General features: G+C 46.4%; 1 protein-coding gene, 2 long non-coding RNA genes and 1 pseudogene across 3 annotated transcripts; 3 read left to right on the plus strand and 1 right to left on the minus strand.

Annotated features, from left to right (window-relative positions):
- Window positions 1-383: 383 nt before the first annotated feature.
- On the plus strand, window positions 384-11,154 carry LOC144339839 (uncharacterized). The gene is made up of 3 exons (XR_013415344.1): window positions 384-469; window positions 8,596-10,643; window positions 11,037-11,154. It is a non-coding gene; the product is annotated as an uncharacterized LOC144339839 (long non-coding RNA).
- Window positions 11,155-11,396: 242 nt separating this feature from the next.
- Window positions 11,397-20,590, plus strand: LOC114676902 (uncharacterized). Its single transcript, XR_003728105.2, has 5 exons — window positions 11,397-11,455; window positions 12,047-12,111; window positions 16,555-16,677; window positions 17,428-19,722; window positions 19,814-20,590. It is a non-coding gene; the product is annotated as an uncharacterized LOC114676902 (long non-coding RNA).
- Window positions 20,591-30,312: 9,722 nt separating this feature from the next.
- Window positions 30,313-39,025, minus strand: LOC100424551 (protein capicua homolog; annotated as a pseudogene).
- Window positions 39,026-39,441: 416 nt separating this feature from the next.
- LOC144340195 (uncharacterized) lies at window positions 39,442-43,165 on the plus strand. The gene is made up of 4 exons (XM_077998171.1): window positions 39,442-39,790; window positions 40,397-41,325; window positions 42,699-42,777; window positions 43,104-43,165. The coding sequence occupies exons 1-4, from the start codon at window positions 39,442-39,444 to the stop codon at window positions 43,163-43,165; spliced, it is 1,419 nt and encodes a 472-aa protein (XP_077854297.1).
- The last annotated feature ends 28,213 nt before the right edge of the window (window positions 43,166-71,378 follow it).

Below are 71,378 nucleotides of genomic sequence, written 5' to 3' on the forward strand. Positions count from 1 at the left end.
AGGATCACTTGAGCCTAGAAGGTTGAGGCTGCAGTAAGCTATGATTACACCACTGCACTTTAGCTTTGGTAAGAGCAAGACTGTTTCTTAAATAAAATAAAAATTAGATGGGAATATTGCTCGAGCCCTAGAGGTTGAGGCTTCAGCTAACTGTGATTGCACCACTGCAGTCCAGCCTAGGCGATAGAGCAAGACCCTTTTTCTAAAAATAAAATAAAAAGTAACCTTCTGTTACATTTCCCAGTAACACTTTCCCTCCTATGTTTCTGCTGGAAGCCCTTGCATTTTGTTTGTTTTTCACATACCATTTAAAACTTTTAAGTACTGATGTCTGTCTGTGTCATCCCTCTTTTTTATTTTCTTGTTTTTTTTTTTTTTAAAAGAATGTGTTTTTGTCACTCCAGCTGGATCTACCATGAAAGACTTCTGAATCCAGGAAGAGAGACTGACTGGGCAACATGTTATCCAGGTACGAAAAGACTTGGACTATAACTCAGAAATGATCAAGTAATAGTGCATGCATCAAGTGCAATGGGAAGCTCTTCTGGAGGGTGAGAGAAGCTTCCAGTTAAGGTGACACTGAAGCCAGGTCCTAAAAGATGAGGAAGAGTTGTATGAGAGTGGGGAGGGAAGAGGGACGTGGAGGGATGAGGAATGGGCTGGGATGGGATGGAGTGAGCAGCCCAGGCAGGGAAACCAGCACTGTACAGACCTGGACAATGAAGATGGCACATTTTGTTCAGGGAATGGTGAATTAAGTGTGGCAGGAATGCTTTGTAGAGACAGTAATTTGCTTGTATGGAATTTTGCCCGAGACCTCATTACAGTTTCTAAGTTTTTGTGTTATCATGCATCACTGTCCTTGTCAAAGAGTGTGATGATCACAATAACATCAAGCATAGTATTTCATTAATTCTCACAAAAATAGGTAGGTGCCACAGTTATCCCCATTTTATGCATGAAATGATGAAGACTTGGGGTTAATGAGCGATTTGCCCAAGCTCACATGGATATTAAGACTGAGTCAAATGTTAGGTCTGGTCTGACTTTAATGCTTGCCTTGTTCATGAGCACCGTGCATTGTCTCTCCTATGCAGTTAAGCAGGTAGACAGGTGAGAGAAGAACTCATGTTTTTCTCTACTCACACACTTCTAACCAAATGTATGTGTGGAGTTTCTACACCAGTTCTCCAACTCTCTGGATACCAACTGCGTATTCCACAATTCCATTCCAACACTACCTGGGGTTAGTGCAGACCTCACAGGTTAGGGGCTCAGTCCCACAAGACCACCCTTACTTCAGATGCCAATTGCAAGTCCTAGGTTGTCACCTGTATTTCGACCAACCAGTTAGAAATCAGGGTTTCCCATGACTCTCTTCTTCAGTTTAGTTATTTGCTAGAACAACTCACAGAACTTAGAAAAACAGGTTTTTCCTTTTCTTTCTTTCTTTTTTTTTAAAAGACAGGGCCTTGCTCTGTTGTCCAGACTGGCATGCAGTGGTGCAATCATAGCTTATTGAAGCCTCAACCTCCAGGGCTCAAGTGATTCTCCTGTCTCAGCCTCTCAAGTAGCTGGAATTACAGGGTTCTCACCACCACATCTGGCTAATTTCTTTTATTTTTTGTATAGATGGGGTCTTGTTATGTTACCCAAGCTGGTCTCAAATTCCTAGACTCAAGTGATTTCCCCCCACCTCTGCCTCCCAAAGTGCTAGGATTACAGGCATGAGCCACCTCATCTGGCCAGCTTATTTTCTGTTACTGGCTCAATGTAAAGGCTCCATCTCAGGAACAGCCAGTGAAAGAGGTGCACAGGGCAAGGTAAGTGGGGAGCGGCACAGAGCTTCCATGCCCTCTGTTGAGCACACTACCCTCCCAGCACCTCCTTGTGTTCAGCGACACAGAAGTTCTCCAAACCCTGTTGTTTGGGTTTTTATGGAGGCATGATTGATTGACCATTGGTAGCTAAGTCAATCTCCAGTCCCTTTTGCCTCCTGGAGTTCGGCAGGTGAGGCTGAAAGTTCCAAGCCTCAAGAAATGTGGTTGGGGCTGGGCGCAGTGGCTCATGCCTGTAATCCTAGCACTTTGGGAGGCCGAGGCGTGCAGATCACTTGAGGTCAGGATTTTGAAACCAGCCTGACCAACATGGTGAAACCCCATCTCTACTAAAAATACAAAAATTAGCTGGGCATTGTGGCACATCCCTATAATTCCAGCTACTCAGGAGGCCGAGGTAGGAGAATTGCTTGAACCTGGGAGGCGGAGGTTGCAGTGAGCTGAGATTGTGCCATTGCACTCCAGCCTGGACTACAAGAGCCAAACTCCGTTTAAAAAAAAAAAATGTGGTTGGTTCCTCTGGCAGCCAGCCCTCCTCCTGAAGCAGTCTGGGAGCTTGCAGCCACTCTGTCAGCTCAACAGCATCCCACATGCATTCTTACCATGCTGCAGATCTGAAAGACCTCAGAGGCCCTTGTGTCAGGAAACTGGGACTAAGACTGAATATTAAAACAGAAAATGCTCCTATTACCTCCGTCACTAAGGACTCTATAAGAGCTTTAGAAGTTCTATGCCAGGAACCAGGGGCAGAGACCAAATGTATATTTCTTTTCTTACATTTGAGACAGAGTCTCGCTCTGCCACTGAGGCTGGAGTGCAGTGATGTGATCATAGCTCACTGCAGCTTTGACCTCCTAGGCTAAAGCAATCCTCCACCTTAGCCTCTCCAGTAGCTGGAACTACAGGCGTGCATCACCATGTCCAGCTGATTTTAATTTGAATTTTATGAAGGCGGGGGGGGGTCTTCCTATGTTCCCCAGGCTGGTCTCGAACTCTTGGCCTCAAGCGTTCCTTTCTCTTTGGCCTCCCAAAGTGTTGGGATTACAGTTGGGAGCCCCCATGCCCACCAATCAAGGATCTTTATAAGAGAAAGGAGGAGGTAGGAGAGTCAGAATTAGAGAAGGAGATGTGGTGATGGAAGAAGAGGTCAGAGAGGGAGATTTGAAGATGCTGCACTTCTGGCCTTGAATATGGAGTCAGGGGCCATCTTCAAGATGAGTCAAGGAATGGGGGTGGCTTCTAGAAGCTGGAAAAGGCAAGGGAGCACATTCTCTCTAGAGCCTTCAGAAGGAATGCAGCCCTTCTGACACCTGACTTTAGCCGTAATAGACCTAGTTGGGCTTCTGGACCCCAGAACTGTAAGGTGGTAGATTTGTGGTGTTTCAAGCCACTAAATATAGGGTAGTTTGTTGTAGCAGCAAGAAAAAATGAACATGAAGCTGGGGCTTTATGTTACAGTTGCTCATGCCTGTAATCCCAGCACTTTGGGAGGCTAAGGTAGGAGGATCGCTTGAGCCCAGGAGCTTAAGACCAGCCTGGACAACATAATGAGACCTCATGTCTAAAAAAGTTTTTTTTAAAAAAGGCTGGGCGCGGTGGCTCACATTTGTGATCCCAACACTTATAGGAGGCTGAGGGGGTTGGATCATGAGGTCAGAAGTTCAAGACCAGCCTGGCCAAGATGGTGAAACCCCATCTCTACTAAAAACACAAAAATTAGCCAGGTGTGGTGCCTGTAATCCCAGCTACTCGGGAAGCGGAGGCAGAGAATCACTTGAACCTGAAAGGCAGACTTTGCAGCGAGCCGAGATCGCGTTGTTACACTTCAGCCTGGATGACTGAGACTCTGTCTCAAAAAAAAAAAAAAAAAAAAAAAAAAAAAAAAAATTGCCAGACATTGTGGCATGCAGCTGTAGTCTCAGTTCCTAGGGAGGCTGAGGTGGGAGGATTGTTTAAGCCCGGGAGGTTGAGGTTGCTGTGAGCTATGATTGCACCACTGTACTCCAGCCTGGGCAATAGAGCAAGACCTTGTTTCAAAAAGAAAGAAAGAAATGAGCATGATGGGAATGGGGACAAATGGCAATGTTGAGTAGAGTGGTCAGTGTTGGCCTCATAAGTGAATATTGAGCAAAAGTTTGAAGCAGATGATGGAGCTGGCCAAGGTGCTGAGGGAAGAGCTCTGTAGGCTGAGTCAACAGGATAAAGGCATTAGGAGGAAACTCCCTGGTGTGTCTGAGGCTCTGGAAGGAGGCCAGTGGAGCAAAGAGAGAGAGGGAGCGAAGTTGGCGAGGAGGCCAGGGAGTTGCTGGGCTGGGATCGGTACAGATCGTGTAAGCCCTGGGACGCTATTCCTGGGGCTTTGGCTTTTACTCTGACTAAAATGGGAACCACCAAGGGGTTCTGAGCAGAGAGGCGACATGATCTGTCTCCTGATTTAAAGCACACCCTGGCTGCCAAGTTGAGAAAGACTCTGGGAAGATTTGTGTAGAAGCATGGGGGCCAAGCTGTGGCAACATCCCAGTGAGAGATGATAGTGGTCCTGACCTGGTGCACAGTGGTAGTGAGAGATGGTCAGAGCCTGGATACATGTTGAAGTCAGTCAACAGGATTTCCTGACAGACTGGATGTGAGCTGTGAGAGAAGGCAGGGGTCAAGGTTGAGTTTGATTCTAATTGAATTATTAAGTAATTAAAAAAAAAAAAAAACCCTACTGCCTTTCCTAATCCTACCAAGTAAAGGATGCTAGATAAAAAAAATCCTAAGTCAGGCCGGGGGCAGTGGCTCACACGTATAGTTCCAACAGTTTGAGAGGCAGAGATGGGAGTATGTTTTAAGGCCATGAGTTTGAGAGCAGCCTGGGCAACATAGTAAGACCTCCTCTCTCCAAAAATAAAAGAAAGAAATTTAATAAAATAAAATAAATATAGCGGCGCATGGTGGTGTATACCTACTCAGGAGGCTGAGGTGGGCAGATCTCTTGAGGCTAGGAGTTTGAGGCCAGCTTGGGCCACATATTAAGACTTCTCTCTCTTAAAAAAATTAATAATAATTAAAAAAAAGCCTGACATGGTGGTACTTGCCTGTATTTCCAGGTATTGGGGCAGCTGAAGCAGGAGCATCTCTTGAGCCCAGTTGGTCAAGGCTGCAGTGAGCTATGATTATACCACTGCACTCCATCCTGGGTGACACAGTGGGACCCTGTCTCAAAATACAAATACAAATGAAATGAAATCCCAAGTCAGACCAGTCCCTTCTAGGCTATGTAGGCCTTGCAACCACATAGCTGCATGATCAGGTTTGTGTGGCTGTGGATGAGGAGACCCCTGCCCAACTGTTGTTGGCTTTATAATCAGTTTATTTTTCAGTATAGTAATCAAATATATTTCATCATACTTGATGGTCTCAGATATGTGTGGGTTTTGGAATTCCCCTTGGAACAGGCTGTAACATCTTATTTGCCCCATCATTCCATAATTTTAAAAATCTGATCATTGTTTAATAAGATCGGAATTGATATTAGACTACCTAGTCAGTTTTGATTATTGAGAAAATGAAATTGTGTTGTTTGTACTTTATCCAAGATTGGTGTCATACTGGGTAAATCTAATCAATACTTGAACAAATGCAAAATTAGAGCTTTATCATGAAAAACGATGTCATTCTTGAAGAAGATGCCATTTCTTTTTTTCTTTTTTTTGTTTAAGATAGAGTCTTGCTCTTGTCGCCCAGGCTGGAGTGCAGTGGTGCAATTTTAGCTCACTGTAACCCTTGCCTTCTGGGTTGAAGCAGTTCTCCTGCCTCAGCCTCCCGAGTAGCTGGGATTATGGGTGTCCGCCACCATACCCAGCTAATTTTTGTATTTTTAGTAGAGACACGGTTTCACCATGTTGGCCAGGCTCATCTTGGACTCCTCACCTCAGGTGATCTGCCTGCCTCAGCCTCCCAAAGTGCAGGGATTACAGACGTGAGCCACCAGGCCCAGCCTCCATTTCTTTTTCGTAGTCTTTAATAAACAGCTGGTGTTGTTGCAGACTTGCTATTTAGGCACTTAGGAATTTTTCACTAGAAGGCATGTAAAGAAAGACCATGGGCATTTGTAATGAATTTAGCATTCATTCTTTGCGTGACTGTCCCCAGAGCTGTAACTTTACTAATGAATTCTTTACAAACCACTTAGCTAGCAACCGAGCCTAACCAGCCACTCACCCTCGTTATTCAGTGCTCTTTTGTTCTTGTCTGTTTCTCCTCCAACTTGGCTGCACTCACAAAGTGATACAAACTTGCATTTGTTTTCCTTCCTTTTTAGAGACAGGGTCTTGCTCTGTTGCTCAGGCTGCAGTACAATGACATGGTCATGGTTCACTGTAGCCTCAAACTCCTGGACTCAAGCAGTTCTCCCACTTCAGTCTCCGAAATAGCTGGGACTACAGGCGTGTGCCACCATGCCCAGCTAATATTTTCATTTTTTATCATAGAGATGGGATCTTGCTAGGTTGCTCACACTAGGCTCAAAACTCCTGACCTCAAGTGATCCTCCTGACTCAGCCTCCCAAAGTGCTGGGATTACAGGCAGGCATGACTACCTGTGCCATTATTTTAAATAATAGCTTTATTAAAATATTATTCACATGCCATTCACTTTATTTATTGAAATCTGCAATTCAGTAGGTTTTAGAATACTCAGAGAGCTGTGCATCGATCACCACAGTCACTTTTAGAATCTTTTATTACCCTATAGAGAAATCCATACCCCTTAGCCACTACCTCCTACTCCCCCCACCTGCCTTGGCCCCCAGCCTTAGGCAACCATTGATTCATTTTTTTGTCACTATAGATTTGCCTAATCTAGACAAATAGAATTGTACAATATGTGATCTTTTGTGGCTTTTTTTCCCTCTTAGCACAATGTTTTCAAAGTTCCTTTATGTCATAGTGTGTATCAATATTTCATCGTCCTATTGCTGAGTAATATTCCGTGGTAGAGACACGCTGCATTTTGTTTATCTGTTCATCAGTTGGTGGACATTTGGGTTGTCTTCATGTTTTGGCCATTATGAATAATGCTGCTCTGAAGATTGTTGTACAATATATATTTGTGTGGATATATATTTTTATTTCTCTGGGATATATGCCTAGGAGTGAAGTTGTTGCATTATATGATGACTGTACATTTTGAGAAACTGTCAGACTGTTTTCTTAAGTGGCTACACCAGTTGGGTGTGATGGCTCACACCTGCCATCCCAGCTACTCAGGAGGCTCTGATGGGAGGAATTGAGCCCATGAATTCAAGACCAGCCTGGGCAAGATAGTTGAAACCCTGTCTTGATTAAAAAAAAAAAAAAACCAATTGAAATGACAGGAAAAGAAATACCCAGTGTTTACACGATTTTATGTTCCCACCAGTAATGTATGTGGGTTCCAATTCCTCCACATCTTCACTGACATTATTTTTTTTTTTTAGATAGGGGCTTCTCTGTCTCTTAGGCTGCAGCCCAATGACACCATCACAGTTCACTGCAGCCTTGACCTCCCAGGCACAAGTGATTCTCTCATCTCAATGCCTGGCTAATTTTTATATTTTTTTGGAGTGATCGGATTTTACCGTGTCGCCCAGGCTGGTCTCATACTCCTGGCCTTGAGTGATCTACCCACCTCAGCCTCCCAAAGTTCTGGAATTACAGGCTGAGCCACCATGCCTGGCCTTCACCAACATTTGTCATTATGTTTTGTTTTTTCTTTTATACCTTAAAGCAGTATAAGAACAAGTGTCTTCAATTATAGGAAACAGTATAATCCCAGGGCATTGGGAGGCTAAGACAGGAAGATGTGTTGATGCCAGGAGTTTGTTTTCTGTTTTTTTTTTCAGACAGAGTCTCACTCTGTGGCCCAGAGTGGAGTGCAGTGGTGCGATCTTGGCCCACTGCAACCTCCGCCTCCCAGGTTCAAGTGATTCTCCTGACTCAGCCGCCCAAGTAGCTGAGACTACAGGTACACGCCACTACTGCCCAGCTAATTTTGTATTTTTAGTAGAGTCGGAGTTTCACCATGTTGGCCAGGCTGGTCTTGAACTCCTGACTTCAGGTGATTTGCCTGCCTCAGCCTCCCAAAGTGCTGGGATTACAAGCATGAGCCCCCATGCCCAGCCTGATGCCAGGAGTTTTAGACCAGCCTGGGCAACCTAGCAAGACCTTGTCTCTACAGAATATTTAAAAATTAGTCAAATGTGGTGGTGCCTGCGTATAGTCTCTCTCTCTCTTTTTTTTTTTTTTTTTGTAACTTTTTGAGACATGGTCTGGCTGTGTCTGAAACTCCTGGGATCAAGTGATCAGTCCTCCCACCTCATCCTACCAAGTAATAGGGACCACAGGTGCATGCCACTGAGGTCTTGCTATGTTGCCCAGGCTGGTCTTGAGCTCCTGGCCTCAAGCAATCCTCTCACCTTGGCCTCCCACAGTACAAGGATTACAGGTATGAGCCACCATGCCTGGCCCCTACCCTGCCTGTTGAGAACCAAAAGAAGGATCCAAATTCTCCTTAGCTCAACTCAAGCCATTTCCTGATTGCATCATCAGCAAGGAGCTGGTTATTGGGCTGTCCAGACCTCCCAAGTGGCACAGAAATGAGGTGAGGGAGTTTTCCTGCTCCTCCACTCTGTGAGGAGTTGGAAGATGATGTTTACTCGTTTGCAGAGAGAGATGCCCTGTAGGCACCTTAGGATGAAGGGGACCCTGATTCCAATGTCGTTTTTTTCTTTAGAAATAGGACCTTGCCTTGTCACTCAGGATGGAGTTCAGTGGTCCAATCATGGCTCACTGTAGCCTCAAACTCAAGCAATCCTGCCACATCAGCCTTCCCAGTAGCTGGGACCACAGGTGAGCACCATGACACTCTGTGAATCTTGTTGTGAGTTTTTTGTAGAGATGGGGCCTCAAGTGTGTTGCCAGAGCTGACCTTGAACTCCTGCACTCAAGGGATTTTCCTGCCTTGGCCTCCCAAAGTATTGGTATTACCGGCATGAGCCATTGTGCCCACTGTCTCTGGTTCTTAACCTTCTGCCTCCCTCTTCCACTTTTAAAGAATGCTTGTAATTACATGGACTCTTCTAGATATTCCAGGATAATCTTGTTTTAAGGTCAGCTGATTTTCAACATTAATTTTATCTGCACTCTTAATTCCGCCTTCCTATGCAATTGTGCTGTGTAACATAGGACATGAACAATTGGTGGGGGTGGGGGTTATTACTTTGGCTACCACAGTAACTGTTTTGTGCTAGGTACTGAGCTAAGCACTGGTGAATTAAGCATGAATAACACACTCTCCCTAATCTCCATCCATTCATGGGAGGAGCACCTCACCTGCCATGCTCCTGAGAATCTGGGGAGTCAAGGAAGTCTTCCGTGAGGAGGTGATGCCAAAGCGGACAAGTGACAGAGGAGCCGAAGCTAGCCAGGAAGAGAGTAGAGGTTTAAGGGGAAGCGTATTATAAGCAGAGGGCATCACCCACTTCAGAGACTCCCAGAGGAGAAAGATGAGGCTCAGCTGGACTCCATAGTAGGTGAAATGGAGAGGGGCAAGCAGTGAGGCTGCCTTGCAAGGCAGGGCAGAGCAGGGGCTGTTAAGGAGTCTGGACTTAATCCCGGAGGCAAGGAGAAGTGATGTAAATGGGGGAGTAACGTGATGAGATTCATGGATTAGAGACATGGTTCAGGCTGCTATAGCGAAGGCACCAAGGGGAGCAGATGGCTCAGTGGGTGTGCAGGAGACCTCTCACTGAGTTTAGGAAGAGGTTTTTAAAATAGAAGAAGTTTGAGTAATTTAAATGATGGTGGGAAGGAGCTAAAAGTGGGGGATAGGTTAAAGATACAGGAAAGTGGGAGGAAGAACTGACAAGTGAGGTTCCTGAGAGGGCAGGAGAAGAGGAGATTCCCATAGGGGGATTAACACTTTCTTTTCTTTTTCTAAGACAGGGTCTTACTCTGTCACCTAGGCTGGAGTTCAGTGGCATGATCTTGGCTCACTGTAGTGTAGACTTCCCAGGCTCAGGGATCCTCCCACCCCAGACTCCCAAGTAGCTGGAACTACAGGTGTACACCAGCACCACACCTGGCTAATATTGTTCTTTTTTTTTGGGTAGACACAGCGTCTCACTATGTTGCTCTGACTGGTCTCCAACTCCTGGCCTCAAGCGATCCTGCTGTCTAGGCTTCCGAAATTGCTGGGATTACAGGCATGAGCCATAATGCCTGACCTCTGCTAGTTCTGTATTCTCTAGAGATGTCTTTACTTTGTGCTAGTGTGTCCCTCATTATGCTGATCCTCTGTTAAAATTAATACCTTTTTTTCTTTTGAGACGGAGTTTCACTCTTGTTGCCCAGGCTGGAGTGCAATGGCGCCATCTCGACTCACCGCAACCTCCGCCTGCCGGGTTCAAGTGATTCTCCTGCCTCAGCCCCCTGAGTAACTGGGATGACAGCCATGTGCCACCATGCCCAGCTAATTTTGTATTTTTGGTAGAGACGGGGTTTCTCCGCATTGGTCAGGCTGGTCTCGAACTCCTGACCTCAGGTGATCCGCCTGCCTTGCCCTCCAAAGTGCCGGGATTACAGGCATGAGCCATTTCACCTGGCCAAAATTAATACTTTTTATATTAAATTGACATATATGTATTTTTTTCTTTTTGATACCGGGTCTCACGCTGTCACCCAGGCTGGAGTGCAGTGGCACAACCTCTGCTCATCGCAGCCTCCACCTGCCAAGCTCAAGCAATTCTCCTGTCTCAGCCTCCCACGTAGCTGGAATTACAGGTAAGTGCCACCACATAGCTAATTTTTGTGTTTTTTGTAGAGATGAGATTTCGCCATATTTCCCAGACTGGTCTCAAACTCCTAAGCTCAAGGCAATCCACCCACCTTGGCCTTCCAAAGTGCTGAGATTACAGGTGTGATCCACCTTGCTCATTCCAGTTTAAACTTTTGAGTTGTTTGTGTCTCCTGATTGGACTCCTACAAATACAGAATTGATGCTAGGAAGGGTACCAGGAGATAGTCCCACACAGATAGGATTTGGGAATAGGTTTGGTTATCCAAGAAGCAGTGCTGAACTCCTTCCTAATGGGATATAGGATGCTGGTGATTTCCAGGAAGTGACCTCACAATGACTCAAGCTACCACTTACTGTTGATTGTGGTGAAATGCCAGGTGAAGTGTATGCCCTGTGAGCTTAGGGGTGCTACAGTTGACCACTGCCACAGTAAAGATGACTCTGAAGAATGGCATGGGATGGATCCTTTCGAATGCACTTGAGCAGCGGTCTCCAACCAAAGGGCCATAGAACTGGAGGTGAGCAGCAGGCGAGTGAGGGGAAACTTCATCTGTATTTCTAGCCCCTCCTATCACTTGTATGACCACCTGAGCTCCATGTCCTGTCAGATGAGCAGCAGCATTCGATTCTCATAGAAGCACGAACCCTGTTGTGAAGCGTGCATGCGAGGGATCTAGGTTGTGCACTCCTTATGAGAATCTAATGCCTGATGTTCTATCACTATCTCCCATCACCCTAGATGGACAGTGTCGTTGCAGGAAAACAAGCTCAGAGATCCCACTGAGTCTACATTATAGTAAGTTGTAGAATTATTTCATTATATCTTACAATGTAGTAATAATAGAAATAAAGTGCACAGTATATGTAATGCATTTGAATCATCCTGAAATTATTCCCTCCACTCCCAGTCTGTGGAAAAATTGTCTTCCACACATTCACTCTGTTTTTTGGTAGAGACAGGGTCTTAATATATTGCTCAGGCTGATCTCAAATTCCTGGCCTCAAGTAATATACCTCTCGGCCTCCCAAAGTGCTGAGATTACAGGCGTAAGCCACCACCCTCAACCAAGACTTATTTCTTAAACCAAATAAAAATTAAGTGAGATTACTTGAGCCCAGGTGGTCGAGGCTGCAGCGAGCCCTAATTGCACCACTGCACTCCAGCCTAGGTGACAGAAAATAAAAAATAAAATAAAAATAATGTCTCAAAAAATAAAATACAAATTAACCCTTTATGACATTCCCAGTAACTTTCCCTCCTAAATGTTCCCCACAAGTCTTTGAATTTTGTTTAATTTTCACACACATACCATTTAAGACGTTTAAGAACTTCTGTCTATCTGTGTCATCCCTTTATTTCAAAAGAATGTCTTTTTGTCACTTCCAGCTGGATCTACCATGAAAGACTTCTGAATCCAGGAAGAGAGACTGACTGGGCAACATGTTATTCAGGTACAAAAAGACTTGGACTGTAACTCAAAAATGATCAAATAATAGTGCATGCATCAAGTGCAGTGGGAAGCTCTTTTGGACAGTGAGAGAAGCTTCCAATTAAGGTGACCCTTGAAGCCAAGTCCTGAAAGATGAGGAAGAGTTGTATGAGTGGGGAGGGAAGTGGGGAGGTGGAGGGATGAAGAATGGGCTGGGATGGGATGAAGTGAGCTGCTCAGGCAGGAAGACCAGCACTGTACAGACCTGGACAATGAAGATGTCACATTTTGTTCAGGGAATGATGAATTAAGTGTGGCAGGAATGCTTTGTAGAGACAGTAGTCTGCTTGTATGGAATTTTGCCTGAGAGACCTGACTACAGTTTCTAATTTTTTGATGTTATCATCCATCACAGTCCTTGTCAGATAGTTTGGAATAGGTATAATGATCACAATAACACCAAGCATAGTATTTCAGTAATTCTCACAGAATCACAGGTAGGTGCCACAGTTATCCCCATTTTATGAATGAAGTGATCAAGACGCAGGAATAATGAGTGATTTGCTCAAGTTCACCTGGATATTAAGACTGAGTCAAATGTTGGGTCTGGTCTGACTTTAATGCTTGCTTTGTTCATGAGCACCACATATTGCCTCTCCTATGCAGTTAAGCAGGTAGACAGGTGACAGAAAAGCCCGTGTTTGTCTCTACTCACACATTTCCGAACTGAATGTATGTATGGAGTTTCTACACCAAATTCTCCAATGCTCTGGATATTAACTGGGTATCCCATGATTTTATTCTGATACTACCTGGACTTAGTACAGACTCCACAAGTTAGGTGCTCAGTCCCACGAGACTGTCCTCACTTGAGATGCCAGTGGCAAGTCCTAGGTTGTCACCTGTACTTTTGAGCAACCTGTTACAAATCAGGGGTTCCCATAACTCTCTTCTTGGGTTTAATAATTTGCCAGAACAGTTTATAGAACTCAGAGAAACAGTTTATTTTCTTTTTTTCTGAGAGAGACGGTCTTATTTTGTTGCCCCGACTGGTGTGCTATATTTCTTTTCTTTTTTTTTGGGACAGAATCTCCCTGTGTCATCCAGGCTGGGGTGCGATGATGTATCATAGTTTATTATAGCTTTGACCTCCTGAGATCAAGCGATTCTCCCACCTCAGCCTCCGAAGTAGTGGGACAACACATGCATGTCACCCATGCCTAGCTCATTTTTGTAGTCGGTGTTTCACCATGTTGGCCAGATGGGGTCTTGTTGTGTTGCCCAGGCTGGCCACAAATTCCTGGGCTCAAGTGATCCTCCCACCTCATCCTTGTAGAGATGGGATTTAGTTTATGTCGCCCAGGCTGATGTCAAACTCCTGGGCTAAATCGATTGTCTCACCTCAGCTTATCAAGTAGCTGGGACTACAGGCACACACCACCATGTCGGGCTAATATTTATTTTTATTTTTTTCTAGAGGTGTGTCTCACTATGTTGTTCATGCTAGTTTCAAACTTCGGGCCTCAAGTGTTCCTCCTGCCTTGACCTCCCAAAGTGTTGGGATTATGGGTGGTAGCCACCATGCCCAGCAATCGCAGGGTCTTTATAAAAGAAAGAGGGTAGGAGATTCAGAAGTGGAGCAGCAGATGTGGTGATGGAAGCAGAGGTAAGAGAGGGAGATTTGAAGATGCTTCACTTCTGGCTTTGAAGATGGAGTCAGGGATCATGATCCAAGGAATGAGAGTGGCTTCTAGAAGGTGAAAAAGCCAAGGGAACACTTCAGAGTCTCCAGAAGGAATGCAGCCCGGCTGACACCTTGACTTTAGCCTTAATAGACCTAGTTTATGTTTCTGGCCCCCAGAACTGTAAGATGGTACATTTGTGGTGTTTTAAGCCACTGAATGTAGAAAACTGCAAACTACATTGCAGCAGCAAGAAGAAATGAACATGAAGCCAGGCATGATGGCTCATGCCAGTAATCCCAGCACTTTAGGAATTTAGGCAGGAGGATTACTTGAGGCCAGGAGTTCAAGACCAGCCTGGGCAACATAGTAAGACCCTGTCTCTACAAAAAATGAAAAAATTGGCCAGGCATGGTGGCTCACGCCTGTAATTCCAGCACTTTGGGAGACCGAAGTGGGCAGATCACCTGAGGTCAGGAGTTCGAGAGCAGCCTGGCCACATTGCGAAACCCTGTCTCTACTAAAAATACACAAATTAGCTGGGCATGGTGGCACGCACCTGTAATCCCAGCTACTTGGGAGGCTGAGGCAGGAGAATCACGTGAATCTGGGCGGTGGAGGTGGCAGTGAGCCGGGATTGCACCATTGCACTCCAGCCTGGGCAAGAAGAGTGAAACTCTGTCTCAAAATAAAATAAAATAAAATACTAAAACAATTAGCCAGGCATGATGGCATGAACCTGTAGTACCAGCTACTCGGGAGGCTGAGGTGGGAGGATTGCTTGAGCCTGGAAATTTGAGGTTGCAGTGAGCTGTGATTGTGTCAGTGCACTCCAACCTTGGTGACAGTGAGATCTTGAAAAAAAGAAGGCAGAAAGTAAAGAAGAAATGAGCATGGTGGGCATGGGGACAGATGGCAATGTTAAATATTATGGTCAGAGGTGGCCTTCTAAATGAAAATTGAGCAAAGACTTGAAGGAGGGGAAGGAGCTGGCTAAGGTGCTGAGGGAAGACGATTGTAGGCAGAAACAACAGAATAAAGTGTCCGAGGTGTGTCTGAGGCTCTGGAAGGAAGCCAGTGGAGCAGAAGGAGAGGGGGAGAGAATTAGGGGAGGGGGCCAGGGAGTTGCTGGGTGGGGATCAGTACAGATCACATAAGCCCTGGGAGGTTATTGCTGGGGCTTTGGCTTTGACTCTGACTCAGATGGGAACTACAGGAGGGTTCTAAGCAGAGAGGCGACATGATCTGTCTTCCGGTTTAAAAGCATTCTCTGGCTGCTGAGTTGAGAAAGACTGTGGGAAGATTTGGGTAGAAGCATGGGGGCCAAGTTTTGGCAACATCCAGGTGGGAGATGATTTTGGTCCTGACCAGGGTCATGGTGGTGAGAGATGGTCAGAGGGGAGAAGTAGGGGAGGAGGCCAGGGAGTTGCTGGGTGGGGATCTTTAGTGTGTGTTGAAGACAGTCAACAGGATTTCCTGACAGACTGGATGTGAGAGAAGGCAGAGGTCAAGGTTGAGTTTGATTCTTACTGAATTATTAAGTAATTAAAAAAAACACTACTGCCTTTCCCAATCCTAGCAAGTACGGGATGCTAGATTAAAGAAATCTCTTCAAGTTCATTGCAGTGGCTCATGTCTGTAGTCCCAGCTGTTTGGGAAGCAGAGATGGGAGTATCTTTGAAGGGCAGGAGTTCAAGACCAGCCTGGGCAACACAGCAAGATCTGCTCTTTACAAAAATATTTTTCAAAATTAAATAAATGTAGCTAGGCATGCTGATGTGTACTTGTAGTTTCAGCTACTCAGGAGGCTGAGGTGGGCAGATCTCTTGAGGTCAGGAGTTTGAGGCCAGCTTGGGCAACATAACAAGACCCTCACTCTACAACAAAATTAAAAAAATAGCCCGGCATGGTGGCACTCAACTGTAGTACCAGCTGCTGGGGAGCTGAGGCAGGGAGATGGCTTGAAGCCAGGAGGTTGAGGCTGCAGTGAGCTGTAATTGCACAGCTGCACTCTAGTCTGGGTGACAGAGCAGAACCTGTATCACTGTACAAATAAAAGAATGAAATCTCAAGTCAGAGCCTTTCAGCTCTACAACCCTTGCAAACCCTGAGCCATGCAGTAGGGTTTGCGTCACTGGGAATGAGGAGCCCCCTGCCCAGTGTTGTTGCCTGACTAATCAGTGTTTTAAGCATTTATTAATCAGGGTGGGCGCGGTGGCTCACGCCTGTAATCCCAGCACTTCAGGAGACCCAGGCGGGTGGATCACCTGAGGTCAGGAGTTCAAGACCAGCCTTGCCAACATGGCTAAACCCTGTCTCTACTGACAAAATACAGTAATTAGCCGGGCATGGTAGTGGGCGCCTGTAATCCCAGCTACTTGGGAGGCTGAGGTAGGAGAATCGCTTGAGCCCAGGAGGCGGAGGTTGCAGTGAGCTGAGATTACGCCACTTCACTCCAACCTGGGCGAAAGAGTGAGTATTATATCAACATGTAATGGTTTTATTATTAATATGTAATGAATGTTAAATATTTTAAGAATCTTGTATCAACATGTAATGACTTTATTAATATGTGATGAATATTTTTTAAATTTTGTCTTATTTTCTAGTTTTAATATAATTGTTTATATAAAGAAATAGTCTTATAGGTCTTTAATAAAGTAAAAAAATGTAAAGACATCCTAGACCCCAAAAGATTGAGAACTTCTAGTTTAGAAATATTCAGAATAAGCCACATACAACTTGCTACTTGAACTATTTTTTTTCTTTGTTTTTTATTTTAGGAGATGAGGTCTCACCCTGTCACCCAGGCTGGAGTACAGTAGTACTATCACAACTCACTGCAGTCTTGAGCTCCTGGGCTAAGGATCCTCCTGCCTGAGCCTCCTGAGTAGCTGGGACTATAGGTATACATGACGACACTTGGCTAATTTTTAAATTGTTTTGTGGACATGGGGTCTCACTTTGTTGGCCTGGCTGGTGTCAAACTCCTGGCCTTAAGTAACCCTTTCACCCCTGCCTCCCATCCTAGAGGTAGGAGCTGCCACAACGAGCACTTGTTCAATTTTCTAAACAAATAAAACATTTCTAAAGTAAGGCTGTAGGATGATGGCAGGAAGATAAAAATAGAAAAACAGAAGAATACGTTCAAATGACTTACACATATTCTTTTGACAGCAAGAAGAACTTTTAGTATATACATTCCTTGCAAAGAAACATAAGGCAAATAAACAGTGTTGTATAGGAACGTCAACACACACTGTACAATATTCCCACTTTGCTGACATGAGTTATGGAACTTTTGTGGTTTACTTGAGTATCGCTATCAGTATTTTGCTTCTCTGATCATTTTTATGAACTTCCTCATCTGTTAACTTCTCTCCAAGGTATGTCATATCGTGACATACTGCTGCTGCACAAACATGGCCAGTGTCTTCCTCTTAAACATGTTGAATGCTTTCTTAATTTCTTTTACCCTCTGTCTCTGTGTTTTGCATTTTTCTTACCTTTATTGTGAGAAACTCGAGAAAGTCAGTCATACTAATTTATCGCCATTTGCTTTATTAATTTATACTTTGCTTATATGGAATTTTGCCCAACAGGCCTCATTACAATTTCTAACCTGTTTTGTTTTATTTTGTTTTTTTCTGAGACAGAGTCTCGTTCTGTTGTCCAGTCTGGAGTGTAGTAGTGCTATCACAGTTGACTGCAGCCTCAACCTCCCAGGCTCAAGCAATCCTCCCGTCTCAGCCTCCCACGTGGCTGAGACTATAGGTGCTTGCCACTATGCCCAACTCATATTTGGAATTTTCCTATATGTGGGTTCCAGAGGGGAGACGGCGAAACGTGAGTCAGCATGGATTTTGGTATATGCAGAGATGGGGGGCTGGAACTAATTCTGTCTGTATACCGAGGGACGACTGTATATGTTTTTACAATTATGCTGTAGGACACATAGTATTACATAGCCTTGAAAATAATTTTTAACTGAGTGGAGTAATGATAATATTGATAAAAGTAGCAGCTGGCCAGGTGTGGTGGCTTACACCAGTAATCACAACACTTTGGGAGGCTGAGGCAGGAGGATGGCTTGAGGCCAAGAGTTTGAGACAGGCCTTGGAAACAAAGGGAGTCACCATCCCTACAGAGAAATACGTGAATTAGCCTAGTGTGGTGGCATGTTCCTGTAGTCCCAGCTACTTGGGAGGCTGAGGTGGGAGGATCGCTTGAGCCCAGGGAGGCTGAGACTGCAGTGAGTCATGATCAAGCCTCTGCACTCCAGCCTGGGTGACAGAGTGAGACACTGTCTCATAACAACAAAAAAGTAGCAGCTAACATCAACTGACCTTTTACCAGTTGCCTGTTAATACCATGGTTTAATTTCTTATAACTGTTTTTTATTTCACTTAACCACTCTGTCTTCTGTTACTCCCAGATTTTCACTGTGTTTGTACAGATGACCTTTGTTTAGATTGAATTGTCTCCCCAAGGTATTTGCAGAAGTAAGATTACTGTAAGTCATGGTGAATGGACATTCTCATTACCCTTGATGTCAATTGACAAAGTTTTGCGTGCCTCCCAGCTATAATCTCAGCACTTTGGGAGGCTAAGACAGAAGGATTGTTTGATGCCAAGAGTTGGAGGAGGCAGTTTGGCAGTATGGTGAGACCCTGTCTCTATTATTTTAAAAAATTGTCAAGCTTTACCCTGGAAGGCTTATATTCAATTTAAACACCCCTCGTAGTATAAGAAAGTGCCCATTTCACTGCATCTTTGCCAGCACAGGGTATTAAAATTTAATGTCATTTTTTGTTTATTTTAAATTGGTAAAACACCTCATATTACTTTACTTGTCACATTTCTACATCTTTCCTTAGCTTATTAGCTCTATTTCTTTTCTGTCTGTAAATGGTTGTTGTTTTGTTCTTTGAGACAGGGTCTTGCTCTGTCACCCAGGCTTGACTGTAGTGGCATAATCATGACTCACTGCAGCCTTGATCTCCCAGGCTCAAACTTCAGCTTCCTGAGTAGCTGAGACTACAAGTGTGCACCACCAATCCCAGCTAATTTTTTTCTTTTTTTGGATAGAGACAGGGTCTCACTGTGTTGTCCAGACCGGTCTCTAGCTCCTGGCCTTAAGCAGTCCTCCTGTGTTAGCTTCTCAAATTGCTGGAATTTTGGGTATGAGCCACCATGCCTGGCCTGGGCTAGTCCTGATTTCTCTAGAGTTCTCTTTACTTTGTGCTAGCCAATCTCTCATTATGCTGTTCCCCTGTTACAATGAATAATTCTCTGGATTAAATTTTACCACTTTAAACTTTTGAGTGGTTTTTGTCTCCTGATTGGACTCTGACTAATATGCTCGGAAGGGTCCCAGGAGATAAACTCACACAGGTGGGATTTGGGCATAGGTTTGATTTTCCAAGGGACAGTGCTGAGCTCCTTGCCAATGGGAAATGGGATGCCGGTGATTTCCGGTAAGTGACCTCACAGTGACTCAAGCTACCACTTACTGTTGATTGTGATGAAATGCCAACTGAGGCACATGCCTGGGGAGCTCAGTGGTTGCTGCACTTGACCGCTCTGAAGACTGGTGTGGGAAGGGTGCTTTTGGATGCACTTAAGCCGGGGTCCCCAGCCCCTGAGCCATGGAGCTGTAAGGAGCCACACAACAGGAGGTGAGTGGTGTCGAGTGAGGGAAGCTTCATCTGTATTTACAGCCACTCCCCTTTGCTCACATTCCTGCCTGAGCTCCACCTTCTCTCAGGTCAGCAGCAGCATTAGATTCTCATAGGAGCACGCACCCTGTTGTGAACCGTGCATGTGAGGGATCTAGGTTGTGCTTTTGTCCCTATGAGAATCTAATGCCTAATCTGTCACCTTCTATGCTCAGATGGGACCATGTAGTCGCAGGAAAACAAGCTTAACATGCCCACTGATTCTACATTATGGTGAGTTCTATAATTACTTTTCATCTATTACAATTTAATAAAGGAAATAATGTACCTAATAAATGTAACATACTTGAATCTTTTGGCCCAGGTCTTGTCTCTCAACAGCCTCTGCAACCTCTCCAGGCCCCGTACTTTCGCCAATCGGCCTCTACAGACCAAGCTCATGACTCACAATGGTCTATTTAGGCCCACACCCTACCTCACAGGAGTCTCCGCGGATGAGTCTACTGCCTCAGAACAGCCTCCACTGGCCCAGCTCCATCATTACAACGGCCTCTTTAGACCCAGCTCCTGCCTCCCAGTCTTCTCTCCAGGCCCAGAACTTTCTCAAGTTGACCTCACCAGACCCAGCTCCTGGCTCTCAATGCCCTCCCAAGGGACAGCTTTTGCCTCATGGCCACCTTCCAAGACCCAGCTCCTGTTTTACAGTGGCCTCCTGAGGCCCATCTTCTGACTCCCGGCAGCCTGTACAGGCCCAGCTCCTGCCTTACAACGGCCTCTTTAGAACCAGCTCCTGCCTCTGTGCAGGAGGCCCAACAGGCCTCAAGTCCAGGCCACAAAATCCAAGCCCAAAATGTCCACAAGTCAGCCTCTGAAGGCCCCGCTCATGCCTTTCGTTGGCCTCTCCAGGCCCAGCTGCTGCCCCCAGGTGACTTCTACAGGCTGCGCTTTTACTTATGGCTGTGCCTGGAGGCCCAGCTCCTGCCTCGCTGTGGCCTCTCCAGCTGCCAGACCTCCTCAAGTCAGCCCCTCCAGGCCCAGATCCTCGTGCCTGCCACTGGCCTCTTGAGGCCCAGCCCCGCTCATGCCTCTGGGCGGCCTCCTCAGGCCCAGGACTTGACCTCCAGTCGGCATGGCCAGGCCCAGCCTCTGCCTCCCAGCGGACTCTCCACACCCAGCTCTCGCCTGACTGTGGCCTCCCCAGGCCAGAGGTCCTCCTGCCTCTCCGCAGCTCCGCCGGGCCCCACTCCTGCCTCCTGGTGGCCACATTAGGCCCGGCTCATTCGTCACGGGGAACTGCCTTTCCAGGCCCAGCCATTGCCTTTTGGCGGCCTCTCCAGGCCCCGAACTTCCTCAGACCGGCCCCTCCAGGCCCAGTTGCGGACTCCCGGCCTCCCGTCCAGGCCCAGCTCCTTCTGCTCCCGGCTGTGGCCGCAGGCCCAGCCCCGGCCTCACGACAACCTCTTTGGACTCGGCTCCGGCCGAGCTCCCGCTCCGCGGCCTTTGTAGGCCCCAAACGTCCTGAAGCCGGGCCCCACGGTGGCCTCTGCAGTCCCGGCTCCTGCCCTCTGACGGCGTCTCCACGCCCCAGACTTCCTGCAGCCAGCCTCTCCAGACCCAGCTCCTCCTCCCGGCGGCCTCTGCAGGCCCACGCTGGCCTCGAGTCGGCCTCTCCAGGGCGTGCTCCTGCTCCTGGCGGCCCCTGCGGGCCCAACTCGTCGCCCAGTCGGCCTCCGCCGGCCCAGCTCCTGCCTCTTCGCGGCCTCTCCAGCTGACAGACTTCCTCAGGTCAGCCCCTCCAGGCCCAGCTCCTCCTGCCTGCCACTGGCTTCTTGAGGCCCAACCCTGCTCACGCCTCTGGGCGGCTTCCTCAGCGCCAGGACTTGACCTCCAGTCCACCACGCCAGGCCCAACATCCTGCCGCCCGAAGGCCTGCACAGGCCCAGCCTCTGCCTCCCAGCGGACTCTCCGCGCCCAGCTGTCGCCTGACTGTGGCCTCCCCAGGCCAGAGTTCCTCCTGCCTTTCGGCAGCTCCGCCAGGCCCCGCTCCTGCCTCCCAGTGGCCTCGTTAGGCCCGGCTCATTCGTCACGGGGAACGGCCTTTCCAGGCCCAACCTTTGCCTTTTGGCGGCCTCTCCAGGTCCCGAACTTCCTCAGGCCGGCCCCTCCAGGCCCAGTCGCGGCCTCCCGGCCTCCCGTCAAGGCCCAGCTCCTCCTGCTCCAGGCTGCGGCCGCGGGCCCAGCCCCGGCCTCACGACAATCTGTTTGCGCTCGGCTCCGGCCCAGCTCCCGCTCCGCGGCCTTTGTAGGCCCCAAACGTCCTGAAGCCGGACCCCACGGTGGCCTCTCCGGGCCCGGCTCCTGCCCTCCGACGGCGTCTGCACGCCCCAGACTTCCTGCAGCCAGCCTCTCCAGGCCCAGCTCCTCCTCCCGGCGTCCTCTGCAGGCACACGCTGGCCTCGAGTCGGCCTCTCCAGGCCCAGCTCCTCCTCCCGGCGGCCTCTGCAGGCCCACGCTGGCCTCGAGTCGGCCTCTCCAGGGCTCCCTCCTGCTCCCGGCGGCCCCTGCGGGCCCAACTCGTTGCCCAGTCGGCCACCGCCAGCCCAGCTCCTGCCTCTCTGCAGCCTCTCCAGCTGCCAGACTTCCTCAGGTCAGCCCCTCCAGGCCCAGCTCCTCCTGCCTGCCACTGGCCTCTTGTGGCCCAGCCCCGCTCACGCCTCTGGGCGGCCTCCTCAGGCCCAGGACTTGACCTCCAGTCGGCCTCGCCAGGCCCCGCTTCCTGCCATCCGAAGGCCTACACAGGCCCAGCCTCTGCCTCCCAGCGGACTCTCCACACCCAGCTCTCGCCTGACTGCGGCTTCCCCAGGCCAGAGCTCCTCCTGCCTTTCGGCAGCTCCGCCGGGCCCCGCTCCTACTTCTCAGTGGCCTCGTTAGGCCCGGCTCATTCGTCACGGGGATCGGCCTCTCCAGGCCCAGACTTTGCCTTTTGGCGGCCTCTCCAGGCCCCGAACTTCCTCAGGCCGGCCCCTCCAGGCCCAGTCGCGGCCTCCAGGCCTCCCATCCAGGCCCAGCTCCTCCTGTTTGCGGCTGCGGCCGCAGGCCCAGCCCCGGCGTCACGACAACCTCTTTGGACTCGGCTCCGGCCCAGCTCCCGCTCTGCGGCCTTTGTAGGCCGCATACGTCCTGAAGCCAGGCCCCACGGTGGCCTCTCCGGGCCCGACTCCTGCCCTCCGACAGCGTCTCCACGCCCCAGACTTCCTGCAGCCAGCCTCTCCAGGCCCAGCTCCTCCTCCCGGCGGCCCCTGCGGGCCCAACCGTTCCCCAGTCGACCTCTGCCGGCCTATCTCCTGCCTCTCCGTGGTCTCTCCAGCTGTCAGACTTCCCCAGGTCAGCCTCTCTAGGCCCAGCTGCTCCTGCCTGCCACTGGCCTCTTGAGGTCCAGCCCCGCTCACGCCTCTGGGCGGCCTCCTCAGGCCCAGGACTTGACCTCCAGTCGGCCTCACCAGGCCCAGCCTCCTGCCTCCCGAAGGCCTGCACAGGCCCAGCCTCTGCCTCATAGCGGAGTCTCTACTGCCTTTCCAGGCCCTGTTTTTTCCTTTTGGCTGTCTATGTAGGCCCAGAGCTGCCTGAAGTCTGCCTTGCCTTTCCCAGTTTCTGCCTCTCGGTGTTCTCTTTTGGCCCAGCTCTTCTTCCTGGGTGCATCTGCAGGTTAGGTTTTGCCTCACAAGAACCACTTTTGATTCAGCTCATGTGCAGCCTCTGGCGCCCTTGTAGACCCAAAACTTTCTCAAGTCCAGTCCTCCAGTTCCACTGCCTTCCTTGTGGCAGCCTAAAGAGGCCCAGGTTTTGCCCAACAATGGTTTCTCCAGGCAGCCTCAACAGACCCAGCTCCTGCCTCACACTGGCATCTCTAGGCCCTGCTGCTGCCTCTCACTGTCCTCACCTCGCCCATCTTTTTCCTTATGCCTGCCTCCCATATCCCAGCTCCTGTCTCACTGTCGTCCCTGTCATACCAGCTCCTGTCTCACGGTGGCCTCTTGTGGCCCATCTTCGGCCTCATAGTGACAACTTGAGCCCATCTTCTGCCTCGTCATGGTCTTTTCTGGCTTTGCTCTTGCCTCGCAGTCACCTCTTCTGGATCCATCTTTTTAGTCTTTGATGGTCAACAGCATCAAGGAGCCTAATGCTTCCCTGGACTCTTAATTGTTGGTAACTTCACAGCAGAGTACCTTAGCAAAACACCTCCCTCTTCTTTTAACCTTGACAGTGCATTTGTTACAAATTTACAATAAATTCTGCCTGCGTGGTTTCATACTGATTTTTGTGTTATTTAGTGTCTCATCGTTTTTCTTGTTTTCTTTGGGTGGGAATGGGAATGAGCCTCTGCTTCGGCCCTTTTTCTTTGCTCTGGACATGGTAACTTCTCACTTCATGTCTTCTATATGTATATTTTTACAGTTATCTTTTTTGTTTTGTTAGGGTCTTGCTCTGTCACCCAGGCTGGAGTGTAGTCATGTCACCCAGGCTGGATTGTAGTCATGTGATCATGGTTCACTGCAGCCTTAGCCTTTTGGCCTGAAGTGATTCTCCCAACTCCACATCTTGAGTAGCTGATACTACAGGCACGTGCCGCCATGCCTGGCTAATTTCTGATTTTTTTCTGAGAGGTTGGTTCTCACTGTGTTGCTCAGGCTGTTCCCAGACTTTTGGACACAAGCAGTCCTTTTACCTGAGCCTCCCAAAGTGCTGAGATTACAAGCACGAGCCTCCATGCCTGGCCTGCTATTTGCTTGTCATGAACTATTAAGAATTTACTTTTTGATTAATATACTATTTCTGTATAGATTTATGTATATGTAGATATTTTAAGTTTTTCATGGATACCAATTTTTTCCCTCTTTTTGAGACAAGGTATCACTTTGTCATTCAGGATGGAGTGTGGTGGTATGATCCCAGCTCACCACAACCTCTTCTTTCTTGGCTTAAGTGATCCTCCCCCCTCAGCCTGCTGAGTAGCTGGGACCCCAGGTGTGAGCCACCATACCCAGGTAATTTTTATATTTCTTTTAGAGAGGGGGGTCTCACCATGTTTCCCAGGCTGGTTTCAAACTCCTGGGCTCAAGCAGTCCTCCTGCTTCAGCCTCTTGCAGTGCTGGGATTACAGGTGAGAGCCACCACATCTGGCCTACCATTCTCTTTTCATGGATCATTAAGAATTTACTTTATGCCAGCACAGTAACTCACGCCTGTAAATCCCAGCACTTTAGGAGGACAAGGTGGATGGATTACGAGGTCAGGAGTTCAAGACCAGCCTGGCCAAGATGGTGAAACCCCGTCTCTACTAAAAATACAAAAATTAGCCAGGTGTGGTGGCAGGCACCTATAATCCCAGCCACTCTGGAGGATGAGGCAGGAGAATTGCTTGAACCTGGTGAGGAATAGGTGCCAGTGAGGTGAGATCATGCCACTGCACTCCAGCCTGGGCAACAGAGTGAGACTGCATCTCAAAAATTCTTTTTTTTTTTTTTTTTTTGAGACGGAGTCTCGCTTTGTCGCCCAGGCTGGAGTGCAGTGGCCGGATCTCAGCTCACTGCAAGCTCCGCCTCCCGGGTTTACGCCATTCTCCTGCCTCAGCCTCCCGAGTAGCTGGGACTACAGGCGCCCACCACCTCGCCCGGCTAGTTTTTTGTATTTTTTAGTAGAGACGGGGTTTCACCATATTAGCCAGGATGGTCTCGATCTCCTGACCTCGTGATCCGCCCGTCTCGGCCTCCCAAAGTGTTGGGATTACAGGCTTGAGCCACCGCGCCCGGCCTCAAAAATTCTTTTACTGTTTTATGAGTATAATGTAAATATATAAATATGTGTGTGTGTATATTCATATGTGAATATATGTGTTTATGTATTTTCATAGCGTGTGCGCACACACACATTGTGAAAGAGATATTTGAATACCTAGAAATTGATAAACTTCTTCCAGGTTTTGAAACCACCCTTAGCACAAGCACAAAAGAAGTACAAACTATCATTATTAATGACCATGGACCAAGATGACCATGAGTCAGTACTTTGCACCTCAACCACCTTCCAGCAGAGCATCTCAGAGGGCTGGATATATCTGAACATCACACCCTTTCACATAGACTAGGATGGTTTGTATCTATTACCTCTTTTAAGACCTCATTGTGATCCTTGTTAGAGTGAAATCAAACTATTTCTCAAATCACAGAGATACTAAATAACAGCTTTGGTCAGGAAATAGGTATTTCATTTGGTTTGTCATGACAAGCTCCTGGCCTAGTCAGATGGAATATAGCAGAAATGTGTGTGTGTGTGAACATTCTTGTGCACAGATGTGGGGGTGGAAGTGGTGGATTGAATTTGATAAAATCAGCAGGGGACAGGCTGCTGGGAAGAGGGCACTTGTTTTGGCAGCATCTGTGTAACTCTAGAATGAACAAAGGCTTGTAATCCACAGTTTCGTCTCCTGAAAAATAAAGATTGTAATTCCTGCCTTGATATGTGGACTAGGTGACTTGCTGTATGCAGAATATCTAGTATATAATAGGTGCTGAATTAATACTACTTTCTGTAGCTCATTCTTAATCACTGCTTAACTTTAAAAAGTTTAGGATGACTACTACTTTTGTAAAAATTATTTGTAATTATTACATAAAGTCGAAGTCCTATAGAAAAGCACAAAGCAGGCCGGGTGCTATAGCTGACACCTGTAATCCTAGCACTTTGGAAAGGCAGGGTAGGATTACTCAAGGCCAGGAGTGTGAGGACAGCATGAGGAACATAGCAAGATCCCATCTCTATAAAAAATTAAAAACCAGTTATGGTAATATGTACCTGTAGTCCCAGCTACTGGGGAGGCTGAGGCAGGTGGATCACTAGAACCCAGGAGTTTGAGACTGCAGCCTGGGTAATAGAGTGAGACCCTGTCAGACAGAGGGAGTGGGAGAGAGAGAGAGAAGAGAGAGAGAAAAAAGTACAAAGAAGCAAGTAATAAATCATGAAATTTTCAACCACCAAGAAATAACTCTTAACATTATGTGATATTGCCAGGCCTAATAGCTCACGCTTGGTTGAGGCACGAGAATCGCTTGAGCCTCAGAGGCAGAGGTTGCAGTGAACCAAGATTACACCATTCTACTCCAGCCTGGGCAACAGAGACTGTCTCAGAAAGAAAAAAAAAGTGATAATCCATACCTCTTTTTGTGCAAATAGGTAATTAGGTAAATTGATATATTAATGCATTAAAAATAACTTTGCCTGGTGTGGTGGCTCACGCCTGTAATCCCAGCATTTTCGGAGGCTGAGGTGGGCAGTTTGCGAGGTCAGGAGATCAAGACAATCCTGGCCAACACGGTGAAACCCTGTCTCTACTCAAAATACAAAAATTAGCTGGGCATTGTGGCAGGTGCCTGTAATGCAGGCTACTTGGGAGGGTGAGGCAGGAGAATCACTTGAACCTTGGAGGCGTAGGTGAGCCAATCTTGCAGTGAGCCAAGATCGCACCACTGCACTCCAGCCTGGCAACTGATCAACACTGTCTGAAAAAAAAAATAATAACTTTACGTATTTCATATGTGTTTTAGTTTAAATATATATAACTTTCATTTTGCTTGATACAACAGAAGCTGAAGAAACTAAAGTAAGGTGGGAGAATTTCTAAACTTCAGATAAGGCCGGGCGTGGTGGCTCAAGCCTGTAATCCCAGCACTTTGGGAGGCTGAGACGGGTGGATCACGAGGTCAGGAGAGCGAGACCATCCTGGCTAATATGGTGAAACCCCGTCTCTACTAAAAAATACAAAAAACTAGCCGGGCGAGGTGGTGGGCGCCTGTAGTCCCAGCTACTTGGGAGGCTGAGGCAGGAGAATGGCGGGAACCCGGGAGGCGGAGCTTGCAGTAAGCTGAGATCCGGCCACTGCACTCCAGTCTGGGCAACAGAGCGAGACTCCATCTCAAAAAAATAAAATACAATAAAATAATAAAACAAAATAAATAAATAAACTTCAGATAAATGCCTATGTGAGAGTGGTATCTTTTTATTCAACATTCATTAAAATTATGAAAAAAGATAACGTATCATGATTCTTTTTAATCTGCAGTTTCTATTTTCATCCATAGCTGCTGTGTTTTTGGAATTGGTGCATGTTTGAGAGTTTCTGTTTAATGCGTTCATACTTGGATAACTTTTTTTTTTTTTTTTTTTTTTTTTTTTTTTTTTTTGAGACGGAGTCTCGCTCTGTCGCCCAGGCTGGAGTGCAGTGGCGCGATCTCGGCTCACTGCAAGCTCCGCCTCCCGGGTTCACGCCATTCTCCTGCCTCAGCCTCCCGAGTAGCTGGGACTACAGGCGCCCACAACCGCGCCCGGCTAATTTTTTGTATTTTTAGTAGAGACGGGGTTTCACCGTGGTCTCGATCTCCTGACCTTGTGATCCGCCCGCCTCGGCCTCCCAAAGTGCTGGGATTACAGGCGTGAGCCACCGCGCCCGGCTCTTTTTTTTTTTTTTTTGAGACAGAGTCTTGCTCTGTCACCCAGGCTGGAGTGCAGTGGTGCCATCTTGGGCTCACTGCAACCTCTGCCTCCCAGATTCAAGTGATTCTCCTGCCTCAGCCTCCTGAATAGCTGGGATTACAGGTGCATGCTACCACGCCCAGCTAATTTTTGTATTTTTAGTAGAGATGGGGGTTTCACCATCTTGGCCTGGCTGGTCTCGAACTCCTGACCTCAAGTAATCTGCCAACCTTGGCCTCCCAAAGTGCTGGGATTACAGGCGTGAGCCACCGGGCCTGGCCTCTAATTTTTTTATCTTTTGTGTATAAATTCCAAAAGTATGGAATTTTGGAATTGCAGCCACCATTATATAAAAATTCTGGGAGGTAATTATTTCAGAGTGAGTTTCCGCACCAGGCCCCAACAGATCATGCCAAACCAGCATGAGGTCAAGTTTTACATTATTATTATTTGGTGTTAAACAGTTTTAATGTCGGTCATTGCAACTTCTCGGCACAGTAAAAAATATCTCACATGATCAACATGTTCTGTTCTGGGGACGGGGGCAAAGGCAGGGGGAATCACCTTCTTAAAAAGCGCAACTCAAGTTGGGAGGGCAGAGGGGATGGGGAGGAAACCTTCCTGGTGCCTGTAGCAAAGTGCAGGAGCCCCCACCCCCAAACTAAGCTGAGTCCGGCCCCTCTGGGGAAAAAAAGGGGTGCATGAACTCCCCCTGTTCCACAGGTGCCTCCCTGTGGCCCAAGGCCCGCACCATACTCCATCTTGCAGCCCTGGCAGGAGCTATTTTGCGTTAAGTGGAAAGCTCTGAAGGTCACACACTCCAAGTTATGTACAGGGGCTGGGAGGAGGGAAACTGCCGCTGCAGGTCCCCCAGCTCTCCCCCTCTCACAGCTGCAGGGGTAGGGGGTATATATATAAGAGGAGCAGGCCTTGGCCAGGTGCGGTGGCTCACACCTGTAATCCCAGCACTTTGGGAGGCAGAGGTGGGAGGATCACAAGGTCAGGAGATCGAGACCAGCCTGGCCAAGATGGTGAAACCCTGTCTCTACTAAAAATACAAAAATTAGCCGGGCGTGGTAGCATGCACCTGTAATCCCAGCTACTTGGGAGGCTGAGGCAGGAGAATGGCATCAACGTGGGAGGCGGAGCTTGCAGTGAGCCAAGATCACGCCACTGCACTCCAGTCTGGGCGACAGAGCGAGACTCCGTTTCAAAAAAAAAAAAAAAAAAAGGAGCAGGCCTTATTCTGCCCCAAACTGAAAGGATGAAATGACTTTACCCGGGAGAAGATAACCATCCTGCCCTCCATTGCTACCCCTACATACTGTCCGTGTCCTCAGGGAGTACTGTGAGTCCTGGGATCTTCTCCGGGGTCCCCCACCTGCCTGTGGTAGTTATGGAGGGACCCGGGGGTGGGGGTCAGGACTAAGGAGTCCCCTTCCAGCCAGGCTGTCCAAGGCCCCGATTCTGGGGCAGAGGCAGTGGCAGGGCAGCCAGGGTTACACCAGAGCATGAGCAGGGTGAGGTGGGGTCAGGCAGTCCTGGGAGTCAGAGCAGGGGCAGCAGTGGTGGACCAGCTATGCATACATCTTCTCCTCCAAGGTTTGTGTGCAGAACATCCTGCCCACGCTGCTCCAGCAGCTTCAGGTGGCACCTGCCCCAGCCCAGCCTCTGGGACCCAGGCAGCGGCTCCCAGCGGCCCTGCACCCACCACCAGCATCGGTTTCACCTGCAGTTGAAGATCCGTGAGGTGCCCAGAATGTCATGCAGTCGTCACTTCCACCGAGCAGCCCGTGGGGCTGAGGCTCCTCTCATTGGACTGGCCCCCAAATGGCACCGCTGCTGCCCCTGCTCTGACTACCAGCCTCGCAGGACTCCAGAGGCAGTGGCGAGGCAGTGGCGGGGCAGCAGCGCCAGAGCCCCAGCCAGGTGAGGTGTGGTCAGGACCCTCGCGGGGATGGGCGTCGGGGCAGGGGCAGAACAAACCTTGGAGGGGAAGATGTGTGCATAGTGGGCCTGGAGGGCGGCTGTGTCCGGGGGAACTGGAAGAAGCCGTGGGCCTGGAAGACCTGCATGACCAGGGCCGACACTGGTCCAGGACTCGCGCAGTGAGGAGGACAGCGCCTTCTCCAACTTCGGTTCCCTGAGCCCGTCCTTGGCTTATCTACCTGTACAGGCAAAGGGGAAGCTGTCCCCCTCGCACATGGCGCACTTGGGAGTGTTGGGCTCCAGGCTGAAGCTGGAGCATCTTCTCATCTTGCATTTGGGACTGGTGGGGTCCTCGGGTGCGGGTTCCATGTCCGTAGGGTTCCCTCTGCCCCGCCCGCCAAAGCCCAGTCAGTTTCTCCTCTGCAGGCCCAGCCCCCCAGGTGGCTCAGACCAGCTGCTGCCTAGGAAAGCCTTACTGCCGGGAGGGGCCACTATGACTGAGGGGCCTCCTGGCTCCAGGTGGCCCACACTTTCAGGTCTCTTGCGCCAGAAGGTGGCAGGATCCGTTCGGAGGAACCAGGTTGCCTTGGAAGGTGTCGCTGGGCCCCAACCCCAGCGGGTAGGAGGCTTAGGGGGGCCTGCTCTGCTGCCCTGACCAGACTCCTGAGCCTTGAAGGCTCCTGGGCCCGGTGAGAAGGAGGTGGCTGCCGAGGTTGAGGAGGAAGCATCCGAGTATGTGGAGGAGCAGGATGGGGCGGGACCATAGCCTTTGCCAAAAACCGCAGATGGATCAGGGGGGCCTTGGGGGCTCAGGATCCAGCAAGGGGCGGCAGGGGGTAAAGGAGGAAGGGATGACAGGTGCAAATGCCTTCCCACCAAAGCCCTTGTTGCTCTCTGGCTCCTTCCCAGAGCTGCCCCCACTCTCAATTGGTCACCCACTCCTTGAACTTGAGATCAGTGTCAGTGGTGCTGAAGCCATCATCAGCAATGACATCATCACCCCTTCCTCCTCATGGATGACCCTGTGCTCTTGCTCACTCACTATGTCCTCACTGGCCACATGCTGGGAATAAACAGCTCAAGTGGGCAGCAGCAGGGCTGCCCACTGGTCACCTCCTTCACCAGGGACTGCAAAGTGGCCTGGAGCTCCATACTAGGCAGAAGGCTTTGGGCCAGATACGATGCAGCACCAGACACCACCTGCCTCAGTTCCTGTAGTGCCTGACGGTCCACTTCCTTGCTGTCCAGGCTGTGTACTCCACTGTGGGAGAAGGCTCAGGCCAGGCTGAGCCAGATTCCCTGACTGTGTGCAGCTGTTCTGCCCCACAGAAGCTGCTCCTTGCTATCCCAGCTCTGGAGTGTCTGGGCTGTAACTGACAGGAGCTCAGAGAACACCCCAGGGGCATTGGCAGTGCCGTCTCTGACATGCTCTGCTTCCACGAGCCCTTGTGCCCTCCTGCCAGCCCCTGGCTTGTGGGCTTCGCCTCCAGGCTGGACTTCTTTCAGTCCTTGTTGCAAGTGGGCCACCTTCACCTGGGAGGTCAGGTCATGGTACTTCTCCTTCTCATTGGGCCCCAGGGTGTTCCACCACTCACCCAGGATCTGGCTGACGGTCCGGTTGTCCTGGTTGGGGCCATGCTGGTGGGCCCCACCAGGACTTGGTGCTGCTTGCTGAAGATCATGACCGCCACTTACGGGCCGCTGGATGTGGTCTTTGTCCCATTTGTTGGGGCTACATTCATCCTTCTCAGAAGATGAGTCCAGGCAGGGCACTGAGGGACTGGGCCTGACATCTTCTGGGTGCTAGAGGCAACTGGGTGTCAGGAGACAAGACAGAGAGGAAGGCATCATCATGGTCGTTCTCTGTGTCACTGTCCAGCAGGGGCTCCCCTGAGGGGCCCAGGACTCCTCCTCCATGGTGGGAGGTGGGCTCTTACCAGGTTCAACCACCCCCAAAGTGTGTGGGGGTCCAAGCCCTGGGCTTTCAGGGCAGGTGGTTCCAGGGGGCCGCCCAGGGTCAGCACTCCCTGTCCCACCTGGTGGCTGCTCATGAGTAACCGCTGCTGACTTGGCAGGTTCTTTTGTCTGGTTGGAGGCCACTGAGTGACTGGCAGGTTGCTGGGCCTCACGCGGCTACAGGGAGGGGTCAGGAAGGGGACAGAGTGCCAGGGGAACACGGCCACAGAACAAAGTTCCATGTTCCTCCACATGAAGATGCCGATGCCACTGGAGGCCTCGCTAGACGCAGGCATCAGGGGCCTGTGGGCCGAGTACTTGGTCCCGGCAGGGGGTTCCTGGCAGGCTCTCACACCTCCTCAGCCCCCTCCTCAACCTCAGCCCCCCCAACCTAAGACAGCTTGGACCTACAGAAGGGAGGGTGGGAGGGGAGCAGGAGGCCAGGCCTTAAGTTTTTTTTTTTTTTTTGAGATGCAGTTTGGCCGGCTGGAGTGCAGTGGTGCGATCTCAGCTCACTGAAACCTCCACTTCCTGGGTTCAAGTGATTCTCTGGCCTCAGCCTCCCAAGTCTATGCACCTTTACCGCTGAATATTATATATTTTCTTATGCTTTCATGTGATTAACTGGCATTCTTTTTTTTTCTTTTTGAGACAGAGTGCTGCTCTGTCACCCAGGCTGGAGTGCAGTGGTGTGATCTCGGCTCACTGCAACCTCCGCCTAGTGGTTTAATTGATTCTCCTGCCTCAGCCCCCCGGTAGTTGGGATTACAGGCACCTGCCACCACACCTGGCTAATTTTTTGTATTTTTAGAAGAGGTGGGTTTTCGCATGTTTGCCTGGCTGGTCTTGACCTCCTGACATCAGGCGATCCACCCTCCTCGACCTCCCAAAATGCTGTGATTACAGGCATGAGCCCGGGCACCCAGCTGCTTTCTTTCATTTTTACTTGAAAAACTCCATTAAGCATTTCTTTTAAGGTAGACCTAGTGGTCCTGAATTCCCTCAGCTTTGTTTGTCTAAGGAACATGTTATTTCTTCTTTCTTTCGGAAGGATAGCTTTGTCAGACATAGTATTAGTTGTTGGCAGTTTTTTTCTTTCAGCACTTTGAATATATTCTTCAATTCTCTCCTGACCTGCAAAGCTTCTTCAGAGAAATCTGCTGCTGGTTTAATGAAGATTCTCTTGTCTGTGTCATGCCACTTTTCTCTTGCCTCTTCAACATTTAAAAAAAAATCTTTGACTTTTGATTATATGATTATATTGTGATTATGTATATTTGGTTTGAACCCCTTAGGAATCTTTAAGCTTCATGGATTTGGATGTCTAAATCTTTCCCATGATTTAGGCAGTTTCAGCCATTCTTTCTTTAAATAAACTTATTTCTCCTTTCTCTACGTTGCTTCTCAAACTCACATGACAGTGGATTGCCTAATGGTGTCTCGTTGGCTTTCTTTTCTCTCTCCTTTTTTTTGAGCTGTAGTCTTGCTCTGTCACCTAGGGAGGAGTGCAATGGCACGGTCTTGGCTCACTGCAACCTCCCACTTGGGCTCTGCAGCCCAGCCTGTCTTGTAACCGCTGCCTCCTCAAAGCGACACCTGGAAGATTCTTCTTCCCTTTGAGGGAGAATCATCGTTGTTGCTTCATCGCTTGTAAGGGACTGAGGTGGGAGAATCATTTGAACCCTGGAGGCAGAGGTTGCTGTGAGCCAAGATCACACCACTACACTCCAGCTGGGGTGACAGAGTAAGACTCTGTTATTAAAAAAAAAAAAGTTCTGGAGATGTATGGTGGTGATGGTTGCCCAACACCACGAAACTGTACAGTTAGAAATGGTCATGATGGTGAATTTTACATGTATTTTAGCACAATTAAAATATACATATATGATAATGTATGTATCTATGCATCTAAACCAGATGCTGAGAGACAGGAAGAGGAGCTGATGAAGGCATGCAGTGCCTGAGGGGGACGGTCCCCGCCCAGAGTCCTGGGAAGGCTGGCCACTGCTCTCTGCAGGCAGAACTGGTTGTCCCGGCTGCCCTGGACTCCCTAAAGGCAGGTGCGCACACAGCCACTAGAAGGCAGCATGGGCCCTCGAACGGGGAGCCTGGGCATGAATGATTTCAGGGTTCACCCCCGTCCTCAACTTCTCCAAATGTAAGAGGGGAAGGGTCATTCCGGCCCACCTGCCATGCATGGTTGCAGTGAGGCTGAGAGGAGAGGACAGATCGCAAAACTAGAAAGTGTCCAGCCAGGGCCGGGCGCGGTAGCTCATGCCTGTAATCCCAGCACTTTGGGAGGCCGAGGCAAGTGGATCACCTGAGGTCAGGAGTTTGAGAGCAGCCTGACCAATATGGTGAGACCCTCGTCTCTACTAAAAACACAAAAATTAGCCGGGCGTGCTGGCATGTGCCTGTAGTCCCAGCTACTCAGGAGGCTGAGGCAGGAGAATCGCTTGAACCTGGGAGACAGAGGTTGCAGTGTGCCAAGATCCTGCCACTTCACTCCAGCCTGGGGGACAGAGCTAGACTCCATCTCAGAGAAAGACTCTGTCAAACAAGCAAGCAAGCAAGCAAGCAAGCAGGGAGGGAGGGAGGGAGGGAGGGAGGGAGGGAAGGAAGGAAGGAAGGAAGGAAGGAGAAAGAAAGAGAGAAAGAGAGAGAAGACAAGAAAGAAAGAAAGAAAGAAAGAAAGAAAGAAAGAAGAAAGAAAGAAAGAAAGAAAGAAAGAAAGAAAGAAAGAAAGAAAGAAAGAAAGAAAGAAAGAGAGAGAGAGAGAGAGAGAGAGAGAAAGAAAGAAAGAGAGTCCAGCCTGGGCAACATGGAGAAACTCCGTCTCTACCGAAAATAGAAAAATTAGCCAGGTGTGGTGGTGAGCACCTGTGGTCCCAGCTACTTGGGAAACTGAGGTGGGAGGATCTCCTGAGCCCGGGATGCAAAGGTTGCAGTGAGCTGAGATCGCACCACGCCACTGCACTCCAGCCTGGGCTACAGAGCGAGACCCTGTCTCAAAAACGAAACAAAGCAAAAAAAAAAAAAAAAAAACTAGAAAGTGAGTGATGTGGAATTGCTGCAGCTGTCCTGGAGACACGCCCTTTTGGAGGGAGGCCCCTGTCAGGAGATTGAACTCTTCATTGGCTCAAACCCCCGCCTCTAGGAGGGGCCCACCTGGAAGTCCCCATACTGCTACCCTGCAATTCCATACTTGGGCACAGTAAGCACAGAATCAGAGATGAGACAAAGGACAGCATGGTGCACTGGGGAGCCCTGAGCCTTTCCTATGGTCACCCTGTCCCCAGGGGCTCCTTTCCTGAGGGCACACCCAGGTGTGAACTTCACCCAGCACAGGCCAGCCCCTCCAGGGCAACCCAAGCCCCTCCCTACCCTGCTAGAGAGACAAATGGTAGAAATGCGGAATTGAATGGAGAGCTGGAGGGGACTCGGATGGGGACAGGGGAGGAGGCTGGGCTGATAAGTAAGAATTGCAGGGACTGAGGACATTTTCCAAGAAATGTAGCTTAGGTAACAAAATAATCTATGAAGTAGCAATATTGACATCCTCAAAGAGGAGAAAGCTGCACATCAGAGAGCTGGTATAACTGCACAAGCCCGCACAGCACAGACAGGATCAAAGCAGGTCCAGTGAAAACTCTATAGGCCTCCACTACAGACCCACGTCAGAAAACACATTCTAGAATGTTCCAGAACCAATCGTGTAACACAGGTGCCAAAGTCCAACTTAAAAAAAAATCTTTAATGTCTTGAGCTCTGCCTTTTTTTTTTTTTTTTTGAGACAGGGTCTTACTCTGTTGCCTACGCTGGAGTACAGTGGTGCAAACATGGTTCACTGCAGCTTTGATGATCTCCTGGGCTCAAGCAGCCCTCCTACTTCAGCCTCCCGAGTAACTGGGATCTCAAGCATGCACCACCACACCTGGCTCATTTTAAAAATTTTTTGTAAAGATGGGGTTTTGCCATGTTGCTTAGGCTGGTCTGGAACTCTTGGCTTCAAGCAATTTTCCTGCCTTGACCTCCCAAAATTCTGGGATTGCAGGAGTGAGTCACTGTGTCCAGCTAAGTAAGACGTGCATCCTTTTTTTTTTTTTTTTTTTTTGAATGAAGTCTATGATGCCCAGGCTGGTCTTGAACTCCTGAGCTCAAGTGATCCTCCTGCTTTGACCTCCCAAAGTGCTAGGATTACACGTGTGAGCCGTCGCACTAAGCCAAGACCTGCATCTTAAGAGGGGGAGTTTAGACTGCAGGCCTCTTGCTTGCAAGTGAGATATCATTTTCCCAATCCATCCAGAAAGGTCCTTGTATTGAAACTAGGCCTCATAAAACTTAGAAACTAGGCCTCACATAGAAAAAATTAACACCAGGTGGCTCTGGATAGGGTCCCACCCTGCCTCGATAGGGTCCCACCCTGATAGGGTCCCACCCTGCCAATTCCGGGAAACAACCCCATGGGGTCCCACCCTGCCAATTCCGGGGGTCCCACCCTGCCTCGAAGTTCCCGGAATCAGCAACTCCAAGAAAAAACCTCATAAGGTCCTGCTCTAACCAATTAGAACAAAACACCTTGCTCAGGCCATAGCTAGACCCAATTACCACGCGTCTAAAGCTTTGTTTGAATTTCGCGCCTTAAGCTGTGTTTGAACTTGTGTTTGCCTATATAAACAACCTGAAACAAGCACTCGGGGTCCCAGGGCCAACTTAGAGCTTGGGACCCTAGCGCGCTAGTAATAAATAACTCTCTGCTGTGAATCTTGTGTCGGTGGTCCTTCGCGGCGACCCCTGCCCAGGAGGGAATCGACAGTTCGGTTCCAACATTTGGTGCATTGGCCGGGAAGTGGGGTCGTCCGAGGACCCCCAACCCATCCGGCGGAGACCCATCTGGCCCCGGCCACGGACTGCTGACTGAACGGACCTACCAGGTACTCTCGTTTTGTTCTGTCTGTCTTGCCGGCTAACTCTGAACTCTGGGGAGTACTCCTTCTGAATTAAGTGGGGAAGGGGGACAGACGTGTCCCGCACCTTCCCACTTGCACCCTGGGGGACGCCCTGGCGGTAGTCTGGGAGAAGTCTAACGACTCAGTTAGCCTCTTCAAATCTGTAGGCAGGCCGCCCCTGCCGTCTGAATATTTTGTGATCTTGTGGCGCCACTCTCTGGCCGCGCGGCTTCTCCTTACTTGTCTGGTCTTTGTTTTTGTTTCTTTTGTTTTGTCCTTGTTATATGTGGACGAAATGGGACAGACGTTGACGACTCCTTTGTCTCTAACCCTGACTCACTTCCCTGACGTCCGGGCTCGAGCCCACCACCTCTCTGTAGAAGTCCGTAAGGGACGATGGAAAACATTCTGCTCGTCCGAATGGCCAACCCTCAATGGGGAATGGCCCCGGGACGGAACATTTAACCTCTCAATTATCTTGCAGGTTAAAGCAAAAGTGATGGATCCTGGGCCACTCGGACACCCGGACCAGGTGGCCTACATAATTATTTGGGAGGATCTGGTCCGAAATCCTCCCTCTTGGGTGAAACCCTTCCTCCATCCCCCTTCCCCATCCCAATCTACCCTCCTTGCCTTAGAAGCCCCAAAGAATCGGAATCCAGACCCGCCTAAGCCAGTCCTCCCAGATGAACCCCAGAGGGATCTCCTCCTTCTTGACCCCCTGCCTCCTCCACCTCAGAACCCCCTTCTGGGACCTCCACCTTACGCTTCACCCTTGCCCCCTGTCTTGTCCCCAGCTCTTTCCTCTACCACCTCGGCCCCTACCCTTTCTCCAACTTCTCCCTCGGCCCCTCCCTCCACCCCGTCTCCTTCTCCAGCCCCGCCCAAACTCACCCCTCGGACGCCGCCTCCGACACCTCCTCGTCTCCGCTTGCGGCGGACTGAGGACCCAGAGGGCCCTTCTACTTGGCAATCCTCCCTTTTTCCCCTCCGTACTGTCAATCGCACGGTCCAGTACTGGCCCTTCTCTGCCTCTGACCTCTACAACTGGAAAACCCATAACCCTTCCTTTTCCCAAGACCCCCAGGCCCTAACCTCGTTAATAGAATCCATTCTCCTCACTCACCAGCCCACTTGGGATGATTGCCAGCAACTTTTGCAGGTCCTCCTAACCACTGAAGAAAGTCCTCCTGGAGGCCCGGAAAAATGTGCCAGGACCAGGAGGCCTCCCAACCCAACTTCCCAATGAAATAGACGAGGGATTTCCCCTCACCCGCCCAGACTGGGACTATGAAACGGCACCAGGTAGGGAGAGTCTCCGAATCTATCGCCAGGCTCTGTTGGCGGGTCTCAAAGGGGCAGGAAAGCGCCCCACAAATTTGGCCAAGGTAAGGACCATAACTCAGGAAAGGGATGAAAGCCCGGCAGCCTTCATGGAAAGGCTTCTGGAAGGATTCCGAATGTATACTCCATTCGATCTAGAAGCCCTAGAACATAAGGCTACCGTAGCTATGGCATTCATAGACCAAGCTGCATTAGATATAAAAGGAAAACTCCAAAGGCTAGATGGAATCCAAACCTATGGATTACAGGAATTGGTTAGGGAGGCAGAAAAAGTATATAATAAGAGAGAAACACCTGAGGAAAGGGAAGCCAGGTTAGCAAAGGAACAGATGGAGCGAGAGGATCGTAGGGACCGAGTAAGAAATAAGCATTTAACAAAAATCCTGGCGGCAGTTGTGAAAGAGAAAGGACCAGGGAGAGAGGGAGAAAAGCGAAGGCGGCCAAAAGTGGAAAAAGACCAGTGTGCCTACTGCAAAGAACGGGGACATTGGATTAAAGATTGCCCCAAGCGTCCTAAAGACCAAAAGAAACCTGCCGCTGTCCTCACCCTAGGTGAAGATAGCGAATAGGGGTGTCAAGGCTCTGGAGCCCCCCCCGAGCCCCAGCTAACTCTCTCTGTAGGGGGGCAACCCACCACCTTCTTGGTGGACACAGGCGCCCAACATTCAGTTTTGACAAAGGCAGACGGGCCCCTGTCTTCCTGCACATCGTGGGTCCAGGGGGCAACAGGGGGAAAATTGCACAAGTGGACTAACCACCGGACAGTTAATCTTGGACAAGGAATGGTGACACATTCCTTCTTGGTGGTACCTGAATGCCCCTACCCCCTCCTAGGGCGAGATCTTCTGACCAAGCTCGGAGCCCAAATCCATTTCTCCGAGACAGGGGCCCAGGTATTAAATCGGGCGGTCAGCCCATCCAAATCTTAACTGTGTCTCTGCAAGATGAGCATCGGCTTTTCGACGCTCCGGTTATCACTAGCCTCCCTGATATTTGGTTGCAAGATTTTCCCCAAGCTTGGGCGGAAACGGGAGGACTCGGGCTAGCTAAGTATCAAGCCCCAATCATAATTGATCTAAAGCCCACGGCGGTGCCCGTGTCTATCAAGCAATATCCCATGAGCCAAGAGGCTCATATAGGAATTCGGCAGCACATTAACAAATTTCTAGAACTCGGAGTGTTGCGACCTTGTCGCTCGCCCTGGAACACTCCTCTTCTGCCAGTAAAAAAGCCTGGTACTCAGGATTACAGGCCTGTCCAAGACTTGAGAGAAATCAACAAAAGAACAATGGACATCCATCCCACGGTCCCCAATCCTTACAACTTACTCAGCACCTTAAAACCAGGCTATGACTGGTATACAGTATTAGATTTAAAAGATGCTTTCTTTTGTTTACCTCTGGCCCCTCAAAGCCAAGAACTCTTTGCCTTTGAGTGGAAGGATCCTGAGAAAGGAATTTCGGGCCAATTGACCTGGACCCGGCTTCCCCAAGGTTTCAAGAACTCTCCCACTCTCTTCGATGAGGCTCTTCATCGAGACCTGACCGACTTCCGGACCCAAAATCCAGACGTGACTCTACTCCAGTATGTGGATGACCTCCTCTTGGCTGCTCCTACAAAGGAAATCTGTATACAAGGTACCAGGCATCTACTCCAGGCACTGGGTGAAAAAGGATACCGGGCATCCGCCAAGAAGGCACAGCTCTGTCAAACCAAGGTAACATATCTGGGGTATATCCTGAGTGAAGGGAAAAGGTGGCTCACCCCTGGGCGCATAGAGACAGTGGCTCGCCTTCCACCACCACGAAATCCCAGGGAGGTACGTGAATTCTTGGGAACTGCTGGGTTCTGTCGCTTGTGGATACCCGGTTTTGCTGAACTGGCCGCCCCCCTTTATGCACTCACCAAGGAGAGCACCCCTTTCACCTGGCAGACAGAGCATCGATTGGCTTTTGAGGCACTAAAACAAGCACTCTTGTCTGCCCCGGCCCTTGGGTTACCGGACACCTCAAAGCCCTTTACCCTCTTCCTAGATGAAAGGCAAGGAATTGCCAAAGGGGTCTTGACCCAAAAATTAGGGCCTTGGAAAAGACCGGTAGCATACCTGTCTAAGAAGCTAGACCCTGTGGCGGCCGGCTGGCCCCCGTGTCTCCGTATCATGGCAGCCACCGCTATGCTGGTCAAGGACTCTGCTAAGTTAACCCTTGGGCAGCGACTGACTATTATTACCCCACATGCTCTAGAGGCCATAGTGCGGCAGCCCCCGGACCGGTGGATAACCAACGCACGCCTAACCCACTACCAGGCCCTCCTACTGGACACGGACCGCGTCCAGTTTGGCCCTCCGGTCACCCTAAACCCTGCTACGCTGCTGCCGGTACCGGAAGACCAACCAAGCCCACACGATTGTCGGCAAGTACTGGCTGAGACCCATGGAACACGGGAAGACCTTAAAGACCAAGAACTCCCAGACGCGGATCACACCTGGTACACAGATGGCAGCAGTTACCTTGACTCAGGTACCCGGAGGGCGGGAGCGGCGGTAGTAGATGGCCACAACACCATTTGGGCACAATCACTACCTCCTGGCACGTCTGCACAGAAGGCTGAGTTAATAGCACTAACCAAGGCCCTAGAGCTGTCAAAGGGAAAGAAAGCTAACATTTATACTGATAGCCGGTATGCCTTTGCAACGGCTCATACTCATGGAAGTATCTATGAGAGAAGAGGTCTCCTAACCTCAGAAGGAAAGGAAATCAAGAACAAAGCTGAAATAATTGCCTTATTGAAAGCCCTTTTTCTTCCTCAAGAAGTGGCTATAATTCACTGCCCCGGGCATCAGAAAGGACAGGATCCAGTCGCAGTAGGAAACAGACAGGCTGACCAAGTAGCCAGGCAAGCCGCCATGGCGGAAGTACTGACCCTCGCCACAGAACCTGACGAAACCAGCCACATAACTATTGAACATACCTATACCCCAGAAGACCAGGAAGAAGCAAAGGCCATAGGGGCTATAGAAAACAAAGACACTAAAAACTGGGAAAAAGGAGGGAAAATAGTCCTTCCCCAAAAGGAGGCCCTGGCAATGATCCAGCAGATGCATGCCTGGACACACTTGAGTAATCGAAAGCTAAAATTACTGATTGAAAAAACTGACTTTCTAATCCCAAAGGCAAGTACCCTCGTAGAACAAGTGACATCTGCCTGTAAGGTCTGTCAGCAGGTAAACGCTGGGGCTACCCGAGTGCCAGAAGGAAAACGAACTCGTGGTAACCGCCCAGGAGTCTATTGGGAAATAGACTTCACCGAAGTAAAACCTCACTATGCTGGATATAAGTACTTACTGGTGTTTGTAGATACCTTTTCAGGATGGGTAGAAGCCTACCCCACCCGGCAAGAAACGGCACACATAGTAGCCAAGAAAATTTTGGAAGAAATCTTTCCTAGATTCGGACTTCCCAAGGTAATTGGGTCAGATAACGGGCCGGCCTTCATTTCTCAGGTAAGTCAGGGGCTCGCCAGGATATTGGGGATTAATTGGAAATTACATTGTGCCTATAGACCCCAGAGCTCAGGACAGGTAGAAAGAATGAATAGAACAATAAAAGAGACCCTTACTAAATTGACCTTAGAGACTGGTTTAAAAGATTGGAGACGCCTCCTATCCTTAGCTCTGTTAAGGGCCCGGAATACACCTAACCGTTTTGGGCTCACTCCATATGAAATCCTCTACGGGGGACCTCCCCCTTTGTCAACCTTGCTTAATTCCTTCTCCCCCTCCAATCCTAAGACTGACATACAGGCCCGGCTAAAAGGACTCCAAGCAGTACAGGCCCAAATCTGGGCCCCCTTGGCAGAACTGTACCAACCAGGACATCCACAGACCAGTCACCCCTTCCAGGTGGGAGACTCTGTCTATGTTAGACGGCATCGCACTCAAGGACTAGAGCCTCGGTGGAAAGGACCCTACATTGTTCTCCTGACCACACCCACAGCCATAAAGGTGGACGGAATCTCCACTTGGATCCACGCATCCCACGCCAAGGCTGCTCCAGGGACGCCCGGACCAACACCACCTGAGACATGGAGACTCCGACGCTCCGAGGACCCGCTCAAGATAAGACTCTCTCGTATCTAGCCCCTTGCTTGTTACTAGCCCTCCTTCCCTGCGTCGCTGGCAGTAATAACCCCCACCGGCCATATAACCTGACCTGGCAGGTGATTGATTTTAGTACTCATGAAGTCTTAGATAAAACCTCAAAAATTGCTCCTATGGGGACTTGGTTCCCCGACCTCTATTTCAACCTAGACAAAATAGCAAAAATAGATGACATGGAAGGGGGAGAATGGAGAAAACAGGCTAGAAGGGTGTCCGTAAGCCAGAACGGGTTCTATGCCTGTCCCGGATTCAGGACAGGAGAAATGAAAAAAACTTGTGGAGAAATAGATGCCCTGTTTTGCGCTAGTTGGTCCTGTATAATTACTAATGATGGAGAATGGAAATGGGCCACGAAACCCTGGTACATAACCATGTCCTTTGTCCAGCGCTGCACCAGAACCCGATATTCAAAAACTTGCAATCTGGTTCGCATCAAGTTTGAAGATGCAGCAAAATCTGATAACCGTTGGATATCCGGGTTAATATGGGGCCTATATTTATACCAAAAGCCACTGTACGGAATCCCTATCCAAATCAAATTAATAGTCAACCCTATCACAGCCCCTGTCGCAGTAGGACCAAACCAAGTTTTATCAGAAACAAGGAAGCCCCAGGTTCCTGCACCAAGAGAGCCTCAACCAAGAGCTCCTAAAAGCACTTCCCTGCCTCTAATCTCCACCTCTTCTAAATACACACCTTCAGCCCAAACCGTCACCCGCGGGCCCCTTGACCTAGGAATAGGTGACAGGCTCCTAAATCTCATAAACGGCTCCTACTTCGCTTTAAACCAGACAAAGCCAGAATTTACATCCTCTTGCTGGCTATGTCTGGCAACAGGCCCCCCTTACTATGAAGGCATTGCCTCCACTAATAATTTCACTAACTCCGCCAATCCTACTGGATGCGCATGGGAACAACAAAGAAAACTAACCCTGGCTGAAGTTTCTGGGTCAGGAACCTGCATAGGCCAGGTGCCCCCTAGTCATCAGCATCTTTGTAATGTAACCTTGACAGTACCCAGCTCCAATCACTATCTGGTCCCCTCCGAGACGGACTGGTGGGCTTGCAACACTGGGCTCACCCCCTGTATATCCACAGCCGTTTTTAGCAGTGGCACCCACTATTGCGTGTTGGTACAAGTTGTTCCCCGAGTATACTATCACTCTGAAGACTCCTTTGATCTCCGGTATGAGCAAAAAACTCATACTAGACCAAAGAGAGAACCTATCTCCCTTACCCTCGCCGTAATGTTAGGAATTGGGGTAGCGGCTGGAGTTGGGACCGGGACAGCAGCCCTAGTGCATGGTAACCATCATCTGCAACAACTTAGAGTAGCCATAGATGAAGACCTTAGAGCCATAGAACAATCCATCACAAAACTTGAAGAGTCCTTGACTTCTCTGTCTGAAGTTGTATTACAAAACCGACGAGGACTAGAAATTGTCTTTCTGAAAGAGGGCGGGCTCTGTGCAGCCCTGAAAGAGCAATGTTGTTTTTATGCAGATCATTCAGGAGTAGTTAAAGATTCTATGGCAAAACTAAGAGAAAGATTAGACAAGAGAAAAAAAGAGAGAGAATCTCAGCAAAATTGGTTTGAAAATTGGTACAACCAATCCCCTTGGCTTAGCACCCTAATCTCCACCATCTTAGGACCCCTCATCCTGCTTATGCTCATCCTGACTTTCGGGCCATGCATACTCAACCACTTACTCACCCTTATTAAAAATAGATTAAACATAGTACATGCTATGGTTCTGACCCAACAATACCAGACCCTCAGGACTGAAGAAGAGGCTCAAGATTGAGCCTCTGACACAAAAAGAGGAGGGAATGAAACTAGGCCTCATAAAACTTAGAAACTAGGCCTCACATAGAAAAAATTAACACCAGGTGGCTCTGGATAGGGTCCCACCCTGCCTCGATAGGGTCCCACCCTGATAGGGTCCCACCCTGCCAATTCCGGGAAACAACCCCATGGGGTCCCACCCTGCCAATTCCGGGGGTCCCACCCTGCCTCGAAGTTCCCGGAATCAGCAACTCCAAGAAAAAACCTCATAAGGTCCTGCTCTAACCAATTAGAACAAAACACCTTGCTCAGGCCATAGCTAGACCCAATTACCACGCGTCTAAAGCTTTGTTTGAATTTCGCGCCTTAAGCTGTGTTTGAACTTGTGTTTGCCTATATAAACAACCTGAAACAAGCACTCGGGGTCCCAGGGCCAACTTAGAGCTTGGGACCCTAGCGCGCTAGTAATAAATAACTCTCTGCTGTGAATCTTGTGTCGGTGGTCCTTCGCGGCGACCCCTGCCCAGGAGGGAATCGACAGTTCGGTTCCAACAGTATCCTGTATGACTCATACTAATTCTCAGAGAGTGATCATCAGATTAGAGACTCTGGGGGTGTACCCTGCTCATAACCTTCCTTCTGCAGAAAAAAATGTGATTCAGCAGAAAATAATGCACTGTCTGCACACAGCACACCCTTCCTGGTTATCAGATTCTAGCCTTTTGTTGCCTTTGAACTGCTTTACAACTCTGTAAATTGTAGGCAAATGATACATTGCCCTGTCTAGTAGATGTTCTCCCTCGCTCTCTTGTTGAAAAACCAGTTTCCATTTGCACATTCATTTCAATATCCCTGACCTATGAATGTGACTGTTCTTAGCTGCCCTTTTGAGCTGGTTATAACATCACCTGGCCCCCCTTATGAGTTAAATAAAATGGTTAATACCTATTCATTTTCTATCTGTGTGAGAGTCATAATTTCACCTTTTTTTGAAAATGATCTTGCAACACTTCCTTCATCAGGTGTTTATGACAGCTCCTTTAGGCCAGAAGAGGTGGTGGGGTCCCTTGCAGGGCATCCCATGAAGTGGAGTTAAGAGCAGCCGGCAGGTGGCCTCTGTTCCCCAGAGCAGTCTCTGAATGGGAAGGGAGGTGAGGGGAGGAGGAAGAGAAGAGGGAGGGGTTCTGACCAGTGAATGGGACAAGGTCTTAGCAAGACCTAGATTCTTGGGTTGGTGAAGTGGCTCATGTCTATACTCCCAGCACTTCGGGAGCCAAAGCAGGGGCATCACTTGAGCCCAGGAGTTCTGTTTCAGCCTGGGCAACAGAGCAAGACCCCATCTCTACAAAAAAACAAAAAAACAAAAAAAAACGACCAGGTGCAGTGGCTCATGTCTGTAATCCCAGCACTTTGGGATGCCAAGGCAGGTGGATCATCTGAGGTCAGGAGTTCAAACCAGCCTGGCCAATGTGGTGAAACCCCATCTCTACTAAAAATACAAAAATTAACCAGGCATGGTAGTGGACGCTTGTAATCCCAGCTACTCGGGAAGCTGAGGCAGGAGAATCACTTGAACCTGGGAGGCGGAGGTTGCAGTGAGCCAAGATCGTGCCATTGCACTCCAGCCTGGGCAACAAGAGCAAAACTCCGTCTCAGAAAAAAAAAAAAACAACTGGATTCTCTCTCTGGTTAAGTTCCTAGCCAGCTATTTGACCTTGAGTTTTTTTTTTTTTTTTTTTTTGAGACGGAGTCTCACTCTGTCGCCCAGGCTGGAGTGCAGTGGCCGGATCTCAGCTCACTGCAAGCTCCGCCTCCCGGGTTTACGCCATTCTCCTGCCTCAGCCTCCCGAGTAGCTGGGATTACAGGCGCCCGCCAACTCACCTGGCTAGTTTTTTGTATTTTTTAGTAGAGACGGGGTTTCACCATGTTAGCCAGGATGGTCTCGATCTCCTGACCTCGTGATCCACCCGTCTCGGCCTCCCAAGTGCTGGGATTACAGGCTTGAGCCACCACGCCCGGCCTGACCTTGAGTTTTAACAAGGCCTTTAAGTTTTAAGGGTAAGGAAGGGTGTCAACCTCTTTAAGTTTTGAGGGTAAGGAAGGGTGTCAAAACTGACATTTATTTCCTGAGCTCTTGTTTGTCTTGTTTGGGGTGGGGCTGGAAGGTGGGATGATTGACTACACTGGACAAGAAGCTGGGTTTCAGCAGTTAGGCAGTCTGCCTGGGATCAAGCTCCTTGATGAAGATATTGACAGTAATAACAACTGCAGCAGCTACCATTTCATGGGCACACATATGCCCGTATGTATTATCTCATTTAGTCCCCACCACTGCCTGGAAGGAAGGATTGATCTATGATCCCATCATTCAGACAGGAAGACAACAGCTCAAGGTCACACCACATAGATTCCAGTTCTAAATCTAGCCAAGTACTAAACCTTTTACTCCACTGCCTTTGCCTCCTAGATGTGACAGGGCAATCCTTTGGCCATTGAATCACTTTTTTCCTCACCTGTAAAAGAGACAGAATTATTACTTTGATCATCACACGTAAAGGAATGCAATGACAGATGACCAAATGCCATGTGGTTTCCTGGGCTGGATTCTGGAAAGGAAGAAAGGACATTAGTGGAAAAGCTGGTGAAATCCCAATAATGTCTGGAGTTTGGTGAATCATGGTGTACCAATGTCAGTTTCCTAGTTTTTACAAATGTGCCATAGTTGTGTGAGGTGTTAATGGAAGGCATACTGGTGAAGCGTGTAAGAGAACTCTCTATATGATCCTTGCAATGTTTCAGTAAATCTTCTTTTTTTTTTTTGAGATGGAGTCTCGCTCTGTCCCCCAGGCTGGAGTGCAGTGGCACGATCTCGGCTCACTGTAACCTCCGCCTCCCGGGTTCAAGTGAATCTCCTGCCTCAACCTCCTGAGCAGCTGGAACTACAGATGTGCACCCCTACACCAGGCTAATTTTTGTATTTTTAGTAGAGACAGGGTTTCACCATGGTCTCGAACTCCTGACTTCATGATCCACCTGCCTTGGCCTCCCAAAGTACTGGGATTACAGGTATGAGCCACTGTACCCACCGCAGTTTGATTTTTTTTACAATAAGCCCGTGATACTTTTATAATATGAACCAATACATGTTTTTAAAATTCATCTTTCTAAAAAGATAGGCTGAATCCATATGAGAAAAAAATAATGGACCAAAACTTAGAGAAAAGATAAGTACTGGCTGGGACTCAGGACTGTGGCCAGGGGCTGATATGTGGTTTGAGCAAACCACTGCGCTTCCCAGAGACTCGCCTGTGAAATGGGGTTGGGCAGAAGCGGGCAGGGCAGCAGCTAAGGATTGAGCTGAACTCATGACATCTCAGGCTCTTCCCAGCCTGAACAGCTCAAGATTTTGAGGCAATCTGGATTCCCACACCTGGTTAGAGAAGCAGATTAAGGAAATGATCTGGATTTTGGAGTTCTCTCCCGAAGAGGATAAACACCACAATACTGATAGAACAGGCAACGAGGCCAAATTCAACCCAGAAGAATGTTTTAGGTCACACCATCTCTCATCAATCCCTAATTGAACTGGAGGTGTTTAACTCTTTCTCTGCCATTTTTAATCTTCCAATCTAAACCAGTCCTTCTCAAACTAAAATGTGTGTACAAATCACCTGTGAATCTTGTTAATATGCAAATACTCAATCAATAGATCTGAAGTGGGACCTGAAATTGTGCAATTCTAACAAGCCCCCAGGGGATGTCAGTGCTGCTGGTCCCCAGACCACTATTTAAATATCAAGGCTCAGCTGGGCACAGTGGCTCATGCCCATAATCCCAACATTTTGGGTGACCAAGGGGGGAGGATTATTTGAGCCCAGGAGTTCCAGACCAGCCTGGGGAACATTAGTGAGACTCTGTCTCTACAAAAAATACAAAAATTAGCCAGGTTCAGTGGCATGTACCTGTAGTCTCAGCTACTCAGGAGGTGGGAAGATCTCCTGAGCCTAAGAGTTTGAGGCTGCAGTGAGCTGTGACCGCATCACTGCACTCCAGTCTGAGCTACAGAGTAAGACCCCATCTCAAAAGAAAAATAAGAAGTGACAAAGCAGCATCCCTTTGTCACAGAGAAAACCTGGAAACTCCATTGCACTTCATGGAATTACTAAAAGATGACACCAGACCGTACAGGCTGTCTTCCTATTAACTGGTTTTTGTTGTTGTTGTTTTGTTTTGTTTTGTTTTTTTTGAGATGAAGTCTTGCTCTGTTGCCCAGGCTAGAGTGCAGTGGTGTGATCTCAGCTCACTGCAACCTCACCGCCAACCAGGTTCAAGCTATTCTCCTGCCTCAGCCTCCTGAGGAGCTGGGATTACAGGCACACGCCACCACACCTAATTTTTGTACTTTTAGTTGAGACAGGGTTTCACTATGTTGGCCAGGCTGGCCTTGAACTCCTGACCTCAGGTGATCTGCCTGCCTTGGCCTCCAAAGTGCGGGGATTACAGGTGTGAGCCACTGCACCTGGGCCCTATGAACCTGTGACCTGTCATTTCTCTCTTGTCTCTCATTACTACTTGCTTGTTGTCTACCATCTGTCCCCTCCACTGCAATGAAAATCCTTTGAAGGCAAGGACATTGCTGGGTCCCTAGCTTCTGAGTACATTTTTTTAAACGTATTTTTGTTTTTTGTTTGTTTTTTCTTTTAGAGATGGAGTCTCACTCTGTCACCTAAGCTAGAGTGCAGTGGCGCGATCTCGGCTCACCACAAGCTCTGCCTCCCGGGTTCACGCGATTCTCCTGCCTCTACTCTGGGACTATAGGCTCGCCCGCCACCACACCCAGCTAATTTTTGTATTTTTAGTAGAGATGGGGTTTCACCATGTTAGCCAGGATGGTCTTGATCTCCTGACCTCGTGATCTGCCCGCCTCGGGCTCCCAAATTGCTGGGATTACAGGCATGAGCCACCATGCCTGGCTGCTTCTGAGTACACATTTAAGGGCTAACTAAATATTTGTTGGATGAATGAACCTCAAAATTTTGAGGTAGTAAGTAAAAAAGCAAGTGACAGAAGAGTATGCAGTTTTTCGTTTGTTTGTTTGAGACAGAGTCTCGCTTTGTCACCCAGGCTGGAGCACAGTGGTGTGATCTTGGCTCACTGCAACCTCCACCTCCTGGGTTCAAGTGGTTCTCCTGCCTCAGCCTCCCAAGTAGCCAGGATTACAGTCATGTGCCACCACACCTGGCTAATTTTCATATTTTTAGTAGAGATGGAGTTTTGTCATGTTGGCCAGGCTGGTCTCGAACACCCGAACTCAAATCATCTGCCCATCTTGGCCTCCCAAAGTGTGGGATTACAGGCATGAGCCACTGCGCCCAGTCCCATTTTTGTTTTAAAAAGAGTCTGAGGCCGATGTGGTGGCTCACACCTCTAGTTCTTTGGGAGAACTTCTTGAGGCTGGGTGTTCGAGACCAGCCTGGGTGGGGAACATAGTGATGCCCTGACTGAAAAAGTTATTTTTTTCATTAAAAGAAAAAGGGTCAGGCGCAGTGGCAGCAACTGCCATTTTTTCATGTGTACATACATTTGTTTTGTTTTGTTATGCACAGTGCCTGGTCATAATATATCTATATCTGTATCTGTATTTTTTGAGACAGAGTCTTGCTCTGTCGCCCAGGCTGGAGTGCAGTGGCATGATCTCGGTTCACTGCAACCCCCGCCACCTGGGTTCAAGCGATTCTCCTGCCTCAGCCCCCCAAGCAGCTGGGACCAAAGGCGTGTGTCACCATGCCCGGCTAATTTTTTTTTTGTATTTTTAGTGGAGATGGGGTTTCACCATGCTGGCCAGGCTGGTCTCAAACTCCTGACCTTGTGATCCACCAGCCTCACCCTCCCAAAGCGTTGAGATTACAGGAGTGAGCCACCGTGCCCGGCCATAATATTTTTTAAAGAATAATGCCAGTGTGGTGGCTCATACTGTAATCCCAGCACTTTGGGAGCCACCATGAGTGGATTGCTTGAGATCAGGAGATTTTTTTTTTTTTTTTTTTTGAGACAGAGTCTCGCTCTGTCACCCAGGCTGGAGTGCAGTGGCGCAATCTCGGCTCACTGCAAGCTCTGCCTCCCGTGTTCATGCCATTCTCCTGCCTCAGCCTCCCGAGTAGCTGGGACTACAGGCGCCCACCACCACGCCCGGCTAAATTTTTTTGTATTTTTTTAGTAGCTATGGGGTTTCACAGTGTTACCCCAGATGGTCTCGATCTCCTGACCTCATGATTCGCCTGCCTTGGCCTTCCAAAGTGCTGGGATTACAGGCGTGAGCCACCGCGCCCAGCTGAGATCAGGTGTTTAAGACTAGCCTGGGCAACATCTTGAAAGCCTGTCTCTACAAAAAACACAAAAAGTTAGCTGGGGCCAGGCCAGGTGGCTCATGCCTTTAATCCCAGCACTTTGGGAGGCCGAGGTGGGCAGATCACCTGAGGTAGGGAATTCAAGACCAGCCTGGCTAACATGGTGAAACCCTGTCTGTACTAAAAATATAAAACTATATGGGAGTGGTGGTGCGCTTGGTAATCCCAGCTACTTGGAAGGCTGAGACAGGAGAATCCCAGGAAGGGATACAACCTACATTAAATAATAATAAAAAGGAAAGACAAACTAAATTCCTTCTGTTTCCACATCCAAAACAAAGGTCATTGTGAATGGGATTCTTGCTAATTTGAGAATTACTCACAGAGCTTCTCACCAGGATTTCTGTAACTTGCTTCCTAAATGCTCACACGGTCTCACATTCCGCTCCCTCTCCCCAGTCCCACAAAACCACTAGCAAATGCATTATCCATTTACAGTGAAATGATTTTACCTAGAAGTAAATAGAATTGTTTCATTCCCCTAATTAAAATCCTTCAATGGCTCCTCTTGCTGCTATAGGGATATATATAATTAAAGCCCCTCTGTATGACTAATAAGGCCCTTCAGCTCTGATCTCTAACTTTTCAGACTCACCCATGTGTGGCATCCCACGTACCCCCTTTCAGCTGTTCTGATTTACACACAGTTCCCGCATGTCCCATACACTCTGACATCTCTGTGCCGTTGAGGATGCTTACCTTTATCTAGAATGTCCTACTCTCTTCTCCAGTTCACTCTGATTTCTCTGCCAAGACTCAGTCCTAGCTCTACCTTATCTTATAAGCATGTCCTGAAACCCCTCCTAGCGTGAGTTAGATGCTCTTTTCAGCTCCTTCCGGGAGAGAAATCTTCAAAGCCAATAGAATGCAAGTATGACTTTTGGTAAGGAAAGTTATGAATCTCAGGCCAATAGACAATGAACAAGAGTCAAATATTTTATTTAACTCATTAATTGATGAGGGAACCAGTAAGATCTAAACACCGGTCCTAGGCTCATTTGAGAAGCTGAATGTATATAGGCAATTTAATCGATTGATGGGTTAGATACAGAACTGGTTAATGTGTATCTGGTCTATAAGCCAGATACACATTATATCTGGCTTATATGTTCTACATGGCTTATATGTTCTATATATCTGGCTTATATGTTCTTATATCTGGTTGTATGTTCTACCAGACAGGAGTTATTCGCATTCTATTGAATAAAAATTTTCACAGTAACCTTTGCTGCTACAGAGTTGTAAAATAGAAAATCAACAGAAGGTCACATGAACCACTGTCCTGGAAAACACCATGTCATTTGAGGCCTCTTTTCAATTGTTGGATAATTTTTCTGACAACAGACAGAGCTTTTGGTGGAAGTGGAAGTTCACATTTAACATACAGAAGACTACGAAAGTTTTACCAACCAAGTCTTATTTTGGCATGAAAACATGACATGCGAGTAGAAAAATGGATTAAACATATGAACTGACAAATGAGAATAAATAAAAATGACAAGTAAACATACTGAAACTGTTTACTCTCACAAGGAGTTTAAGAAATCCTAGTGAAAACAGTAAACAATCTCCCCTGACAAGTTAATAAAAACAGGCTTAGATGATGCTATCCACTATTAGCAAGACTTGGAGGGAAACAAACACTTCCATAATTAGCATATGGGAATATAAACTGAGAGCAGCTTCCTGGACCTGCGGCTCATATGCCAGTCCCTCGTGCTCTTGTCCATTGTGTGTTACTGCACAGTACTGCACAACAGTAGAAAAATGTCAGCGATAGAACCCAAAGAACCTCCATCTGCCCTAGAACCTGCAACTTATGCTAGGACCACCACTGTATTATTCTCGAGTCTGGTAAGGCAGAGAGGTCTCCAAAGCAGTCATATTCTGCTTCTAATTTAAAAAAAATCATCCAGTCATACCCTCCGAGGGAAGCCACTGTTGAAAAAGACACAAAATGAGAAGGTTTGCCATGTCTTGAAATCAAGAGGCTAGTGCTGTTGCCTTGGTGCCCTTCATCGTTTATTTTGTGACCTTTTGCCTTATTGTAGCCTCCTCCCCAATTCCATCTCCCTTCTCTCCTCTTACTACTACTACTACACACACACACACAAACACACACACACACAGACACCCACACACACACACAGATCCAGTAAACTCATTCACATAATGTTTCCTGATTTGTGTTACTGCTTGCAAAGGTGTTTCCATTTCAAAGGAAAATGTCTGTTTATCCCATATTTGGGCAATATGTAACCAAAATCTCTGTTGACAGAATTCAAACCTTCTTTGGATAGGGAAGGAAAAACAAAGAAAAAGACTGACAGAGGAAGTAAATGCTTTGGAGACCAAGCACCTAAGTGATGTACTTTCATAAATAAAAGATACGGTTAAGAAATGCAAAGTTGCGGCCTGGAGCAGTGGCTCACGCCTATAATCCCAGCACTTTGGGAGGCCGAGGCAGGCAGAATACGAGGTCAGGAGATCAAGACAATCTTGGCTAACACAGTGAAACCCCGTCTCTACTTAAAAATACAAAAAAATAGCTGGGTGTGGTGGCAGGCACCTGTAGTCCCAGCTACTTGGGAGGCTGAGGCAGGAGAATCGCTTGAACCCGGCAGGCAGAGGTTGCAGTGAGCCCTGATCCGGCCACTGCACTCCAGCCTGGGCAACAGAGTGAAACTCTGTCTCAAAAAAAAAAAAAAAAAAAAAAGGAAAAAGAAAGAAAGAAATGCAAAGGTGTATTCTTGTCTTTGGGAGGCTTTGCTCATGAGTCCTGACAGATAATATTATTTTCCTGACCAAACTGTGAAAAAAAGTTGTTGTCTCGGGAAAACACCATCCTTTAAGCATAGACTTGAAGAGGAATTTCTTGATTTCCCATTGTCACACTGAGTACTGAGGATACCCAGTTTAGTCCTTTGAACTTAGAATTCTGAGAAATTTAGGAGTATCAGAATTGAACTAAAAAAATTTTAAAAACATTAAAAAGCTAACATTTATGAGATGCTTACTACATTCTGGATATTATCAGTAATTTTACATACATTATTAACTCATTCCCGGCTTGGACTAAAGAGCAACAACACTACTAAGCATATATTATGACTATCTTCATTTTACGGAAGAGGAAACTAAAACACAGAAAACTTGTTTAAGGTCACACAGCTGGTGAATGTCAATCCAGTCTATTATTAGGAATAGAAATCTATGTCCAGTTTATACACACACACACACAAATATATATATATATACTATTATATATACTATTATATTTTATATATAGTATATATTATAAAATATAATAGTATATATTATATTTTATATATATGTATGTATACTATTATAGTTGAACTACCAGTGCAGACATTCTGGAATTTGCTTTGGGGTCTAAACTCAAGAGCTCTCCTGGATTCAGTAGCATTGATAGAAGGCACTGGGTCAAGGACCGGAAAAACAGTGATGTAACAGAGGTCCCTGGACCCACATGTTATCACTGTCACTGACAAGAACATGCCACTTCTTTCAAAGCCCCACTGCCTTCCACCATACATGATGTCTCAGGCAACACATGGGCCAGATAACACAGCACAGCCTGGCAGAGCAGAGATGAGCTTTGAGGCTGGAAAGGGCTGGTGTGATAAGAAATTGCAAGAAAAGGAACTGAGGTAATGAGTCTTGTCCACCAGGTGGAGTGAGGTGTTGCAGTCTGGGTGATGCAAGGAAATCTGCAGAGAATAATACTACACCAATAGTGGCAGAGACCCATAATTCAGGCAGAAGTATTTCTATTTCACTTTGTGTTCTTCTCAAACGGCTGCTGCAAATCTATTGTCATAGCTATGTTTACTTTTGTCTTCTTGCCAACAACTGCAGCTCTGGGGTGAGTACTTCTGGCTGGAATGGCAGTGCCTGGCAAATTCTTTGCAAGTGCATGACTGGCATCACTTCTGAGTTGCCTCTGCACCTCCAGAGCTCTGGGCATAGCTGAAGAGTACAAACACCCCCCAATCTTGTCCCCAGGCTCTCCAGAGGCAGCATCTGAAAAGTGTGATCTGGTAGTCCACAAGCTTCCCATGAGCATCCCAGGAGACTCCCCAGTAGTAAACCATGACCCACTGTCAAGTTGGATGACTGTCAGACTGTCTGGGAGTGGGGAGAAACAGATACTGTTTAATCTTTCAGAATGCAAAGGAGGAAGTCTGATTCACTGGTAGATAGGGGACTGGCTGTGGTGGCTGATGCTTTCTGGCATTCTGTAGTTGTAAATGGATCTGTTTCTAGAAATAGGAATCATATTAAGCAAAACACACACACACCCCTCATGTGGATTAAGCAACACACACACGCACACACACACACAACCATGGAAGAACAATTTGTACAAGGAGAGCACTGAACCTTGCTTCTCAGGAAGAAAGGAATGGAGGAGGGAGGAAAGGAGGGGAGGGGAGGGGAAGGGATGGGAGGGGATGGGAGGGTACGGGAGGGGAGGGGAGACAGAGAGGTAGCAGGGTTGTGGGGTAGGGATGGAGAGAAGGAGGGAGGGGAGAGGAAGGAAAAAAAGAAAGAAAAGAAAATCTTTTCGGCTGGGCGCAGTGGCTCACGCCTGTAATCCCAGCACTTTGGGGAGCCGAGGCAGGCGGATCACGAGGTTGTGAAATCAACACCATCCTGGCTAACACGGTGAAACCCCGTCTCTACTAAAAATACAAAAAACTAGCCGGGCGTGGTGGCGGGCGCCTGTAGTCCCAGCTACTCGGAAGGCTGAGGCAGGAGAATGGCGTGAACCCGGGAGGCGGAGCTTGCAGTGAGCCGAGATCGCGCCACCGCACTCCAGCCTGGGCGACAGAGCGAGACTCCGTCTCAAAAAAGAAGAGAAGAGAAGGGGAGGGGACGGGAGGGGATCTTTTTAAGAGAAACTTGCTGTAATTTTTCAAGAAAACAGCTAACTTCGCCCGTGAACGTTTTAATTCTTAAAAAGTGTTGTCAGTGAAGGGAAAAGCAAAGCAAAAGGAAGAGATAGAGAGATGGGGTGATTTCACAATTGTGTTTTCATTCCAATCAGATTAGAAGAGAGTATTACTGGCCGGGTGCGGCAGCTCGTCTGTAATCCCAGCACTATGGGAGGCTGGATCACGAGGTCAGGAGATGGAGACCACCCTGGCTGTCACAGTGAAACCCCGTCTCCACTAAAAATACAAAAAAATTAGTCGGGCGTGGTGGCGGGTGCCTGTCGTGCCAGCCAAAAGCTGAGGCAGGAGAATGGCGTGAACCCAAAAGGCGGAGCTTGCACTGAGACGAGATTGCACCACTGCACTCCAGCCTGGGCAACACAGTGAGATGCCATCCCCCCAAAAAAAGAGTATTACTTTCAGCATCTAAAACAATCCAAGTTTAATTCCTACAATGACATTGTTCAGTTTGCCTTATCCACCAAACACTAATGAAGTGAGAGATAATTAGGACACCAGAGAGGGAGTCTTGTTGAACAGAAAAAAAAGAAATTCTGATCTGGATACTGGAGTGGACCAAAGAAAGAGATTTTCGATTCTTTATAAAACATCAAAAAGAAAAGAGAGGCCGGGCGTGGTGGCTCACGCCTGTAATCCCAGCACTTTGGGAGGCCGAGGTGGGCGGATCACAAGGTCAGGAGATCGAGACCATGGTGAAACCCCGTCTCTACTAAAAATAGAAAAAATTAGCTGGGCGCAGGGGCGGGCGCCTGTAGTCCCAGCTACTCGGGAGGCTGAGGCAGGAGAATGGCGTGAACCCGGGAGGCGGAGCTTGCAGTGAGCCGAGATTGCGCCACTGCACTCCAGCCTGGGCGACAGAGCGAGACTCCGTCTTAAAAAAAAAAAAAAGAAAAGAGAGCATTATCTATCCTGAATGGCTCAAACATTAATTTGAATCACATTTTTTTCTCTACAGATGTACTCCAAGGTAGTTATTTATTTATTTATTTATTGAGACAGGGTCTCACTCTGTTGCCCAGGCTGGAGTGCAGTGGTGTGACTGCAGCGTGACTGCAGCCTCAAACTCATGGGCTCAAGGGATCCTTCCACCTCAGCCCCCCAAGTAGCTGGGACTACAGGTGTATGCCACTACATCCTACTATGCCCCACTAATTTTGTATTTTTTTATTTTTTGTAGAGACAAGGTCTCACTGTGATGCCCAGGCTGGTCTCAACTTCTGGGCTCAAGTGATCCTCCCACCTCAGACTCAGACATGAGCCACGGTGCTCAGCCTATTTTTATTTTTTTAGAGACCATGTCTTGCCCTGTTTCTCAGACCGGAGTGCATGGCTATTTGGAGGCACTGTTGCCTCATCAGCGGCACTGCTGCCTCCAACTTCTGGGCTCAAACTGTCCTCTCACCTCTGCTTCCCGAGTAGCTGAGACTACAGGCCTGGATATTATGCCTGGCCCATATGCTTCTGGAGATCATTCTGCCTTTTAGAAACATTTTTTCTTTTTTTGAGATGGTGTCTCTGTCATCCAGGCTGGAGGGCAGTGGTGTGATCTCAGCCTCACTGCAATCTCTGCCTCCCAGGAGACCTGCTTTGTGGCTACACATGTGGTCATTCTTAGAGTATGCCCAGGTTCTAGAATATTAGTTTCCTTGGGTCCTCTTTTAAACAGCCCGAGTCCTGATGTTCTGAATTTTACGTACAAAGAAAATGTTTCTACAGAGGGATATCCAAATTTAGTACTGTAATGTAATGATGCATTTTACAACACAACTACTATCAGCGTGTTTCCAGTTTAGCACCAAAAAGTTGATACTGACATAACCTTTCCTGAGAACAATAATGAACTTTAAGTGAAAGATTTATCTTTCTGAAAAATTGATATTATTCCATGTCCCTTTTTTTTCTTTTTGGCATCTATGGATGAAAACACTTTCTACTTCTGAAATCCATCTACTAAATGTTTCTGAAAAGCGTTTTTCTGAAGGCTGCCATCCAATTCTGCTATCTCAATGAAACTTCTCCTCCAGTATAGCCTTTCAGATCTCACACAAAATGCCCTAGATTAGTCTTCAGGGGATATTGATGCTTTTTAATGATTCGCACCAATGTGTAGAATTGTTTGCCACTATAGGCAAGTATCTCCAGAGAAGATATTCCTGAGATAATCCAGTGTTTCATATGGTGAGTATTTATACTTCTATCTATTTATTTTATCTCAAAGCATATTTGGCTGTGTGTCATTAATGTTTCATAATAATTATAGCAATACATGTATGTAACTCACTAATTTATACATATAAACATGCATCCATATAGATGTGAATATTAGGTGGTATATACTCAAATTTTTTTACTAAAGGGACACTGTGAAGAACTTTGCTACCACCTTTTTAGTTTTTTAAGATATATGTATTTATACTTATTTGACTTTTTGGAGAATAACTTCTATGGATTATGCTTAGAAGCACCATAACCCTTCCATCTGAAAATTGGCTGGGAAATAAAACAAGCTTTCTCCTCAGCAGTTTCAACCTCAACTGTCTCCCCATGCATTCATAGTGGAAACAACTGGTCAAGCTATAGAACAGGAAAATTAAAACCTGGGTTCTTGCTGTGGTTCCAGCCCAGGAAAGCCATAAACGTGTTAAATCACACATTGACCAAAAGGAAATGCAAGCAGCAACATTGCCTTAACTATTAATGCTTTAAGGATAACTTTTACATTGCTATGTAAAGAAGCAAAAAATTAATCAAATGTAATTTCTCCAGCCCTGGGACAAACTATTGTTACAAACTCAGTGAGAGGGACAACTATAAGAAGAAACCTGCTTTCTTTGCTGTGAGGCAGCTCCCAGAGTCCCATACATACTCTGCTCTCCACGGTATAGATAGACATTTGACATTTCCAGACCTGCTACATGCAGGATACACAATACCCCAAAATTGTCCTAGCTCTTGTCTTCCTCTGCCTGGCTCATTTTTTTGTTTTGTTTTGTTTTTGTTTTTGTTTTTGTTTTTGTTTTAGACGAAGTCTCGCTCTTATCCCCCAGGCTGGAGTGCAATGGTGCGATCTCGGTTCACTGCAACCTCCACCTCCTGGGTTCAAGCGATTCTCCTACCTCAGCCTCCCGAGCACCTGGGATTACAGGTGCGTACCACCACACCCAGCTAATTGTTTGTATTTTAAGTAGAGATGGGGTTTCACCATGTTGTCCAGGCTGGTCTTGAACTCCTGACCTCAGGTGATCTGCCCGTCTCAGCCTCCCAAAGTGCTGCAATTACAGGCGTGAGCCACCACACCCGGCCAGCACATTTCATTTAACCTAATGCTGGACCTGACATCCGCAAGTTTGATGGCTTAAGACTATTCCATTGTTCATACATCCCTCAGTTTCTGCATTTCTTTACCTGTGGATGGGCAGGTAGGTTGACTGTGTACTTTGGTTATTGTCCATAGTGCTTCATGAAACATGGGAAGGCAGGTGTTTCCTTAAGGTATGGGTTTCTTTGGCTTTATGGGTATACCCAGTGTTGGAATGGCTAGATGAACTGGTAGCTGTATTATTGTTTCAGGAACCCCCAGCTGTTTCTCCCAGTGTGTGTATGAATTTACATTTCCACCAATAACGCGTAAGCGAACCTCTGTCTGCAGAGGATCCTCTGGCCCCTGTCTTCAAAAAGTTTTATTGCTGTTTCTGGTCATACTTGTTCTCTGGGAAACTTGACAGTATCTGAGTGTGGTTGGGATTTACATTTGGGGGATGATTACTGATGTGGAGAAACTTTTGTATCACCCGTGAGTTTCAGGTCTTCTTTTCAGAAATGTCTATGACAGTCTTTTGGGCATTTTTAGCGTGTGTATTGATTTTTATGTTTTTGCCCACTTAGGACCATTCGTTTCTCGTATGTGTTAGACAGCAAGCTTTATCAGATCCATAATTTTCCATAATTTTCTCCCAGTCACTGGGATGCCTTCTGTTTGGGTTCACTGTTTTCTCTCCAGTGCCGAAGCTGTGACGTTTTCCTTAGTCTCACATGGTTATGTTTGCTTTTGTCAGCAGTGATTTCTGTGTCCCATCGAGAAGAAAAGCAAGATGGCAAAGCCATTGTGTTGTCTGTGGGTATTTGGCTCCTGTACCTTCCTTTTCTGTTTGCAGCTTAGGTGCACGGATTCAGGTTTCCCCAAAATAGACGCTCACCCTATGCATTTTCTTTGAAGTGTTTGGGTTTCAGGATTAAACTTAGGTGTTCAGTGGATTTTGTGTTGTTTTTTGTGTCTCGTGCAATGTAAGGGCTTAGGTCAATCCTTTCCATGTGAATACCCAGTTGCCTCAACAGTTGTGCCTTTAGTGTGCTTTTGGAGGGGAAAAAAACAAAAACAAAAAAAACATGTTCACTGCATTTAATTTTGGGTTATTTGGTTCCCTTGTTGTGAGCTGTTATTTGTGTTAGGAAGTATCTTTTGTGTAGTCTCATTGAAGCATTACAGTGGTTTCCTGTGAGAAAGCTACTATTTTCATTCCCATTTTATTGATGAAGAAATTGAGACACAAAAAGGCTAAGCAACAGCTAGGAAGTAATAGAGCTTCAAGTAGGATTCCAGCCTGAACTGAATGTCATCCAAGGGCTGTGCTCTTTCTATTCAAATAGGCTGCTTTTTACGGTGAGTAATGAGAGGTAATAAAGTGTGCTTTCCTCAAAGGAAAATTAAATGTTTGTCTTGAAGGCAGAGTAATAGCAGGCTATTCAGTGTTTGCAATTACATGAATCATTGATATGGCTGTAGATAGTGCACTACAATTTCCTAAAATGTCTTCTCACTCTCATAGGACTGCTCTACATTTGACCTGTGTCAATGGGAATTCAGAAGTAGTAAAACTCCCACTGGACAGAAAAATGTCAATTTCATGCCCCTGGCAGCAAAAAGAGGGCAGATCTGATAAAGGTATACAGTAGCCAACTATGTCGGCATGAGATGGATTTAATTTCAATACATAGAATAAAAATGAGTTTTCTTATTTAAATATAACTAGTTGGTGAAATGTGTGGAATGTTTATTTTGAACTCCTAAGATTTAAAATCTATTTCTTGGTCTAATACTGACAGGCCATACAATGCCTGGAAGAGGAATGTGCGACAATTTTGCTAGAGCATGGCACTGATCCAAATCTTCCAGATGTGTATGGTAATACTGCTCTCCACTACGCTGTGTACAATGAGGATAAATCAATGGCCCCAAAACTGCTTTCATGCAGTGCAGGTATGGAATCAAAAAACAAGGTATAGATCCACCAATTTTATTTTCAAAATACTGAAATGCATTTGTTTTAAAAATGACCTGTGTAAGGGTCAGTTTTCCATATTTGGAAGCTCAAGCATAACCTGAATGAAAATATTTTGAAATGACTTTATTATCTATGATTTTGTTTTAAATATTGTTACCTTTAAATAAACATTATGGGTACAGCTTTTTTATGCACTTGTGGTAAACATTTTTTTTTGAAAACATTGAATTTATACAAGGTAACAGTTTTTTTTCCAATTTTTTCCTCCCAGAATTTTTTTTCCTAACCAATGTAAAATGACAGAATTTGCCCTGGAAATAGGTTTTACATTAAAACTCCAAGAAAACGAATGCATTTTACAATGAATAAAAATCTTGATCCTTTGACAAGTTCCTTATAAAAAGTAATAGATATGAAAGTGATGTATCTGTCAGTGGCAAGGCTTAAGATATTTCTGATTGCTCTTAAGGCAGAAATGGAGCGGGAAAAGGAAAGCAATCAGAAATGTTGAGACTAATTTGGAAATTAGGTAATTGAGGGAAAAGACCATGAAGAGATTCTCTGTGTGTGTTTTTTGTTGTTGTTCATTCCTTTTTTTCCCAGTTTGTATGTTTAGACAAGATTCTCTTCAGTTTGAGGTTTTTAGTTTGGGGAAGGGAGTTAGTGGGTTGTAAACTGCCTAGATCAATTTTAGGAGGCCTCTGAGGAGCCTGATCAGTAGTGAATAGGTGGTGATGAAGTGGGAAAGTAACAAACTGGAAACAACAATACCTTTCTAGTACCTTAAGCAAATGGCAATAAGAACTGCAAGGCTTAGCCAGTGTGCACCAATACCAATAGGAAATTATTTTTTCAAGATACCTGCTGAGTGCAGAAGTCAGGAAAGCAATTTCTTGTTGAGAAGCACAAGTCATGTTACATATCCTTATACCAACAAGGTCTCACTATTATTGACTTAATTTCTTCTAATTTGAAATTGAAGAAGATAATATTGATTTTGTTGGAACAAGATGTTTTTCTACCTGCCCGTTAATTGTTATAACAGTAATTTTGTTAGAACAAGATGCTCTGCTACTATTAGCCAAAAGATTATCATAATAAATAGGCAAATTGGCCAACTCTAGGCTCAACAGATTATAACAAAAGTACAAAAACGTTTTACAATGACAAAAATGCTACTACGCTACTTGGATGTGGACATCTAACACGTTGTACAATCCAAACTGTATGAGGACACCTTTGATTTGGTACGTGTTTATCGAAGAGCTTTTGTAAGTTAGGTTTTGTAAGTTGCAGGAGACAGAGGTGGAATAGACATAGTTTTGATCATTAAGTTGTTCATAATGCACTAGAGCTCTCTCTATTTAATTTTTGTGTTGTTTCAACAGAATTTTCAAAGAAAACCTTTTATTCACTTTCTCACTTGTCCACTTAACAGATAACTATCACATCTTTTAGATGCTAAGCATTTTTCTAATGCCCCAGAACACAAACAATTAAAAATACAGTCAGGAGCTTGTTATCTTCTATCATCATTGTCATTTTTTTTTATTTTGCTAATTTATTCAGTGCTTACCATGTGATAGATACCCACTGGAAGCTTATAATTATGATTTAAATTTATTATATTAAATATGTGCCGGACACTTTAAGTATGTGATGAGGAATGAAAGCTTTAAAAAAAGTAGGAAGGATTTAAGGTAAGCATGCAGAGGGAGTAGAATTTTTCTAATTAAAAGAACAGAAGAATGATGTTCGGCAGGAGGAACATCTAACAAGATTATGTGTTTGGCAGAAGGAACAGATAACGAGATTGCGTGTTTAGCAGGAGAAGCGGCAAGTGAAGAAAGTAAGACCCTTGAGTGAACTTTGCAGGGTTTACGAGCAGTTCACTTTTGCTAGTACGAATAGTGTGAGATGTGAGAGGTTGAGAATAAGGTGAGTACTTTGCTGAGGCAAGTTTATGACAGACTTTTTGATTCTATAGAAATGAGTAGATCTTATCCTGTGGGGCATAGGAATTTTACCAGCGGAAATGCTTTAAACTGCAAATACTGGAAGACCAGTGGCTGAAAGAGTAGGAACTAGAGTTGTTTCGGTTGTTCAGTGATACCCTAGAATCCCACTTTTCCCTCTTTCAGCTGTGCCGTTGGCAGTGATTTATCTATGCTTCCTTTCATGGTTGGCTAATCCGCAACAGCTCCAAACATCTTGTTCTCAGAACACAACATTGCTAGGGCTGTTTTCCTTCACATGTTTCTTTAAAATAGGGAGAAAACTTAGAAGCAAGCAGTAGACATTCTGTAACATTGTATTGGCTGGGTCATACCACATGATCATCCCTAAACCAGGCACTGGGAAAGCAAATGTAATTATGTGGTTAGTTTAGAATAATCATTTCTCTTTTTGAAGCTGGGGAGAGGGGCGTTGGGGTGATAAATATCCAAACAGACTTGTGTTTCTTCTACAAGGAAGAATAAGGAATGGCTATTGGTTAGGGAGTCAGCAATGTTTGCTGTAGGGACACACTGGAGAATTTTGAGCAGGGGAATCATAAGATGAAATCTGAGTATTAAGGCATTCTGATTATCATGTAAAACAGCAGTTGGCAAGCTTTTCCATAAAGGAACAGGTGGGAAATATTTAAGACCATGTGGTCTCTGTCATATCTATTTAACCCTGCCATCATAGTGTGAAAGCAACCGTGGATAATATGTAAACAAACAGGCATGACTGAGCTCCAATAAAACTTTATTTACAAAATGATAAGGCACACTGGATTTGGCCTATGGCCTATACTTTACTGATCCCTCAGAGAGGATTGATGGAAGGTAACCCTGTAAAGAAACTAGGAGACAAAGGAAGCTTTTGCAGTGAGTCAGCTATAGTTTTCTTGTCACACATCCTTGGACTAGTATCAGTCTGTTATGAGGTTTTCACCCATTCTTGGTGAAATACAGTTGGAAATCTCAGTTATTTTAAAATGTTGGTCTTCTTCTTGGTGTTAGGCTTCTTTCATTCGTTCTGCTTAAATTTTTTTTCATATAAGATAAAACAGGCCGGGCGTGGTGGCTCATGCCTGTAATCCTGGCACTTTGGGAGGTCGAGGTGGGCAGATCACTTGAGCTCAGAAATTCGAGACCAGCCTGGCCAACATAGCAAAACCCTGCCTCTACTACAAAAAGTAGCTGGGCATGGTGGCACATGCCTGTAGTCCCAGTTATTTGGAAGGCTGAGGTGGGAGAATCACTTGAACTGGAAGGCAGAAGTTGCAGTGAGCCCAGATCGCGCCACTGCACTCCAGCCTTGGTGATAGAGTGAGACTCTGTCTCAAAAAAAAAAAAAAAAAAAGAAAGAAAAGAAAAAAGAAAAAACGTTGATAGTTGGTGGGAGTTTTTAAAATGCAAGCCATTAGTTACGAGCCCATGTTTAACTAGGAAAAATAAAAACAAAATATAAATATTTTGTAAATGTTTATATTCCCAGTGGCAGTGGGAATATAAGGCAGAGGCAAAAGAGAGGTATGATCAATACGATTTAGTGATGACTGAATGTGAAAAGTTTGTGAGATAGGGAGAAATCTCACATGATTCACAGGTTTCCAGGTTATACACTAGCATTTCATCTGCACATGAGGAAGGAGTAGGAAATGTTCTGGTGAGTACAGAAGAGCAAAGAGCACCAGTTTGGCAGGAATGACTCATTTTTTTCTATGCATGTCAAGTTCAATGGAATATCCATATAGGATATTTTTAATAGATAATTGGATAATTGGCATTGATACCTGGCCAAAGCTTGAGAGAGGAGATGCAGACTTTGAATAATCTTATTGTAATTATTCTGCAAAATCATAGGTCGTAAGGAACTTGTCCACAATGGGAAAGATGTAGAATGAGCAGAAACCAGTGACAAAACCTGGGAATAGGAACATTTCCCAGAGGGAAAGAAGTTAGTAAAGAAGACTGAGCAGTGGGTAGAGAAAGAAAAAGTAGGAGAGAAATCAGAGGAAGTGATGTTACAGAAAATTGTTTAAAATGTGAGAATTTCAAGGAGGGAGTATTGATTCGAACAAGGTTACTAAAAAGTAAATTGAGTTGACCTTTTAAAAGCTCTTGGTGGTACCTTTATCAAATGAGCAGTTTAGAGTTGTAAGGTCTGCTGTTTATATGGTTGGTACTTCTGGTGTCCAAATATGGACGAATCCACCTACCAAGAGCCTGTTCACATGCCAACATTTTCCCAGAATTTTCAAAACCTAAAGGTCATGTATCAGGAAAAGTGTGGTCTTGCTTATCTGGTTTTTGTGGAAATACTTTTTCAGCGCTCATGTTCTTGATACGCTTTTCTGGAGGCGTTCCCAAACAAAAATCTGGCAGCAACAACTGGAAGCCACTCTCAGATGCACATATCCTTTCTCTGACATGCAATCATCGTGACACAGCCGTGTTTCAACAGAATTTCAAGTTTTGATCAGAAATAGTTTACAGACCAGCGGTGTGCAGAAACTGACATCTTTAAATATTTTATTGCAGAAAACTAATACAATATCACAGAGAAAAACATAAGATATGCTGAATATAGTAGTTGTCAGTATTTTAGGGAATTCTGGTGACATCAGTAGGAAATTCAGCACCTGATTCCTTCCTTTTCCTTTTCATTTACCCTCCTGTGATATCTCTGCTTTTACTACTTTGTTTTGAATTTCATCTCTAAAGAAAATAGTATTAGAATACACTTTTAATAGTATAAGAGCAATGTATATATGTTTGATAAATGTGTGTTATTTCCTTTTAAAAGAATTGACTGTCCTAAAGTGTATCTGGTATTCTATTCATTTCTAATGCTAAATAAACTTCTTTATATCTGGACCACAATGACAGTGTCACCTATGATGGTCTGCCAAGATTTAAGTGTCTTCTGTATAGTCAGATAGAAATAATTTTATTTGACGTAGTTTAAATGTGAAATGCTTTTCTGGTATTACATTTCTTCAGAAATTGGTAATCTATGATTTAACTAGAATATGTGGTCAATTGGATTAGCACACCTTTAACCATCTGTGTGTAAGATAACTTCCTTCCCCACCCCAAATAAGTTAACAGTTTTGTTAATCGTTAGTGGAGGATCAGTGGATAACTCATCCTACACTGTGCATGCAATGTTTTTTGACTTTTGGACTTGTTCTGTCAAGGACAGCTTTTAGTAGGTGAATCTTGTTTCTAGTTTTATAAGAAATTGAGAAAAAGTTTAAAAAAAATAGTACTCTATGATTAGTAGTACAGTAACATACTATCTAATGGCTATATTAGATGACTATAATGACTATATTAGATATATTAACAGTATAATTTTTTTCAACAATTATTCCAGTTATCTGAATAAAGCACACCTGGGATGTGTCTAATTCCCCCATCCTCAAATTTTGACAACACATGTGCAATGTTGTCTACCAGTACCGGAGTCTCATTAGAGACTCAAGTATCCACATGTTGTGATTTGTTTTGTTTTGTTTTTTAATGGAGGCTAGTCACAGCAGTGTTCTCTCCCTCACAGTACCGAAATACCGGACTCCCAGGAGAAAAGCAGCTGCGCAGCTTATACCACATTGTTTGTACAAGCCATTTAGGCACAGTGAGCCACTCTTCTCAGTTAGGGAATGGTGGCAGTCCTCCCAAATCCAAGGTCCCAAACACCAGCCAAGGGCCAGCCTTGTAAGCTGGCCTTTCTAAGGATGGCAGTCTCCTGCCTGCTGTATGAAACCTTTACTATAGAACAGCTATGGCCCTGATATAATTTGGGGGGGGTTCTTAGCATTTTATTTTATTTATTTATTTATTTATTTAATTTATTTATTTTGAGACGGAGTCTCGCTCTGTCGCCCAGGCTGGAGTGTAGTGGCCAGATCTCAGCTCACTGCAAGCTCTGCCTCCTGGGTTCACGCCATTCTCCTGCCTCAGCCTCCCGAGTAGCTGGGACTACAGGCGCCCACCACCTCGCCCGGCTAGTTTTTTGTATTTTTTAGTAGAGACGGGGTTTCACCGTGTTAGCCAGGATGGTCTCGATCTCCTGACCTTGTGATCCGCCTGTCTCGGCCTCCCAAAGTGCTGGGATTACAGGCTTGAGCCACTGCGCCCGGCCAACATATTATTTTAATAGCAAATAATATAATGATATAACACAGTACTGTTTTCAATTGCATCATTCATAGTAAGTTGTAATGATGCTTACGGTTTTGGCATTTGATGGGTATTTTACGTGTATTTGTATGTGAATTGCTATGGCAATATTAGATAATCATAATCTGTCTTTCTTATCTGATTAACCTTTCAGTAAAATTGTTAAATAAACATACTAATTTCTGATTTTAAATTACAGTAAAAAATAGTCTTTTAATTACATAGATGGACATGTTTTGATTCAGTGTTAAATCCCTGTTTATAATTATAAAATAACATAAAATGTTTAATAATTTTTATCAATTATTTTTTGCTTAAGTATACAGTTAAAATTATTTGCTATACATGCTCTATATAATTCAGTTTGGGAGATAATATCCATATCTGTTATTAATTCTTTGACCTTTAGTGATTTGCAATTTTCAAGGTGACTATATCTTTTCATAATATACAGTAATAGCAAATTTAGTGAATATCATTTTTAAAATTAATGTTTACTTTTTAGAGCAGTTTATGTTCACAGCAAAATTGAGAGGAAGGTAGAGATTTTCCAAATACTCCATGGACCCCCACATGTGCACAGCCTCCCCCATTATCAATATCCTCCACCAAAGTTCATTAGAGTTTTTGATCAGCCTGCATGAACACATCACCCAAAGTCCATAGTTTACATTAGGTTTTGCTCTTGGTGTTGTATGTACATTCTCTGGACTTGGAGAAATGTATAATGACATGTTTCTACCTTTGTAAGTATCCTAGACACAACCGTTTTATGGCCCTAAAAATCCTCTGTACTGTGCCTTTTCATCTCTCTCTCCCCACTAACCCCTGGCAACCACTGATCTTTTTGCTGTCTCCATAGTTTGCTTTTTCCAGACTAGTCTGGAATTCCACTGTATTGGAATAGTACAGTGGATAACTATTTGAATACAAAAAAATTAAAATTCCATGGTAATTGCAGTAGTCATTTAAGATGTTCTTTGTCGTTTTGTTTTCTTTTCTTTTTATTGTTTTACTTTATGTTCTAGGATACATGTGCACAATGTGCAGGTTTGTTACATATGTATACATGTGCCATGTTGGTGTGCTGCACCCATTAACTCGTCATTTACATTAGGTATAGCTCTTAATGCTATCCCTCCCCCCTACCCCCTCCCCACAACAGGCCCCAGTGTGTGATGTTCCCCTTCCTGTGTCCAGGTGTTCTCATTGTTCAATTTCCACCGATGAGTGAGAATATGCGGTGTTTGGTTTTCTGTTCTTGCGATAGTTTGCTGAGAATGATGGTTTCCAGCTGCATCCATGTTCCTACAAATGTCCTTTTGTTTCCTTTTCATTTTGTTCAGCATCGTAGAATATGATGATATATGCTTTCCATACTGAGAAAGCATGATTTCTATAGACACTTGCCACATAATAGGGTTGACAAAAATGACATCGTGCAGCACTACAGACCATCCTGCTCTATGAGGTGGGTCCAGATAGACTTTCTATGAATGAAAAGGGACAATCTTAAGAGTTTGTACTTTATAAAACTTTCGTGCCTTGCAATTGAAGATAAGATGAGGCAGTGAATACTACAGGTAGATAAATATGTTCCTCACTGATTATCTTCCTTTGAGATATGAGTTTGAAAAGAGTCTATATTATTACGACATGGCTTGCCTATAACTAGATTCTCTGTCATGAGAAATGCCCAGAGAGTCACAGTGTTTGCTTTACATGAAGTGTGAAAGAAGTTTTTTCTTCCACTGGAGAGAGTGACAACTGTTGGCACATTCTAATAGCTTGAGTGAGTTGATAGTTCTGTTCATATATATTTTTCACATCAGATAGTACTCCCTGGCAACTTGCCACCACCTCTTCAGTGTTTCTTCTTAAGCTTCTCTCTGAATAAGTGGTATGCTTCTGAGTGAGTGGATAAGCTCATAAGGGAATGATCTTTCCAGTGGTTCTTTTCCATAGGAGTGAAACGGCAGGCAAATTTGAGCCTTGTCTGTGGCATACATAGGGCAGAGAAAATAGCCAGAACTAAGTAAACTTAACCAGCATTTTCCCCAGAAGAGTATTAGCAGTAGTGAGTACAGTGATCTCCCTTGAGATCTTCTCCACTGGCAACTGAAAAGTCTTTGCAAGAATCTTTGTCCCTGGTCTGTTTCCTATGTTTTGCCATAAAATATAGTACAGTGCTCATGGACCTAGCTTCCTTGTGATAGGATGTTTTATTCTAAACTGAACAGTTTTAAGTGAAGAACTGGAGAAGCTTTGTTGTGTCACAACAAAATAAGTCCACTTGTCTTCCCTTTTCCACAGGGGATACATTTCAAAACCCCCAGCAAATGCCTGAAACTGTGGATAGTACCAAGCCCTATATACACAATGTCTTTTCCTATACATACATGTCTATACAAAGCTTGATTTATAAATTAGGCACAGTATGAACTTAACAATAGATAATAAAATAGAACAATCATAACAATGTACTATAAAAAGTTTTGTGAATATGGTTCCTTAAAATATTTTCTTGCACTGTACTCACCCTTATTCTGTTGATGATATGTGGTGATACAGTGCTTCTGTAATGAGATGGCATAGGCATCATGATGTAGTGTTAGGCTACTATTGACCTTCAGGAGAAGGATTATCTGCTTTGGGTGATCCTGGATTATTGAGTCTTGATGATACCGGTGGTTGGTTGTCAGGAGAAGACCATGCCAATGACTAATGGGTAGATAGCATATACAATGTAGATACACTAGACAAAATGATGATTCATGCCCTGGCTGGGATGAATTGAGATGGCTGACGATTTTATGCCACTTAGAACAGCATGCAACTTAAAACTTACTATTTCCAAACTTTTCATTTAATATTTATGGATCATGAATGACCGTGGGTAACTAAAACCACAGAAAGCAAAACCACAGATGTGATACCATGAAATACATATTTGGTCTTCAACTCTGTTAAAATAAAAACTTTGGCTGAATTAAATTTAAAGGAATTTAATTGAGCAATGAACAATTAGTGAACTGGGCAGCCCCCAGAATCATGGCAGATTCACAGAGACTCCAGCACAGTCACATGGTAGAAGATTTATAGGCAAAAAAAGAGGAAATGATGTCCAGAAATCGGAAGTGAGGTACAGAACAGCTGGATTGGTTACAGGTTGGTGTTTGCCTTGTTTGAACACAGTTGGAACACTCAGCAGTGTATGAATGGTTGAGGTATGGCTGCTGGGATTGGCCAAGACTCAGTTATTGTTACAGGCGCATACTCCTGTTAGGTTTTTAATATTGTCTACTTATTAAGCTAGGTTCCAGTTCATCCACATGGACACAAATACAGAAGTAAGGAGTCCTTCTCAGGTCATATTTAGTTGGCTTTAACAATTCCATTTCATGGCATACAACTCCTAAAATCTAGAATCTCCAAAGTGATGTCTTTGTATGCTAATGATTGATCGATGGCTAAGCAGCTTCAGGATGGGGGCTGGTCACCTGAAAGATTTTTTTCGTTGTTGTTGTTGAATCTTTTACTGATCTGGATTTTCCATTCTTGCTATGGCTGCCTCTTGTAACACAATTAGGAGAAGGAAAGTGGGGGAAAATAAAGTAGGGAAAGAAACATACAGTGGTTTGGGTGGAACACATTTTTACAAGAATTGAGTCAGATATACTCCAGAAATGACGAAGAGAAAGTCGGTCTGAATCATAGAAAAAGGGCAGAACCTCAAAGAACCAGTCCCTCAACCCTACTCACTTTTTTATCCTGAGCATGTACAACTAACAACTACAAAATCAGAAGTAGAATTGCTGAGCAGAGTGTGTATATGTGTGTTTGGAGAAGATGGGGAAGAAAAGGTAGGGAAAACCAAAATAGACGATACTATGCTTGTGTAAGACTTTCTGTATAAGCCCAAGTACAAATATAGTTTGAAAATTGAAGATATTAAAGTGATTGGAAGACAGAGAAGAAAAACAAAGACAGTAAGTAGAAATTTAAGGCAGAATAACAAACATGATGCTCCGTCACACCCCCTATCCACCCACTACCATGCTTCAATCACCCAAATGGTAAGGAACCACCAAAAACTTCAACTGCCCTACCCATTTTCCAGCCTCTAACATCTGTTTATCATTGACCCCGTTTTACATTTTCCTGGCACTGGCTGTTAAATTTAATGCCCTTGCCAAACCTTTCCCCGTCCCAGTGACAAAGTGTTCTCTCATGATCACTTGTCCCTCACTCCAAGGACAAAGTAGAGAATAGCTGGTTTAAAATGGAGGAAAGGTACAAGGACTTCCCAGGGCCCCTCTAGTGAAAAGGGAAAAGCAATCATTACTTAAGGCCAAATACTATTTGGGACCCTGAATGAAGACTGTTAAAACAGCAGGTCCCCACCTTAACTAAGGTCTTCCTATCCAATTGACAC

Source organism: Macaca mulatta, chromosome 3 (genome assembly GCF_049350105.2).
Source record: "Macaca mulatta isolate MMU2019108-1 chromosome 3, T2T-MMU8v2.0, whole genome shotgun sequence".
NCBI classification, from domain to species: domain Eukaryota; kingdom Metazoa; phylum Chordata; class Mammalia; order Primates; family Cercopithecidae; genus Macaca; species Macaca mulatta.

Excerpts from the sequence above, each read along its gene's own strand:
- LOC144340195 (XM_077998171.1), top strand. The coding sequence starts at position 39,442 with ATGGACATCCATCCCACGGTCCCCAATCCTTACAACTTACTCAGCACC. Across the intron at positions 39,791-40,396 it reads AAAGGAAATCTGTATACAAG|AGGCCATAGTGCGGCAGCCC; the intron begins GTACCAGGCATC and ends CACATGCTCTAG. Across the intron at positions 41,326-42,698 it reads CTGACTTTCTAATCCCAAAG|CGCTGCACCAGAACCCGATA; the intron begins GCAAGTACCCTC and ends TCCTTTGTCCAG.